The 72,089-nt window shown below is 40.0% G+C and overlaps 1 protein-coding gene across 1 annotated transcript; it reads right to left on the bottom strand.

The window, feature by feature from the left end:
* Nucleotides 1-11,949: 11,949 nt before the first annotated feature.
* Nucleotides 11,950-57,117, bottom strand: CAND1 (cullin associated and neddylation dissociated 1). Its single transcript, XM_054025922.1, has 15 exons — nucleotides 56,772-57,117; nucleotides 52,626-52,769; nucleotides 34,961-35,115; nucleotides 28,017-28,140; nucleotides 27,267-27,523; nucleotides 27,080-27,185; nucleotides 25,804-25,949; nucleotides 23,415-23,707; nucleotides 22,491-22,632; nucleotides 19,858-21,351; nucleotides 18,719-18,814; nucleotides 15,513-15,682; nucleotides 15,257-15,421; nucleotides 14,842-14,949; nucleotides 11,950-12,802 (listed from the first exon to the last, which is right to left on the bottom strand). The coding sequence occupies exons 1-15, from the start codon at nucleotides 56,837-56,839 to the stop codon at nucleotides 12,578-12,580; spliced, it is 3,693 nt and encodes a 1,230-aa protein (XP_053881897.1). The 5' UTR covers nucleotides 56,840-57,117; the 3' UTR covers nucleotides 11,950-12,577.
* Between the last annotated feature and the right edge of the window lie 14,972 nt (nucleotides 57,118-72,089).

Below are 72,089 nucleotides of genomic sequence, written 5' to 3'. Positions count from 1 at the left end.
AGCGTGGTGCACGGGTCACTTGCTGGAGGACTCTCTGCACCTTGAGGTCTTTAAACCACGATTTGAGGACTTCAATAACTCAGACATAGGTTAGGGATTTGTTACAGGAGTGGGGGGGGGGAGGGGGGAGATTCTGTGGCCTGCGTTGTGCAGGAGGTCCGACTTGATGATCATAATGGTCCCTTCTGACCTGGAAGTCTATGAGTCTATGGGGGCAGAATCACCAACCCATGATGCAGTTTTCTCCATCCCTCATTCCATGGACTTCTGACTCTACATTTCTCACCTGCCCCTGTAAACTTTGCACACACCATCTCTGCCTGAAAGCATGGATCCTTCACTGCTCTTGTGATGAGCGTTATGAATACAACTAAGCTGTTCCTGCAGTATTTCATGAGCTGCGAATCCAAATAGGAATCCATGGTGCCTGCCCTGCTGTGTACCATGGAAAGAAACAATTCAAGACTGATGTTGGCATTCACGGAGCAGTTGCACATGATAGTGATGGTCCATCGAGCTTGAGAAACAAGCACTGGACTAGTGGGATTGGATCATGATGCAGATAGGCAATGATGAGCTGAAGCTGCAGAACTTTTGCATATGCAAAGCCACCTTCCTGGAACTGTGTGTGGAGCTAGCTCCTGCCAGTGGCACAAGGACACCAAAATGAGAGCTGCCCTCAGGGTGGAAAAGCGCGTGGTGATTGCTGTGTGGAAGGTGGCAACTCCAGACTGCTTCTGGTCAGGCACAAATCAGTTAGGAATTGGAAAGTACTACACCATGGGGGTTGCTGTGATGCAAGTGTGCAGGTCATTGATCACCTACTATGACGAAGGACTGACAGTGGACAACATGCAGGAAATAGTGGACGGCTTTGTGGCAATGGGATTCCCTACCTGCAATGGGGCGATAGATGGCACGCATATCCCAATTCTGGCCCCAGATGATTTTGTGACAGAGTACATCAACAGAAAGGGCTACTTATCTGTGGTATTGTAGGCACTGGTGGATCAACAGGGTCATTTCACTGATATCAATGCAAGGTGGTCAGGGAAGGTGCATGACGTATACATCTTCAGGAACACTGGAATGTATAGAAAGCTGCATGCAGGGACTTTCTTTCCAGACCAGAAGATTTCAATCGGGGATGTGGAAATGCCTATAGTGATCCTTGGAGACCAAGCCTACCCCTTACTTCTGTGGCTCATGAAGACTTACACTGGAAACCTTCACAGCAGCAAGGAGCACTTCAACAACAGGCTCAGCAGATGCATGACACAGAAGAATGTGCATTCGGCAGATTAAGGGGTCGCTAGCGCTGCCTTTTTGGTGGGTTAGACCTCAGTGAGGAAAATATTCCAAATGTCATTGCAGCCTGCTGTGATCTGCATAACATTTGTGAAGCCAAGGGGGAAAAGTTTCCCCAAGCGTGGAGTGTCGAGGTAGATTGCCTGGCAGCTGATTTTGAGCAGCCAGATACCAGGGCTATTAGAGGGGCTCAACAAGGGGCTATTCAAATCAGAGAGGCTTTGAAGCAGCATTTTGACAATGAGCTTCAGTAATGTGTCTTTCTATAAAGCATTCATCCAGGCATTACTTGCCACCTTGAATGACCCGTGTAATGATTATTGCCTGAGCATTAATTGTAGTCTGCAAATGTGCTGACTGCTCCTGTGTGTGAATTTTAGTTGCAACCACCCCAGGTAGGACACAAATAAAGAATCGTATTTTTAAGACTACATTTTTATTAAACAGCAATACACAGATTTCCATTTTTTACAAGGGACATGACACTAAGCAGCACTCTCTCAAATGAGGCTCTCACAGTTGTGTGTAAGTCCAGCTGTCATTATGGAGCATGTGCCTAGGGGTACTGTGGTGAGCTGGGAACATGTGAGAAACGGGCAGGAGGGACCTTGGGGATAGCAAGGAAGGCAGTTCTCTATGGGCTGCAGGGGAAGTCAAGCACGCATATGCAGAGGTGTCAACTTCCTGAGTTCCCAGAGGGTGCTCAACTCCGCTCCGCCCCAGGCCCCCAATCCCACCCCACCTCTTCCTGCCCCCACCATGCCTCTTCCCCTCCAGTTCTGCCCCCTCCCCCACAAAACCTCCTGCACGCTGCTGAACAGCTGATCACTGGCTGGTGGGCACCAAGCACACACTATTTTTTTTTTCTGTGGATGCTCCAGCCCCAGAGCATCCACAGAATCAGTGTCTGTGCACATCTGTTCCACCTTCAGCACAATCAGGAGACTGAGCAGCTCTCATTAGTCCGCCATGAACTTTATCTTCACATCTGCTCCTTTATGATCCACGCCTGCCCAGTCTCTTCTCCTGGCTATCCATTCTGAGTTTGTTTATTGTTTCTCTCCATCCTCTGTGCTCACCATCTGCATGATCAGATGATTGAGGCACTGCTCAAAACATGTCCTCCTTACTCCACCTTGTTCACCTCCTTATCTGATGGAGGTGGTCTGCCGTTGTGTAGGAGCTGGCCCCCAAGGGCACATCTGCAGAAGCAAAAGAAACAATACACAGAATCAGTATTGTGAGTGCACTCACAGTCTTGAATCATAAAAGTTACATAGACATCTTTCTCATTTTCCCTTGGCAGGCACTTAGCATGGCAAGAGCAATAAAAATGGTCAGACCAGGGGAGGAAGGTGCAAGATGGGATAAAGGGTCTGAGTGGTTTCAAAAGGGGATCACGACAAGCATCTAGGACACTCTTCTGAATATTGACACCATTTTCAAGAGGGAGGGGGTGATCGATATCTCACTACTGAGAATAACCAATGATGCAAGGGTGCATCTCCTGCATGCTTGAGGCTTCAGACTGGGTCCATATGCTGCTCTCCTGTGTGCTGCTTTGGTTCCCCCAGAAGCAATTGCCAATCGGCGCAGCAAAGTTTCCTACAACAGGGAAAGAAACAAAGCAGCTCTGTCAAGGAACCTTTGGCAGAAGATTGCAGAGTATCTGCAAGAAAGTTTTCTAGAGATCTCTATGGAGAATTCCTGGGAGATCTCGGTGTGCATTAACAAACTTTTCCACAGGGTCCCCACTGGGTAGCTGCATAGGGGAAATGAGAAGCAGATGCAAACAGTACCTCATGTGCACCATGTAACAAAATAAAGGACACCTCTACTTCATGTAACTATGCAGTATCAAAGCAAAGTGAGTACTTACTGGGAGCTCCCCCCTCCTGCTTCAGGCATGCCGGAGCCACACTGCTGGGACTGGCTAGAGCCCTCCAAAGTCAAAAAGAGGTCCTGGCTCGACACGCCACCGGAGAACCCTATCGCTTATATCCCACATCCTCTACCAACTAGACCTCCTTGTCCACCACTTCCTTCTCAGGGTTGAGACTCCGCTGGCTGCTGCCTCCAATCCCCCCAAAGCATCCATGGGGCTCTTGGCAGTGGAGGTGGGGTTGCCGCCAAGGAAGGCGTGCAGCTCCTTGCAGAAGCAGCATATTTTCAGCACACCAGAGTGACGGTTGGCCTCTCTTGCCTTCTGGTATGCCTGGTTTAGCTCCTTGATCTTAGCACAGCACTGCTGCATGTCCTTTCATGCCCCTTCTCCTCCATACCATGAGCAATCTGCTCATAGATATCAAAGTTCATATGGCTGGATCGGAGCTGCGACTGCACAACCTCCTCTTCCCACAGACTCAACAGATCCAAATCTGATATACTCCAGGTGGAAGCGCGTTTGCTGCAGAAAGCCAGCATGGTCAGCAGGGAAGATGCAATGTGAATTCTCCACACTGAGCAAACAGGAAGTGGAATTTCAAAAGTTCCAGGGACTTTAAAGGGTGAGGGGTGCATGCCTATGTACCTGGCTGCAGGGCAGCAGGCTGAAATGGCTGACCAGAGCAGTCATGATGGGCATTGTGTGACACCTCCTGGAAGCCACTTAGGGTGACATAAGCAAGCACAGTGTCTATACTGACACTGCATCACTCTAACTTTGTCATAGAAAGCTCTATGCTGCCCATCAAGCTGGTTTTATTAGGTCAGTGTCACAGGAGAGTTAAATTGGCTGGTGGAGGATTGTTCTGCGTATGCCTCCACTATTTTGTCAATATGATTATCATATCATATCATGTCCCCTAATGATATCATGTCTGCTCTTCACGGACACAACAATTTCTTATTGATGTTTAGGTTTGGGGAAAATGAAGAAAAAATGTTCTTCAGTGAGATATTAAAAGAAAAGTTCAGTAAAGGCTTGTACTAGAGAGATTTCAATTATGAACAGAAAGTATGTCTTTATTAAAAGGAAGTACAGGGAATTAGATGCCATTGGTTCAAGTGGATGGGTTATGAGAATTTATAGTACTGTAGGCAGGTCCTAGGTAGGGAATGTAGGCTTAATTGTTTTGAAAAGACCAAAAAATGTCTTACCTGATAATTTTCTGTTAGCAGCTTCTCTCCTTATTCATCAGAAATGAGTAATGTCTCTTGTGACTGCTGTGAGAAGTGTCAAAAGACTAATATTGAGTTGAGCCAGATGCGAAAGGCTTATAAACTTTTGTATCTACTAACGTGATGTGTATCTTTGCGAGCGAGGGATTACTGTGGGGGATTACTGAACTTCCTCTGGGAACTAAAATTAGTGGAGGGTAATTACAACAGATCCAAAGACAGTTAACTAGAGAGCTACCACTCCCCCTCCTGGGAATTGCATATACTGATTCAGATTGGGGACAAGAGCCCTGGCAGACAAAGAAAAAGCTTTTGATATAAAAAGCGTCAGCCCAAATCGGCTGAGACCCCCTCTTTTTGAGCAAAGAACTGACATGAACCTGTAACCAAGAGGGCAAAACCCTGCTGGGAAGGGTGTGAAGGACTGGAAACCAGCCAAGACCTCCATGTGGACAATGGTTACAATAGTTAAGTTTAGCGTGGCTGTAGACTGGTTATTCCTTTTTGTTTTCTCTCTCTGCTTTTGTCTTAAAATAAATGTACAATGGTTTGTGAAAGCTGACTGGTCACTGGTAACCACTGTCACAGCCCCGGGGAGAGAGCAGAAGAGCAGGTTCTCTCCTAAGGTCAGACCTACTAGAATAAGCTCAGTGAATTGCAGGGGAACTTCAAAACTAAATCCCTGGTTTGGAAGGAGAGGGGCAGCTAGAGGCCTGAGACTTAAGAGGAGTGACATTGAGCAGACTACGGCAGGGACAGAGGCGCAAGCTAACCTCAAAACTGTGACACCCCTCATCTGTAGAATTCATAGACAATCTAATGTTGTTTCTGGAGGCTCCAGGACTAAGCCCTGTGCATCAACTCAGGCCACCAAAAGTTCTTCCAAAGCTGTAGAAGCCAATTATCAGTATTAAGCCAAACTTGAAATTATCCAGACTAATCTTAAGTCAGGCATAAGTTTGTTTCCCCTCTAGAAAAAAGTTCCAACTTGCATTCCAGTCATTTACCAGACTAGCAGTGTTGATTGAATAACGAGGGAAGCTGCTAGCAGAAAGAAAACCAGGTAAAAACAATGGGAAAAAAAGCCCTTCATTCAGCTGCGCAGATGCTTCATTTAAATGGAAAGTAGCAAGCAGTGATTCATAGAAGTGCAGGCAGGAGGGGAGGGAGAGCACAATTTCAATGAGTACAGTAGGCAGAAATAGAAGTTCCCCCCCATATGAAGCATAAATTTTGTAATTGAAGAAATTATTAGGGAACCAACCCAGCAACACCTTTACACCAACGCATGTCCCTGCAGATGAATGGAAAACTACTTTGCAGATCTTACTTGCACAAGGTGCAAGACTTTCTCTAATAGCCTGCTGATGGGTGTCTCCTCTCCTTGGGAATTCTCATGCTCACCATAGGAAGGGCCTACCAGGAATTGTGACTTTGGGCTGGGGCCAAAGCCCTGGAAGGCCAGTCTGTCTCAAAGCTGTATGCCCTGGCAGAGCAAGAGTGAGCTTGTGGCAACAGTGCATATCGCACCCTCTGAAGCACCTGGAAAGCTGCCTATAAACACACACATGCATTCCCCCCACCCTTGGATGATGATTTGATATTTGCAAGTTTCTCTGCTGCAGGGGAGCTTGAGGGACTCTATTAGAAAAATGCTGCTTTGGTAATTCCTCAGCTCTGGAAAGGGAGACTGGAGCGAGAAGTTAAAATGAAGTAACTACTGCACCAAAAATGAATAAGAAATAAAAAGTTATAGAACAAAGTGGTCAGAAGGAACTGAACCAGTAACTTTTTTTTTGCACCCAGAGATAGAAATTCTGTCAGCCCTAGTTGAAGAGCAGGCTTTAGTCCTGGAACCTCCAGCAACATTGGACGAACTCTAAATTCCACAGGTTAGATGCATTACCCATTTGTGACGAATGAGGAGGGAAGCTGTGCTGCAGAAATGCTGTCATATGGAACTTTGGTAACACTGGATGATCCACCAGAGACTTAGATGAGCTTGCATTTATGACATTGCTCAATCATGAAATGTGAGATATGGTAAGAGGTCTTAGACACAAGTCTAGATTTTCCATAAAAGAAATTTAAGTGGCACTAACATCAGTAGGAGGACTTGGATGCCCATATTCCTGCAGAGACGAAAAACATTGAAGGTCTGTAGGAAGCCAGAAGCATTTCTGCTTTGGAGTAGTATACCATCTTGGTTAGAACCCGTCATACAATACTCAAGATGTCAGCTTCAAATAACCTGGGTTAGAATGCAAATGACCACTGTAGGCTAGAAGATCATTCCCACTGGGAAGATGGATCAGAGACCACATTCTTGGCCAGTTTGAGATAAGTTTAACTTGCTTTCTGCTTATTTTTTTCAGGTTGTTTTAATACACCCATCATAGTTGTATGTATCACCTTCTCATTTTGTCTCAATTTGAGCTGTTATGGAAGATGACTATTACATTGCATTTGAAAGAGGTAATGTTCCCTAATACAAATACTGACCAAACCAGCTTTCTACAGGTCAGTTTTTCCTTGTGTTTAAATAAACTAGCAAAATGGAAAGCTGACGTAAGTCGAACCTTAGCATGTAGTATTACCATTACAGTCTTACTACTTTGCATCATCACAGGTTAGGTACAAAGAATAAATTGCAGATTATGTATTAGCAGATAGGCCAAGCTCATGAACTTTAAGGACTAGAGAAAGACAGTATGATTTAATGGAGGGCTTGTATAGTGTTATCAGCAATCCTGTTCCAAACACTTTAAAAAAAAAAAAAAAAAAAAAAAAAGACCAACTCATAGCAGTATAGTTTAGACTGAATTTGATTTGAACCCACTACAGAGAGACTCAAAACAGATCCATTTTTATTTTCTGGAATCTATTTAACTCACATTTACCTATTTGAAGGTAGTCATGGGAGATAGGCAAGGATTCAGCCTGAATCTGTTGTGTAGCTAGTGGGCATGATCTCAGTCAGACGTTCCTGTCTGACTCATACAGGAAACTAGGTCAGGAGTAATGGTAAGGTATGTTTTTAATAACTCTCACTTACAAAGGCCTGCTCCAAGCCAGACGCTATAAACTGCCACCTTTTAAACACAAGATATTTAGGGACCTGATTATCATTTGTTCTGCAGCTCCTTTACACTGTTCCAATAGTGTAAAAGAGTATGAATTACATTTATACTCACTTCACTGCTAAAGCAGCATCAGAAGGCCTTTGATTAAATGAGAATAAAGCTCTAAGGTGTTTTGAGCTAGTCAAAAACGGAGGAGGGCGGCTTTCAGGTTCCAGACATGAGGATAGCCCTGTTTAAACAGGAAGCACTCATTTGTCCCTGACACAGGGTAAGGCAAGTACCCTGAAAGGATTTTTAAATGATAGAGGGGCCTTTTCAGGTCAAAACAGAAAAAGTGAGGGCTGCTGCACCTGGGACTAGAAGACAAAGGACTTAGCACCAGGGACTCAGCATCTTGGCCTGATCGAAATCTCAGTATATAGAACCCTAATAGTTTCAGCAGTTTCTCTACAGCTGTTGCTGAATTTAATTCTTTTGATTTTGTCAACTCTTGTATATTGGATGTTATTCTTTGTTCAACCTTTTTGTGGAGGAAAGCTAAAATGTGGCACCCTTAAGATATTCGTAAGTTTCAGATTCTATTCCAAAAAAGGACGTCATGTCAGATGTAACAGTTTATTTCTACATAAGACTAGAGGTTACTGAACACCTTTCCCATTTGAGGGGATCTCATTTTGAAGACAGACAAAAAGCAGTTTAAGCACAAATTTTAACTAGTGGCAGGCCTCTTCACAACTTCTATTACTACTTGTATATTACTTTAGTAAATTCTAGTCAATTGCATATGTGCAAATTCATGGATAAGATTGTACAAGTATAACTAAGGACCTTATTTGGTCTGTTGAACTTTTATTAATGGTGACGTGGGAGAAGAAAACCCACTTTAACAAAATATTTTTTAAATTGGTTAGTAAACGTCATCCAATAGAAGATTCTATTCTGGAAAGTAACTAAAAAGGACATTGTAGTTTCAAGTTTCTTGATTCAGGCTTCTTCATAACAAGCGTTCAGTTTAGAAATTAAAATGTGTTTCTTCTATACTTCCAGTCCTGCAAACCAACCTGGATTCTAATAGTGAAACAGGGTTCTTTTCTTCTCACATCACCAGTAATAGAAGTTCTGCAGGTCAAATAAGATCCTCACAGTTATACCTGTGAGATCCCAGTATCTTCCATGAGTGTGTATAGGTTTGACATGGAATTTCGTAAACATTGATGCAAAATAAGTAGAAGTATCCAGCTCAGTTTCTTAAACACACTGGCTCTACAGTGATAATAGGAGCAAAAGGCATCAAAAACCTATTGCTGAAGCAAAAAAGTGACAATACACTCAAGGAGCAAATCTGTTGAATAGGAAGATGCCATTTTAATAGTCACCTTTTAGAGAACCATGCCTTAAATTGTTTATCAAAAAACACTTTGCATCCTAATGTTCCTGGTGCAGGCTTTGCGGCAGTCAACTAATGAACAGTGTTCTTAGAGCTGTGCTGTCTTTGTGCACTGATAAAGTAACTACAAACAGCTGTTTGTTTCAGTGACATCCAAAAACTGAAAAGTCAGTTTGCTCACTGAAAGGAGGAAATCGATAGGGAAAGATCTGTAAGCAGATAATATCTCAAACAATGGAAAGAAATATTGTATGAGAATGCTCTCCCAAAGCTTTCATTAAGTTTCTCTTTCCAATTCTCCTACTGCAGGCAAATTCATAATAGCCTAATGCTAAGACATGCAATAGAAAATACAATCACCAATTCAGCTGTTTTTAGCAATTATATTTAAACAAACCAGAAAGCTAACTAAGGCTATGTCCACACTGCACACCTTACAACGGCGCGGCTGTGCTGCTGCAGCCGTGCCGTTGTAAAATGCGCTGTGTGGCCACTCTTTATTGCCAGAAGAGCGCTCTCCCGGCTACAAAATAAAATCACCTCCAACGGGGGGCAGTAGGTCCACACCAGTAAGTCCATACCAGCACTTTTCATCATTAACACTTGTGTCATTCAGCGGGCGTTTTTCACACCCCTGAGCAACAAAAGTTTTAGCAATGAAAGTGCCAGTGTAGACAAAGCCTAAGTCTGAAGATTTTTTCAAAAGATTTTATAAACACTCGCCACTGTTTCGATTCACTCAAACTGAACTGTGCTGGTGCTGCAGCAACAGTTGCCATTTTACTGATACTTCCTAGAAGAAAACAAGTCTGACAAATTTGAGGGACAAAATGTCAATCAGAATAGAAAATGAGCATAAGCTTTCAGAGTTGTAAGTTACTTGATTTTTTTTTAACAGTGGTTTAATATACATATTGTCAAACACTTACCTTAAAATTTGAAAAACTCCTACACTATCGTTTCATATGATAAATAGCACTGTCTGCATCACAAACTATGCTACGAAAGAAGGATGGGAGGGCATTGAGGTGCTGAAGGTGCAAGACAGGCACTTTTGTAAGCCCCACTAGATGCCAGTTTGTATCTTTAGGCACCTAAATACATGTTTAAATCTGATGTAGTGACTTCCTGCTTTGTTGGAAGACAATGAGTTTCTTTGTAATTACTGATCAGAAATCTTACCATACTTTAATTTCTGTAATTTTGTCCTAAAAGTTTTCTTCTGCATAAGAAAATTTGGTTCTCTCTTCCTCCCCTACCTGCAACTTCAATGGTCAAAGTGTAGCTTATATATTGTTTGTTCCGCTTACTGTGCTACGCTTTCTTTCACATCTTTCAATGTTTGGCCTTGAAACTCTGCATTTTACAGAGAAATGTCAACCAAATAGAATCTCAAGCTCCTGCTTAGTCCTGGAGCTTGCTGTATTGCAATTTACTGTGGAACAAGAAAACCAAGTAAGTTTGAGTATCCACAACATTAGATACCTTGTAATACTGACTAATATGTAGCAATTTCTCCAAGGAGAAGTCTTATTACACTTGTATCTAAATTTACTATTTCAGTGTCCCTTACGAAGTTTAAATTTTCAGATTGTCCTTTTCTATGTCTAAGTCTATAAACCCTTCGCACTTATTGAAAGTGCACATTAGACAACGTAAGATCCTAGTATTTTGCTGTTAACTAATAACGACAATACATTCTTAATTAGTACAGTTGTTAAAACAGATAAGGTACACAGCAGAGGAAATACTCAATTCATGGTTCCAATAATAAAAAGGTGCATTTTCCAAATATAATTTCTCACTAAAATCAGCCATCACTACTTTTCACCTTTGATTAGTCCCCTTCCACTACATTTAAATATGTTGGTACTTGAAGGAGATAAACTGACCAACTCCATTTCCAGAAGTCAACTTCCAGTTATATAAGCATGAAGATTTTGAGGATAGATCAGAAGCTACAACATCAAATAATGCTAATGTTGCCCCATTATTTGAAATTGTAACTACTGTATGAGTTCATGTAAACTTTTCCTCTCAGTTCAGGTCCTTTTAAAGTAAAAGGCATCAAAACCCCACCAAGGTATAAATGGGTAAGTAAAATTAAACAATTCACCTCTGTTAGCTAACAAATCCTGACAACCTACTAAGCGCCACAGAATTCTTAGACAAAGCATGCTACAGGTAGTCCTGTAAGAATCAATGTTTGCCAGAAAAAGGTGGTAGTATTGGGCTTCAAGAATTTCTAAATGGCTAAAAGTTATCAAGCAAAACTAAACTAGAGAAAGATATGAAACAGAGATTGGAATTTTACATTAATCAGTTTAAGGCAGTGGGTTTCCAACTTTTTTCTGATGAAGCCACTTCCAATGAATTGATGGACAAGCACCCACCACCTCAGTGTCCCCCTTCACGAGGCCCCGGCACAGTTGCTACAGTCTTTGTCCACTTATTACTACTACTTTTCTTGTGTATCTTTTTGCTATCTAGTTTTCCAGTTTGGTCTCATTCATGACTGTTCCTGTGTTTCCCACTCACCAGATGCTTCAGGTATGGGAGTCCATTGATGGTTCAATGTGACCAGAACACATGTGCTATTCCTTCTGACCACTATTACGAAAGAGAAGAGTTTCCTGGCAGCAATGCTGCACATTACTTGCACTATTAAGAGCTGAGGGATGCAAGGCAGAGGCCTTTCAAGAAGCCACCTTCTGGCACACATTTATAATAGAGGGTGAGCTGGGTCCAGAGTTGTGCAGTTTTCTCCCACCTACTATTCTCTGCCCAACCATCCCAACCTCCTTGCTTGTCTACCCCCACACCTCCAGGGGAATCCATCCTCCATGTTGGGAAACACTGGTTTAGCAGACAAGATTACTTTCACTGTAAAAATACCTGTAGTTCACCACACCTACACTTAAAAAACCAGATTCAAATTTAACCCTCTTCCCTTCCTCTATGAATGCATTTTCTATGTAAAAATAAATACCTGAAAATTGCACTGATGCAGTATTACTTATTTTAAGATGTATTATGAATAAACTGCACATGCTGTTTTACAGACAATATATATTTGTAAACTTGCTCATGCAAAGTTAGTGTGCACAACAGGGATATTAATTTTCTAATCCCCACACCTTTAAAAATGACATTTACCTATGTCTGCATTTTTTAAACTGTGCCCAAAACCTCTGCAATATAATAAATCTTACACAGAAGAATTTCTTATCGGCCAGCCAAATCAATTTATGTAGCTGAAACACAAAAGAATAAAAGTTATACAAAAACATGGTGGTTTTGTTTTTACAGAAAGAAGAAAATTTTAAAAAAAGAAAAAAAAAACATGGTCACAAAATTTTAACATTTTAATCCTAAACATTACAGGGCAAATGGATGTTGGAACCTATTTCCATACACCATATGTTTTAACCTTTTATTTCCATTTCAAATGTGGCCAAATCCACTAAAACATGAGTGGTTTACAACTTCTGGATCATGGAAATACGTATTTCTGGAATAAATGCTAGAAAAGCAACAATGGGAAAAAGCCAACTGTCTCCATAAAGGTAAATAAAGTGGAACAATGTGAAGATTAGATATTTTTCTGTTTCTTACTCTTAACCTGTCAATTCAGTGCATCATATGGTTCAACGTAATGGTCCCCATTTTGAACAAACATCTAACTAGTGTCCATTGATTCTAAGTTAGTGGATGATGAATCTTTCTGGATACTTTCAAAGATTGCTGCCAGCTCAGGGTTAGAGCTTATCTGTGACTGAAATTCACTCATTAACGGACTCTTCTCTGCTTCTGGAATGGTTAGAAGGGCTGCTACTGCCCTCATGGCAGACCGCTTCAGTTCATCTTGTTTTTCAAACTCCTGTTTCACTGAGTTTGCCTTTACCTGTAGAAAAAGTAATATATTTAGGAAGTTTACATTTAAAACTGAGCTCTCCTTAAACCAGTCAATGTAAGGGATCTTTCCTTCCATATTACCACTTTAATTTGACAAGCACTTGAAATAGTTTATACTGCACAGGATTTTTTTTTAGGATGAAAAGAATATAAAGGTAACCACAGGAGACTGGACAACTGTAGTGCATCTGATGTTTAGCAGTCTTGATTAAAAAAACCTTACAAATAGATTAGAGCCTGAAAATTGCAGATTAAGCAAAAACAGTCCTAACAAAACAAAACAAAAATCTGAGTTAGCAAATCATTACACAGATTCAAAGCAAACAGCAGCCAAACTGGTTCAATTTAGCAGGGTAAGCCCCTGGCGGACCAGGCTGGTTTGTGCACCTGCCGCATCCACAGGTTCGGCCGATCGCAGCTCCCAGTGGCCACAGTTTGCTGCTCCAGGCCAATGGGAGCTGTTGGAAGTGGCAGCCAGTCCGTCCCTCGGCCCCACTGTTTCCAGCAGCTCCCATCGGCCTGGAGCAGCGAACCGTGGCCACTGGGAGCTGCGATCAGTCGAACCTGCGGATGTGGCAGGAACACAAACCTGCCCGGCCTGCCAGGGGCTTTCCCTGCACAAGCGGCAGAACAAGTTTGGGAACCACTGGAATACAGCAATGGACATACTGACCAAAGCGCATTCTTGATCAGTTAGACCTTTTTGCTATCATTCCTACACAAGAACTTTTAATGGTACACAGGCAGGACTTCATCATTGAAAGTCAAACTCTCTAAATCCATCAAGTGAAATAAGGAGCAGATTATTGGTGGAAGATGGGTAACAAGAAACTGTGTAAGTTAATTATTATCTTAGGAGCCCTAGTCACGGATCAGGAACTCATTGTGCGAGGCACTGTATAAGCACAGAACAAAAGATGATCTTTGCCTGAACAAGATTAAAAATTTAAGTAAGGAAGTATTCAAAAGAAGGGAGGGGAAGCAACATTTTACACTGCTCTCCTCCCTTCAAACTGCTTATTTCACCTTTCAGAAGCAAGTTGTAAGTCTCCAGTAACTTTTAAACCTCTATTGTTAAAAATTAAAAACTCTTCAATATTCCATATTCAGTTTCTACAATGAAAGTTGAGTTTTCAAGTTGCTTAAATGGCATTCAGGCTTCTGAGGGACTGAGAGGAGACCAAATAATCCAAAGAACTTTAAAAAACTTAGAAAAAGTAAATTCAGATTAGAAAAAGGATTTATACTCTTTTCCTCACTATCTTCTCTTATAATTTTACTAGGAACTATTTTTCATATGATGTATTGCATGAGCCTCCCAAATTATTTTTGATCAACATTTAAAATTAAAGAGCCATACTCCAACTCAGGGGTGGGCAAACTTTTTGGCCCTAGGGCCACATCTGGGTGGGAAAATTGTATGCAGGGCCAGGAATGTAGGGCTGGGGCAGGGGTGCGGGAGGGGGTGCAGTGTGCAGGAAGGGGCTCAGGGCAAGGAGTTAGGGTGCAGGAGTGGTGTGGGGTGCAGCAGGGGCTCAAGGCAGGGGGTTAGGTGGCTCAGGGCAGGGGGTTGGGGTGCGGGCTCCAGCCTGGTGCCACTTACCTCAAGCAGCTCCGGGGTGGCAGCGGCACGCAGAGAGGCTAAGGCAGGCTCCCTGCCTGCCCTAGCCCCACGCCACTCCAGGAAGTGGCCAACATGTCCGGCAGTGGCTTTCGGCCCGCAGGCCGTAATTTGCCCTCCCATGCTCTAACTCAACTATGTCAGGGTATGCATAAAGAGACTACTGGTGCACTTTACGTGAGTGAAGCTACTACGTTGGGCATCTTGCCTTAAAATGCAGTTGAGTCGTGCACATAGTCTTCGGATGTAAACCTATTGTGGATCATCAGTCCAGAACTACAAGTAATACTAAATTCATGTGGACAGCTTCTCAAACAGCAATATACTTAATATTCAAGTCTCAGGTTCATAACAGCAAAAAGTTCAAAGTATTACTCAAGAACATAAGCATCAGTTTAAGACAGTACCTTTGTTGTACATGTGGCACGTAAGGGTTCGACAAGCCTATCCAACCTCTGCAGTACTGCACTTGGACAAAGAGTAGATAGTCTCACCAACATTAAAAACGTTAGCATCTAGTTGGAGAAAACCAATTCAGAGATAATTAAGTTCTGCACAATTAAGGTCTTTTCTTTAGTTCACTATACAAGGAGTTTTAAAACAGCAACATCCTAGTATAAGTGTGATTCACTATACATCCCACTGTATATTTAAAAACAGTTTTCAGGTAATATTTATATCAGCTTTCTAGTCAATTGAACAATATTTGCAAAGCAAAAACATTGCAAAATATTTAAAAGAAGTCACTGTTTAGCCAATATTTCATATTAATTATGTCAGCATGCTCAAGTTTAAGCATAAATGTACAAGATGATAATTTACCTTAATGTCATAATGATCCTTCAAACCATCTTCAACATGGTTTAGGAATTCAAATATGTCTAGCCTATCGAGACAGCTATCTAAAAGAGTGTACATGCACTCAAAAGCTGCCTTTCTAATGTCCAGCCCATCATCAACTGTATGCTTGAATGGTCCCATTTCCACCTGTACACAAAAAACATTAGAAAAGAATATATTTACTAAAATTTAAAATCAGCTTATACAAATATTTTGCAGTCTCACCAAGTTCACCTACCTCTCTTATTAGTTCCTTTCTGACTTTTGTTTCATTGTAAAGATGAGGAAGCACAGTATCTAAAAGGTCTCTTATTAATGATGGTTTATTGTGTGCTGCTGAATTAAACGTCACTAGGGCCACTCTCCTTACATTGAGATCTGGGTCTTCCAATGTTTTTAGAAAATCACCTGCAAATATGCCAAGAAATCAATTACCAAGAGATGTTTCTATTTGCTACTCTCAGAAACCTGGAAATATTTTTCCACATGGGATTTGCTTTTATCTTTTAACAGAGAGAGATTTTTACTGTGCAAACTGTTTTTGATGGAACTGACATCGCTACATTTAGCAGCAACAGTGTAAACTATACATTAACTAAAATCAGTTTAAAGATTTTAATAAGTTTCAGTTTACACAGCAGCATTACTGCCTAGAACAACGTGTGATGCAAGGCATGACTGCAGAAAGCATGTACAGCACACTAAAGTGGCTGGGGAAATCCCAAGAAATACTCATACTTGAATATGAAAAAACAAGAAATTATAAGAATCTACAGAGACTCCCCGACTTACGCAAGCGTTCCATTCCAGAACGCATGGCGTAACTCGACTTTTGCGTAAGTTGGAAACGTGTCTCTGACCATTACACACACACAAAAAAACACCACTCTTATTTCTAGCTTACAGAACTTTTTCCGTAAGCTCAGATTTGTGTACGTCGGGTTTACATAACTCACGGAGCATCTGTATATGAAAAACACATGTACATGTAATTTTTGGTCTTTCCTACAATTTGAGTGACACATCCAACCAAATAAGGTTTTATACCTTAGATACTTAAACTGAGCAGGCAATATGCACTCAAAACAGCTATACGGCCATAAAATCACATTACTTTTACAGAAGTAAGAAATATTAGTTAGAGTTTTTATTTTCTTTGGGGAGGAGCAGGGGGGAAGAAATCTGGCAAACTTCCACATGGAATAGTGAAGCATATGCCTGTAATACTACACAATATTGTGAGAACTGGATATAATTCTATGACGTAAAATTGAAACTATACCATAGATATATTATATATAATATACTGATATATTAGTGTAATGAAGTTGAAACAGAAACGTTTCTGTTATCCAAAAGTAAGTTTCATGAGTTTTACCAGTATTTATACTCATTTTTAAATTGATAAGTTTTTATTGTTGAAAGGTAAGCCTTGTATAATTACTGAAAATTGTATTAAACAATCATGAAGACTGCCATCTCTCCCCTTATTTCTTTGTTCCAATTTTCTTAAAACTTACACATGAATAAGCCATTATAAACTCTGGAGTTTAAGATGAATTCACTAATATAAATTCCTGAAGTACCGTCCAATGTATATTTTAAAATACCCTAGGATAGCAGAATCATCCACTGAATGCTCTTAAATTACAATGAAAAGAAGGATAATTCAACATATATTAAGATAAAAACATCTCCACAGACTATCCACTGTCCAAAACCTGTGGAGATCAGTAACACAGTACTTCCTAGACAGAATAAATGTACTAAGGATCACATCAATACTGCTAAGTATTATGGGACGCTGCTATGAAGGAACAAAGTAAAAAGGGGGAAAAAACAGGATGGGTGACAAGCCAAAAAAAAATTCTAGGTACCCTGTTTCTTTTTGTATAACAAAAAATAAAAGAGGAAGCAAGGCTGACTAAGGGACAGGAACACTGCTGGAAGTCCAGGAACAAAACAAAAATTGGGTTCCTAGCTCTCTAGGCCAGCAAGATAGTTTTGAGTTACTCTAGAAAAATTGAGACTGGAAATAAGGCATAATGGTCAGAGTAATTAAATATTGCAAAAATTTAACCAAAGGTCATGGTGGATTCTCGATCATTGACAATTTTTAGATCAAGACTGGATTTATTTCTAAAAGATCTGCTCTAGGAATTATTTGGGGGAAGTTCTATGGCCTATGTTGTACAGACTAGATGATCACAATGGTTCCTTCTGGCCTTGGAATCTCTGAATTTCTTCTAGCCCTATGAAAGAATGACACTAACTGATTCTGAAAGAAGGCCCCTCAAAAACTTTTCTAGGCCAGAGGCCTTGTTGCCATGCAGCAGTGAGTTTAGAGAACAAATAGTAAAAAAGTGAATCTAATGAAGCCACTTGCCTCAAAGAACGCAGTTCTCACGGAGAACCTGAGAAAAACAAATAGTAATGGAAGGGAGGAAAAAATACAAGTAAGGCTGTAGGAAAAATGGACTCAAAGAAGGAAGGGAAGTGAATTAATTAATTTTAGAGAAGGAGACTAACAAACGCTTTTGGACTATCACATCATTAATGGCGACAGTTTCTTTTGGCTACCCAACCAATTTATGAAAGGCTTTCCTAAAACTTGAGGAAGTATAACAATAAAGCGCAAGTGTAATACAGATACACTGTAATACCTATTCCAGATACAGTCTAAAATAAAGCCCAGTTGTATCATAAGAAAATAACCGACTTGGAAATATGAAAAATCAGACCAAGGTTTGTATTTGCTTTAAAAATACATGATTTTATAAAGACTGAAAAGGTTGACATCTAAAATAGAGTACTAAACACACGTGTAGAAATGATGTACTTAATAGATTCTATAATGTTCTCTCTGGTGAGTTTGACCATACTACACAGTGCTGGAGGGTCATGAACAAGAGTAGATCTAGAGGATCAGAGAGTCATGTGACAATGCAATGCTTGTTTTTCCTCCTAAAGACATACTGGATTCTCCAAGTATCTTGGTTATTTATGGATCAATAACACATTTTGACAGCTCATTGGTTTCTTCAAATAATGTATAAAAATTATATGTAATAGAAATCTATCATGTTTCTAATGCATTACATGACTGTATATACATTTTAATTTAAGATTTATCATTTGAAAAGAAATTTAGCAATTAAAGTAAATGGTTAGCAATCTTGCAGCTATTGCTATCTATTTTGGGACCTCAGTGGTCTATCCTGAAAAGTTACCATTTCCTTAATGGCATCCAGTAAGCTTCAGTCTACAGTCTTTAATAACAGCTCTCACTAATAGTTGTCATTGGTGAGTGTTTAATTCAGGTACCTGCAAAGCATTTTTTTTTTTAATGGATTCTTTACACTACACACCCTGATATTCTAACTTTTATATTAACTGCTTAAAAAGAAACTTGGTTTTAATTTTAAAAAAACATAAGAAACTTACCTATGCAGTTCTTTAATAGGGGATCTATGGGTTGTGGATGATCAGAAATCGTGAACTTCACAGCAGTAACCACTGAACTTCGCGCATATGATGACCCTAATACCAAATATGTCATTTTAGTTAAAAATATTGAAGTTGCTAAATAATTTAATCAAATAAATTGTATTATAAAAGTCATCTTTTCTCACCACAATATGTCTATTTTTCTAAGAAAGACACTTCTTGATATTACTTTCAAAATACTAAGGAATTAGACGTTACTGATTGGCTAGCAAGGTGTTACATTTTAAACAGGGATTAATGTTAAATGTTAATTAGAAATACATTAAATAAACTTGTCTTCTATACCAATGTCATTACATAATGAACGCCTTAATTAAAAATGTATCCCAAATAGATACAGCTGTAGTTCTACAAAGGAATTCTTTGTTCTAAACACATGAAAATATCTGTATATATATCACTACAACCCTAGGGGTGCAATTACTGTATTGAACTATGTACAATGAACATATATATCCCTCAGCCCTTATCATCCTTATATTTCAGAAGTCTTTTGATTATGTCCCAAAACTGTTTGTATGCTGCATTTGAAAAAAAACATTGCTATCTCCATGTTCTTTAAAACTATTTACATGATTTAGTTTACAACTCTTCACTAATAAAACCACCATTGTATTATTTCAAAAGCCAGATTCTCATTATCAAAGTATAGAAGCAATTCACATTATATACTATCTACTTCCTCCAGTGTAAGGAAAATGTTATTCTAAAAACAATGGCCATTCAAATACTTATTTGTAAAGTACAAATCTAATAAAATCTATACAATGTTCAATTGGATAAGTAACAAAAATTTCAGATCACTGCTCCATAATGTATAATGAAATTTAAATGCCTTATTTCTTATGCCTTCATGCATAATATGTAAAATCAGGCATCAAGAGGTAGCATGATCTCATTTGCTAAAATTTTCTGGAAGCAGTCCACAATTCAAGAAGAGATTTTTCATACAATAAAACTCAAGTGTAAGCTATTGAGTATAGCTTAAACTCATAGTTAGAAGTACAAAACTTCCTTTCTCTTAACAGACAGCCTGTATATATATATATATATTTATATTTTGAATGACAGCCTACCTGATGCCAAATATCCCTTGAGCCGTGGTAGCAGAGTCTCTGGGTCTATTAAAGTAAGCTTGCCCAAGCATTCAGCAACAACATTCCTGGTACCCTCTTCTGCACACTCACAGTGTTTCAGCAGTAAGGCCCAGATGTTCTCAACATATGGTTTGAGGCCTACCACTGATGCAGAGCTAATTATTTCTTTCAAAGAATGGAGAAGTAGGTATTGCCTCTTAGGCTGACTGGTTATTTCTTGTAAGACAAATGGTAGATATTCAGGAAGATTGCCAACACTAATACTGCCAAGGGCATAAGATGCTGCAGACTTGACTTCTTCACTAGGAGAGGAGAATGCTTCTAGTATTACAGACTTGAGCTCAATTTGTCCACTTAGATCAATGTGATGCCCAACTTCCCCAAGAGACAGCAAAGCTAAAAGACGAATGGAATCTGTGGACCTTGAATTCTTGACATCCTGAATGAACTGACCTACTACAGCTGGTCCCTCTTTAGGGCAAGCGCGTGTAAGGGCAGCTACACATTTGGCAATGGAATAATAAGACTGCTTGTGAGTAAGTGCAGTGCTCTGCGAGTACACTGGACCTGTTAACATGCGTAATAAATCCATATATCCTAAGTTATTTGTTCCAGTCACAACCAAAGCTTGGAAAAATTCTAGCATAGCACTAAGTGCTCCACCCTGCAATAATGGTGATCTCACCAGGCCAATAAGTTCATTAAGAATGGACCCACTGATCTTTGAGAGGGAGGAAGGATACACTTTAGCCAGGGTAGTTAGAAAACTGATGGCCATCTGTGAAACGTGCATATCACTTTCACTGATAAGAGGTGGAAGCTCATCCAGGACAGCATCAATCATGGCAGCTGTCAAGCTGTCACTGTAATTTTTAATTAAGATATCTAGAGCAGAAAGCGTGCCTAGTTTCAAAGCTCGCTGGTTCTTTCTGAGGAAAGAGGCAAGGATAGGAACTCCTTCCCCAAGGATTGGTCTCAGATCTATCTTCAAAGGAGAGCCAGCAATCAGCGTCAAAGCCTTCACTGTCGTTAACCGAGTAATCTCATTCTTTAGTCTCTCTAGGAAGATCTGAAGTGTAGTAGGCAGGTCAGTGCCCAGATTATCACCAAGGCTGCAGATGATCTGGCCCATACAGGAGATTGCCCTCTCTTTTACTTCCTGATCAATGTCAGCAGCCTTCAGTCTCTTGATGGTGCAAGTAAACAAATCTTTGATATAAGGTGTGGCATCAAAGGAAGAAGGCTGGTCTAAAGGACGAATGACCTTCACAAGCTGCTGTGTAACCAGAAGTGCCTCTGATGTTATCTTGTAAAAAGGATCTCCAACACAAGCTACAACTGGAGGCACCAGTGCTTGAACATGAGGATGGAAGACTTGGGGAGAATGGTTACACAGGATCACGTACAGACAAGACAAAGCATCAATCTTCAAATTAGAGGAACTTGATTTGTCATTCAGTGAAAAAATTATCCCTGTAAAAGAAAAGAGGTTCTGTTATTTATGTATTTATTTTTAACATCAGAAATCACTAAAAGTTCCAAAGAATGCAGCCAAATCATAACATTTTCTGCTCTTAAACATTTCCTTCCAGAAAGCCTTTCCCACCTTTGATTTAAAGCAATAAACTTTCCAAACTTCTTCCACTCAGGCAGCACACATAGGCCATTTGATGGCTTGTGCTGTCTTTTTCTTTTAACTACACCTCTACCTCAATATAACGCTGTCCTCGGGAGCCAAAAAAAATCTTACTGCGTTATAGGTGAAACCGCGTTATATTGAACTTGTTTTGATCCCCCGGAGTGTGCAGCCCCGCCCCCCCGGAGCACTGCTTTACCAGCTTATATCCGAATTCGCGTTATATCAGGTCGTGTTATATCAAGGTAGCGGTGTACTAGAGGAAACTATGCTCAAAATGATCATACTTAAAACATGTATGTGTGTACACACACATCCCTAGCTACTTCATGAGACTGAAACAAGTTAGAATTTTTAGCTGCATCTAAAGACTAACATATACTAACATATATAATCATTTTATATAAAAAGTGTCATTCTCTGAAAAGTGATTATATAAAAGTGATATAGAAGATTGCATATTTGTAGCTTCTCAGTAGCTTTTATCAAAATTTGTTTACCAATAAGAGTTTTCTAGCTACCAGCCCTGTAAATTCTACAACAAATCTGAAAGTAAAGCTTTTTTTTTTTTTTTTGGCTCATCCACCACAACCAGTGGTAAAGATTCTGCATGGGTGGTAAAGGTGAAAATAAGGGCAGTATTTAGCCCTGCACATGTGGAAATGTGGGCAGAATTTGGTCTTCCAATTTGACACAAGTTAACAATTCTGATTCTAGACAAGACAAAATGTATCTAGCGTACAAGCCCAGGGCTTTTTACTTTGGTTCTCCAGGGCCAACCAAAGTAAAAATGCCATTAAACTATGCATGTGGACTCACAAAGAAGCTAAGCTGCCACTTACAGTTGAGTGGTATTGTCTTAATTTAGAACTACACTTCAAAACTTATTCTTAAATATCAGGATTTAAGGTTTAGAAACGTTTGAAGTCAAAGTCACAGTTAACCTATAGCAGATTTACTAATACATTTTTCATACCTGGCACAAGTACAGGAATGTGTTGTGTTAGGGCTCCAGGTAAAACATTTACCAGTTCAGTTAGCATGTTAAAACAACATTGACGAGTCTTCACACTCTTCTCCTTCATCTGTTTGTGCAAGGCTTTAACTATGTTGGGAACCTGTAGTAATTACACACCTGTTAACTAGTTCAGCAGTTAGCATTTCCTTTACAGTTATCCTAAATTACGAAAAACAAAATGTCTCTCTGGACTTTGAGTCTTCAGAAGAGCTGTATTTCTAGATACATTGAGAGCTTTAAGTTTCAGATCTTCAAATCAATTACCATCCCAGGAATTTTTAACTTGAAAAATTAAGGTCAGATTTAGCAAAACATGTTTTCCATGTAGCTTCTCTCTCAAATTTCTAGAAACAGAAATATTAATTACATAATTACCCTATTAAATCAATTTGGAAAATGATTCTGTTAGTATCGACACTTCTCCCTATTCTACAAGTAAAATGTGTTCTACTGATCAAGTGTCGCCTTCCTTTTATTGTGAGAATTTAAGTTTTCTCCTATTCTGAATTTAGCTAAACAGCTATAATAGGTCGCAGACTCTGAATGTTTTGTTTTATAATGTGGGACAAATAATAACTAGGTTCACAGACTCCACAGCATTTTTAGAGATGGGCAGCTAATAATTAAAATCAAATGAGCACTCTATGAGTCCAACAGGTAATTCCAGTTTCCAGAGCAGCTGCAAGTATCTGAACCAATTTAACCTACACTCCTTCTCAGATGAGTTAGGAGAGTCAAAACCCATAATCTGTGTACAACTATAAGAAACTGGTGACAAATAGTGATTTTGCCACTTTCCACATAAACCCAGAGAACCATGAATAATCAACATGGCCTTCTCTCAAATTCAAAGAACTAAAAAAAAAAATCATGACAGCTAACCTGACTCTGAAGCATTGTCAAAGGTGTCTCTCCTTGTTCCATTGCATCAGGATCACACAGCCAACTCTGCACAGGTCGAGTTTGTTTTAAGAGAGAAAGATACGCATGGAAAACATCTGCTTTTACATTCTCCTCACGCTCTTTGAATCTGGCTATTAAAGCAGGAGATACGGTCTTGTAGAATTCTGGAAGCATTTCATGTCGTGTGCTAACCACAGCATCTAAACATTTAGCTGCTGCACGTCTCACTTTCCAGCTCATATCGTCATCATCACTATATTCATCATCACTCCCTTGACAAAATAAAATGAACTTCTATTATACACAAATTCACAAAGAGACATTCCATGCTAGCAGTTTTGTACAGGAAGTTTTGATTTAAACCCAAATTTATTTGATACAAGAGATTGTTAAATGTGTAAAACTTACCAGAGACAGATAATATATTAGCTTAAGAAATTTAAGAAGCAGTCTATAATCAAGATAAAGCAGAAGTATACAAAAGGTCATTCAAAACTGCCTTAGTCCTAAAATTAATTATCTACTTTGCCAGCTTCCTCACACCAGCCCGTCATACATCCCCTCCTCAACTTCAGTTGCTAATTGGACGAAGTCATTCCCACCACACTTGTGGCCTTACTAAACTTTTTATTTCAAATGTTTTCATATCTATTCATCAGGTGAGACAATAAGGTAATAATAGCACATCAAAATTCTGAAAACTAGCCTCTTCACATTTTACTCTTGTTGGGGGCATTATACTAGCAAAAACTGTGCATGGGTTCAACACCATGTGGTTGGTCCTATCACCTGTATATAGACTACAATTATATTTGTATCCCATTCCATAAAAGAGGAGTCATATCAATATGCAACAGTGACTTCTAAAAGCCAAAACTTACATGTCTCGGGTTCTTTCCAGGGTAGGAAATTGTACGGATTTTAATAATTTTACAAAATCTACATTGCTTTGTGAACAGAGACAAGATATTGTCTTTCAAAGTCCTAAATACTCCCCAGTTTTGTTTTGTTAAATCTCCCCTTATCTCTACATTCTTTGTTGTACCACCAATTTAGAAAGAACTAAATTATGTTTAATACATAGTACATAAGATTTTGTAACTGTTAGAATATATACTCTTACAGCCTAAAAAATCCAGTTCCCGATAATCAGACATTTATATTATAGGCCTGATGAGAATATTCTATTTAACTCTCCTTTATTGGAAAACAAAGCCCTCTGAAGCAACTTCTATAGGATTGAAGTTAACTATTTAGCAGCTTAAGAGAGCAAGACACTTGTTTATCAACAAACTCAACCATACTATTTTCCACAAAGAAAACAGAACAGAAGCAGAGAATGCAAGAAGTAAAGCAGATTATATTACTATTTAAAAATTAATTTAAAACAGAGCTAGATGTCCCAGCAGGAGAATGCTCTACCTTTCCAACTGAGACAGCTTAGGTTCAGATCTACTTGAGAACAGCATGCTTGTGACTCATGCTCTGAAATCCAGATTAAGTGATGGGCCAAAGTTTCAGTAAGTATATCAAGCTATCCAGCAGCAACATAATAATTTTATACTTTTTATACCTAACCTAAAGAGGGACTGAGAAATGCACTCACTGATGGCAACTTGGAAACTTTCCCTGGCCTAGTCTCCGTTTCAAAAGAATTTAACATCTAATTTTTAACAAAAACTAAGTTTCTAGCCCTATTGCTGCAAAGATAATACCATCGGTTTACATTTGGTTATCTCTCCGCTGCTGCTCACAGCTTTGTCAAACAGCTAAGTGGTATTAAGACCTTCGGAGTCTTCTACTCCACCCCTCTGCAACTGCAGCAATGTTTTACACAATATTTTGTGGTGCTTTATCCAGTCTAATTGGACATTCTTTTGTTCTGTGTTTGTACAGCAGCTAGCATGAGATCCCCATCTCTATGACCCTAGATGCTATGGTAATACAAATAAATAAAAATAATATACATCTCATGCAAAGAAGCATCCCTCATACACATCTTAAATTCATTCTCTAAGTTTCTTCCAAGTTCTAGTTATGTCATACTAAAGAATTCCTCTGCCTTCCTCATGTTTACACCATTCAAGTACTTTTAGACAGTTATGTCATTCTTTACTATAATCCCTCTAAACTCACAATACCAGGCCAATGGATGCACTAAATACCTATATAAAATGTCATCCTGTTCACCTTACTGAGTGTAGTAAATAGCCATGCCCGCAAAAATAAAAGAGGAAAACATGAAAATGTCACACAATCATTTAAGTTTTGGAAAGACCTGAATTAAGACTTATAGAATTGATCATTTCCGTTTCCTCACAATTTAAGCTCACTAGCTCTTCTCTCCAAAACCAAGAGAAAAATATACCTTGATCATCATCATCACCACCATCAGCATCCATGGCATTTTCATCTTCATCTTCATCATCATAATTGTAATTAGGATCATAGGTAAGGTATTTAAGACAAATGTTTATAATGGTAGACACATGAGGATAAACTTCCTTAGGACATCTGCATAATAAATTTAACAAATAAGTTTAGCTTATAAATATTAATATTCAACAATTACAAATTTCTTCTGTTAAAGAAGAATTGTTATCTATATGCTTTAGTATTGATTCCACTAGCAAATCTAATACTATCAGAATTCCCATTACATATCATGTTTTTTCTCAGAATTCAACTCAGTTACAAACATTCAGTACAATCTGAAACTTGCTATACAAGAACTCAGGCCAAACTGACACAGGGTAATTTAGAAGATTGGAAAAAATATGGAGTTTCACCTCCATAGATAGAATCAAACAAAACAAAGAGATATAACTTAGAGAATTTTTTCACTTCAAGGTCCCAGAAACAAAGACAAGGTTTTTATCTCGAGGCCAAAAGACCAAAAACATCAAGACACTTGATCACGGCCTTGGATAGACCAAGAGACTACCTACACTTGACCAGAGCTCGAGTTCACTAGCCACTTTGTGGTCTTGTAGTTCCGTTCTCATAATTCAGCTCCCAAAAGCTACTATGACAATTATTGCCACTGCAATCTGTCGAAGCAGAGGTCAAGCAAACAAGAAGATCCTCTCACCCCTTCAGGGAATGCAAAAGTAGAGGGACAGGGAAGTATGCTCTGCTGCTGCCTATGATTTATATTCACAGATTTTTAAGGCAAAAAGGGACCATTATGATCTTCTAATCTGACTGCTATAGAATCTTATGATGTACCTTTGGAAATAAGAAGGTTTTGTCTCCACTAATGGGAATCTAGTACTTTCTATAAGCATTATATTTATAAAAACAATTTTCTTATCTGTCACTATACATGAATAGCAAATCATGGCCTATTGTGCCAATCTGTGTACATATTAAACTGATCATCAGTTAAATTACAAGATAGTGATAGAAAAATCTGCTTTAGCAATTCAGGTATGATCTCTGACTCAAAATCAGCAAAGGTATTTTGCACCACAAAGACCATCACTTCCATCAGGAAAGGAAACACATTTCTTGTGGCTTACTACAACTCTTTTCAATTGCTCAAGGACTAGCAATGACTTCTTATACATTCAAATGACAACCAAAGACTTTGTAAGAAGAAAAGAAAAAAAAAACACAACCCACATACCTTAAAAGTAGCTTACCTCCTAACAAAAGATTCAAAAGCTTGAATGCAATATTCTCTTAGTTCATCATCATCTACATTACAAAATTTTACCACTAAAGGGATTATTTTCTCAAGATATTCACCTGAAAAAGGAAAATTAGAAAAAGTGATCATTCACATCTAAAAATATGCAGAATCAGAGAAAAATATATAAATTATCTTACCTATTCTATGACCTGCTTGCCTACTGATAGCAGCAATACACTGTATATAGGTCCTAGTTGTTGACATGGAATCGTTTTTAGACAGCTCTGTCAACAGATGTTCAATGAGGTCAACAAAAACTATATTGCCACAACTCATAACCAAGTGACCAAGAGCAATGATGGTTCTTTTCCTCACAGCAAGCCTGGGACTAGTCAGCTGGGGGAGCAGACAGGTCAGAATTGAAGGATGGAAGTTAACAAGCAGTCCTCCTTGCCTTAAAACAGACAAAACACAAACTCAAACCAACTGAATCTAGAACTGATTTCGTTCTTCTATTGTATCATTCTTATTCCAAGTATTCCCAAAATGCCATACAAAAATATATATCAAGTGCATTTAGAATTATTTGGAAAAACTAAGAAACCAACTGCTTTCAGATATACCTTTAAGTATACTGACAACTGAAACTGGTAACTAAAGACGTTCTCAGCAGCATCAAAAGATAAATAATGAGTTATTTGATTAATCAGCTATGCTTAAATTAGATATATTTTAAATGTAACATTTGTATTCTGCTACAAAGTTTCATTTGTGTTCAATTTTCCTCATTTGAAACAAGTTACTCAACTTTTTCATGTTTACAAAGCCTAAATTATAATCACCTAAAATTTAATAACTAGAAAAATTAAGTTCACATTGATATAAACCAGTTAAAAGATAGCATTCAAAATTACATTCTATCACCATTTTGTAACAAGGATGCTTACCTGCTCAGCATATCAGCCATGATATCCAAGGCCTCTAATTGGACAGACACATCTTCCTGCTTGGCTATAGCACTTGTAAGACGCCCTGTGATCTTTTTACAAACATTAGCTGCTAATGCAGATCCTGAAAAGTACAACGAAATCTTAGCATTTTGAGAGTAAAAATGTGCAAATCTAATACCAAATGTCATATACCAAATGTCATATTTGCAACAGAAATTACTTAGCAAAAATTTTAATTGTCCAACATAAGCCTAAATTGACTGCTTTACACTCAAACTGAAAAGTTGCTCTACCTAGAAACAGTTACTGAGCAAGATGTTCTTTCATTAAAATGTAAGAAATCTGCATGCAACTCAAAGGAACAGAAAGCTGCTGGCATGGAAGCAGCAGAAAGTAGAGGCCACTGAAAGCCTTCAACAGGGGGTATTTGTTGCCTGAAAGTGTGTGGAGCCAGGAGGAATTTATAGGTGGGAATAAAGAGAAATAACAGCAAGAAAGTTTACTGAGAAAAGTAGGGAGGTAACTTGAACTGGCCATGAAGAACAGCTGGTATAGTGAAGTGTCAAGGAGTTTAAGATAGGTCATCATTAATTTTCAGCAGGGTGGATAAAAATCAATTAATTTAAAAAAAAATAAAATTAAAAAAATCTTTTTTTTTTTTTTTAATTTAAATCAGATTTTTTTGATACAAAAATTTTGAGGAAAAAACCTATCTAAAGATAGGTTTCAGAGTAGCAGCCATGCTAGTCTGTATCCGCAAAAAGAACAGGAGTACCTGTGGCACCTTAGAAACTAACAAATTTATTTGAGCATAAGCTTTCGTGGGCTACAGATGCATAGAACGGAACATATAATAAGGAGATATATATACACATACAGAGAACATGAAAAGGTGGGAGTTGCCCTACCAACTCTAAGAGTCTAATTAATTAAGATGAGCAATTATCAGCAACAGAAAAGCTTCAAAAACAGACATCTTGCAACTGAAAAAGCTTCAAAAACAGACTCCAACGAGAAACTGCTAAACTTGAATTAATATGCAAACTAGATACCATCAATCTGGGCTTGAATAGAGACTGGGAATGGCTGAGCCATTACACACATTGAATCTATTTCCCCATGTTAAGTATCCTCACAGCTTCTTGTCAAACTGTCTGAAATGGGCCATCTTAATTATCACTACAAAAGTTTTTTTTTCTCCTGCTGATAATTGCTCATCTTAATTAATTAGCCTCTTAGAGTTGGTAGGGCAACTCCCACCTTTTCATGTTCTCTGTATGTGTATATATATCTCCTTATTATATGTTCCATTCTATGCATCCGATGAAGTGAGCTGTAGCCCACGAAAGCTTATGCTCAAATAAATTTGTTAGTTTCTAAGGTGCCACAAGTACTCCTGTTCTTTTTATCTACAGATAGTTTTAAATAGGATATATTATAGCTCAAAGATATCTCATCATGGAATAAGGATTATAAATTCTATAGTATGAGACAATATATTCATGTAATGTTTAAGAAAAGTTTTGTAAATGAGTTCCAATAGTTCATGGATTACAGACCTAATCTTATGGGGTTCCAGGGGCTTCTGTATAGATTATTTAGGTTAATCTTTCTATCTACCCAATGGGACTCAGTGCTCAGTCTAGAAGATACCATCAGAGATAATTAGATTTTTTGCAGTTCTCAAACTGTAGATTTGGGTCTCCAGAGATAACATGCTTGTTAACAGCAAAAATGTTTTTAAATAAATAAATGATATATAGAGGTGAGAAATAACAGACCTCAATCCTATTGTTCCTCTGCAAATCTGTGTACACAGAGAGTCAATCCCTTACCTCTCTCTAAAAGCACAAAGTTTCAAAAAGTTCAATGAATAGAAGATTGATGGGGGCGGAATAGATCTGGACAAGGAGAAGAAGTCTGGAAATAAATGTGAGAAGGGAGGGAACAGGCAGTAGAAACAAAAGTGAAACTGTTTGAGCAGCATATTCCAGCAGTCTTGAGGTCTTTCTGAGTGTAGCCTTCATTGATTTGAGATCTACCATACCATTCTCTCACTAGAAGGGAAAACCTATAATGGCAGCAGGCGGTAAAAGAGATCCAGTTTGGGAATATTTTAATGAACTTCCTCTACCTGTAAGCAGGCATGCATGCAAAATGCAAACAGTGCAACAAAGAAATGCAAGGCCTGGTTGCCCAAATCCAACATCATCATGAGAAGTGTTCCCTCTCAGGAGGAAGCTGCGTTGAAGATGATGAAAGGAACATGTCTGAACATGCAGGATCTTCAGGTTGGTAAACTTTTTTATGTCATACTTCTTTCTTAAGGATTGCCTGTCTTCCTTCTGGACTATTCTTGAATTCTCATGTTTGAGCAAAAAATGTAGTTGTTACTCTATGGTACTATCATTTTAGATGCAGTTGTGATAAAAAATAAATAGCTGAAATAGGTAGATCATTCTTTTACAATTTAACCTTTAAAGTAGTACTGAGTGTCAGTGAATGCAATGAGTAATACTAAATAAGCAGTATGGTAATAATAATTAAATAACTGCCTTGACTTATTTTGTTTAGGAGAATCCACCCTCAACATACAGGATTCTGAAGACTATCGAACTTCAAGATCACCATCATTTTCTATAGTTTCAGAGTTATCTGCCAATGATAGTGTTTCAGTCACATCATGTATGTCACATAGCCACAGTATATCACCTGTAGCAAAAAGAACAAAAAAACTCCATCATCCAAAAACAACCATAGATGAATTTGTGATAAGAACCAGCAGATTACAAAAAGAGGTAATTGATGAAAAAATTGCCCAGTTTGTTTATGCAACAAACTCTCCTTTCTGTATGATTGAGAACCCACACTTCATTAACATAGTTCAGTCATTAAGACCACAGTCTTAAGATACAGTCCACCCAACAGAGCAGATGTCGCAGGCAAATTGCTGGATAAAGTGCATGAAAGAGAAACTGAGCAGGGTGCAAAAGGTGAAATTGTTAACCTGAGTCTTGATGGGTGGAGCAATGTCCACAATGATCCTGTTGAACGTGCTTGTGTGACAACAGAAGGGAATATCTTCCTTACAGAAACAATTGATATATCAGGAAATGCACACACAGCAGAATACTTACAAGTAACAGCAGTAAAAGCTGTAACAAACTGCGACAAAAAATTCAGATGTCTAAGTACGCAGCTTGGTCACAGACAATACTGCAAATGTATCAAAGATGAGAAGAAATTATTTAGAAGAGAGTCCCTAGCTACTAACATATGGTTGCAGTGCTCATTTGATGCACCTCCTAGCCAAAGACTTCAGTGTTCCAGAAATAAAGGCTAATGTTGAAATTTCAAAATACTTCCGCAACAACCACTTTGCAGCAGCTGCTCTGAAAAAAGTGGAAGGATCCAAGCTAACTCTCCCACAAGACATGCAATGGAACTCAGTAGTGGACTGTTTTGAGCACTATATCAAGAACTGACCTAGTTTGATGACAGTTTGTGAACAAAATCGTGAAAAAATAGATGGCACGGTCACAGCCAAAGTTCTTAACATTGGGCTTAAGAGAAATGTTGAACACATGCCGAGTACCCTGAAGCCTATTTCTGTAGTCTTGAACAAAATGCAGGGAAATAGCTGACGCTGTTGAAATTTGGAAGGAACTGAGTAAGATCTTAAAAAGAGAAATATGCAATAACAGAGTTAAATTACAAGCATTAAGAAAATGAATGGGACAAGCACGATCTCCAGCTCATTTTCTTGCAAATATTCTCAATACTCGGTACCAGGGTCAAGAGGAGTTGATTATGACATGGACATCCAGCAATCATCCCTCCATAATGCCAACTAGAATCAACTTCAGGCCTAACGGTGAACCATTCGAGAAATATATGTTTGCTGATGATGTTTTAAAGAAAGTCACACCAGTGAACTGGTGGAAGTCACTTAAGCACTTGGATTCAGAAACTGTTGAAGTGATAATCTCACTTTTAACAGCAGTAGCTTCTTCTGACGGTGCAGAAAGAATATTTTCTTCCTGTGGACTAATTCATTCCAAATTGAGAAATTGTTTGGGACCTGAAAAAGCGGGAAAACTTGTTTTTCTCTTCCAGATTACGAACAAACAGGAAAATGAAGGTGAAGACGACTGAGTTAGCTGCAGAAGCCAATATTTTAAATTTCTCATGTTGATCTGGCTGACACAGTCTATTTAATTGTTTTTTTTTTAAATATATTTCATTTAACTATTTTAGTTAAAAACAATTTTAGCAAAAACAAACCTGATTTTAAAAAATCTGAATGTTTAAATTCAAAAATTCTTATGCTTGTTTTGTTAAAATATTATATGTTTGCTGTTGAAGAAAAAAATACAGAATACATAGCGTTGTTGTTTTAGTTAAATACAACAATTTAAATGTCTCTCTGGTGTTCTCCTCCTAATACAGCATGGCAAGAAAATCCTCCAAATATTAATGATTAACCTGTTGAATTGGAGATAGCTCATCTCCCAGTGACTTCATACATACCTGCTTCAATTACCTTTGGTAAATGAAATAACCAAACAATCATTTATTTTCTGAGATAGCTGTTAAACTAATCTGAAAAGTTTTCAAAATAAATCACTTTAAAAATATATAGTGTGCACCTTCTAAAAATGAAGCCTACATCTATCTCTGAGTTGTGAAGAACACGTATTAAGGTTATAATCACCACTAAGAATGCACTTTTATGTAGAAATCCATGATTAAATCGAATCTTCCTGACTGGTGATTTAAATCAATTTGATTTAAATCAAATCCACCCTGATTTTCAGGTTTTATTCTTCTGTTAATTCAGTTTTCTAAAAATTAGTTGAAATAATTGAATAGCAATTAGCTGGGGCATTTTATGGCGGAAGAGTAAGGAAGCAAGCAGTCCAAATGCATTGTATTAAAAGAGCTAGAAGTCATAAGGCTGTATTTGACTCTTTGCAATAAAACCTTTAGTTTAATGAGTATTCATTTTTCCTTTGCCTCTAGATTATAGAAAGCAACAAAACTGACTTATGTTTTTTTTAAAAAAGCAGTCCAAATCTATAAAATATCTATTTTCCCTCCTCATTTCATGAATTTTAGCTCTTTGTTTAGGCATTTTTGCCAGAAGATCCATTAACCAGCATAAAAGCCTAACTGGAAATCACTTACTATAATGTTCTTTTTATAAATTATTGTATATGCTTATTTCTGCTAAAGGTTAAACAAGCATGACTGGTTTTTGTTTTATTTGAGGACCTTAAAAGGATGTAGGCACATCCCTGGGAAAGATTTTTTAAGTTAACATATGCTTTAATGGTGAGTGTTATAGTTTAGCATAAAACATCTGTAGCGTTTTATTATTTTTAAACATTCAATAGGACCTTCGAGAGCACTTTTCAATACATAATGCAAATAGTTAACATTTAGGGAGACTGCTTCCTAATGTCTAGTTAAACATGTGTAAGAACACCTAGCATACATCCACTTATTGTAGGTAAGTGGGAGAGGAGACATAGCATGGCCTGGAAAGAAGCACAAAACCAGTTCTAATCGAATAATTAGGGACTGACAAGAAAATACGATGCCATAATTTCTTTCTGTGCTAAGACTAGGGAGAAGGGTTGGGAAAAAGATTTGCTCCATAAGATACCCAAATGCTTTGGAGACTACTGTATTATAGGTTTCAGGAGAGTAGGAACGAAGGCCTGGGAAAACAGGGAAATTGGAAGTAAGTTCAAATCTTTCTGAAGATTTGAGTCAGCTTCTCCCCTGTAAAGAACGGGGAAGGAAAGACAACAGAGACTAAAAAGGAGGCAAAAGAAACTGTATACCAGGGAATAAAGAAGCCAAGAACAGAAATGGAAGTAGTCCTAAAGAACCCCTGCATCATCTGCATCAGTGAGTTACGCTGAATAAAACTAAAATGTTAGACATTACATTGTGGCCATATTCTACCATCACTGTTTATGCTACTACAGTTGAGAAATTGTGCTGTGGATCAAACATAACATATAGCACTAATTTTGGGCCTGCAAACCATGGTTAAAAGAAAGTAAATAGAAATTCTCCACCAGTGCTATTTGAAAAATTTCAAAACAAGCGATTTTTTGCTGATTTTCTACTAGTTTATAGCATGGTAAAATTTCAGCACATTTATTTTATCAATTCTACTTATCCAGACTTATAACTGTGTTAGACTGTTTAAAGTTTTTCTGCAGCTTGCCCTTTGTAATCAACCTAACATGAGAACTCCAATCCCCAAATCCGTTTTGAGTTATCATTCCCTTCTAGCCCAATCAAATTCACATACTGCACTCACTGTGGTATTTGAGCACCTTCTAGATTTAAAAGAACAAAGTGGCTAACATTTGGCAAGTGGAATTCCTCAAGATTGCCTTGTTAATTTTATAGTGGAAGTCAGGCTGTTTGAAGTACTGTAATTCTACAATTAGAAACACTAGGTACATCCCAAAACACATACTGGGACAAGAAATTATCACAATCCCATTAAAGAAAAGTCATCTCAATTTAAACACTGTCCATTTTTAAAAAATTTACCCAAATGAAATTTAACTACTATCGTTAAAAAGCCTAGGAATATTGTTGCCTGAAAGTATTTAAGGTAGATATCTATAGCAGATGTAATCTGAAATTACTTCCAGCTCTTTTTATGGTGACTTGACTTCAAGTTTACCACTTGACTTCTCTTTACATATAACACTGTTACCTATTTATGATAACAGAAGCACCACACAAATGATTATCTCCACAAACGTCAATTTCAATGTCAAGAGTCACTGAGGGACAACTGAATCTGGTTCACTGAAAGACACTAGCTTACAATGAAAGAATTGGATATAGAGAAGTAAAGTTAGACCTCATGTTCTAAAAACAGAGAAGGGGAGAAGAATGTAATTTCTTACCACTGGAAGCTGGAGGAAGTTCTCCAATGACTGTTTTAAGGCCAATGCTTGAAATATCACGTAGCTGCTCTTTATCTGAAAGCATGTTAGTACAGAGTGTATCCACAATGGTCTCCACTTGATACTCCTTCACTTTACTCACCAAAGGGCCAAGACTGAAATAAAACAAAAAATAAATCTGCAGGTTTAAACAGAAGTGATATCCAGCTACATATACCATGTTTATATTAAGAATCCTTCAAAATTTATTTTAAAAATGTATTCACAAAGCTATTAATACTGATGTTTGCGGGGTTGAGATAATGTTGCTATTATTTCTGCATTATTTCTATTTAGTAGCATTCTTGATGTGAAAGCCAAGTTTCAGTTACTTAGGTTACAATCCTTTCCCACCCACGCCCTGTAAATCTTCTGACACAATGAATCACTGTTTTAGACACGTTTGCTTTGTATTGGGAATTTTAAACCCTCCAGATCCAACAGATGTTGTATCAGTGTTACTTCTTCATACTCTCAAACCCTGGAGTAACAAATAGAATTGTCAGCTAAAGCCACAGCTTGTAACAAAATTACCATATCCACTGACATTAGTTTGTATGCTTCACCATCAGTACATAACATATTCATAGACTCACAGATAGATTCCTATACTACAAGGAACCATTGCGATCATCTAGTATGAACCGCTGTAAAACATAGGCCACAGGACTTCTCCAAAATAATTCCTAGAGCACATCTTTTAAAAAAAAATCATCCAACCTTGATTTAGTGAACCTTGGTAAATTGTTCCAATGGTTAATTACCCTCACTGTCGAAAATGTACACCTTAATTCCATTTTGAATTTGTCGAGCTTCAACTTCCAGCCATTGGATCATGTTATGCCTTTCTCTGCTAGACTGAAGTGACCACTATCAAATATTTGCCCCACGCAGGTACTTATTAGGGATGTAAAACATTAAATGGTTAAATGGTAAATATTAGTCTTACCGGTTCACCCACCCTGTTAACCCCCAGCCCCGGTCGCACTGGCTGGAGTGGCCCCAGCCCCGGGCTGGCCAGTTGACCCTGACCCCAGCCCCTGGCTGGCCAGAACAGCCCCAGCCCCTCTCCCTTTAATCGGTTAACTGATTAAACGATATAATTTTAATTGTTTAAACATCAGGGGGTAGCCGTGTTAATCTGTATCCACAAAAACAACAAGGAGTCCAGATAAATGTTAGTCTTTAAGATGCCACCGGACTCCTAATTGTTTAAATAGTTAACTTTTAAAATTATATTTACATGCCTAGTACTTACAGACTGTAATGAAGTCACCCCTTAACCTTCTCTTTGTTAAGCAAAATAAGCTGAGCTTCTTGGGGGGGGGAGGCTATCACCCTAAGGCATGTTTTCAAATCCTCCCCATGGTTCTTCTCTGAACCCTTTCCAATTTATCAACATCCTTCTTGAACTGTGGGCATCAAAACTAGACACAGTACTCCAGCAGTGGTTGCACTAATCCCAAAGACAGAGATAAAATAACCAATCTATTCCTACTCAAGATTCCCCTGATTATGCATCCAAGGATAACATTAGCCCTTTGAACCACAGCATCACACTGGGCTCTCATGTTTAGCTAATTGTCCACCATGACACCCCTCCCCCACCCGAGCTAGATTCACAAAATGAAGTATATATAGATATAACAGGGTAACAGTGAATTATTTGATTGTGTCATTACTCTAGACATGCTTTGAGCTCAACCACACACAGACTCCTTCCGATGCCTTAATGTGTGTCAACATACAACAGATGGAAGAACAAAGGGAATGAAACTTTACATCCAAGTTCTGTTGAGTCCAAAGAAAGCCCTGTATCTGGTGGAGTGGTTGTCTGGTTACATGCCTTCTTTGTTTTATTGAATCTATGATGGTTCTTTTAATCAGTGCTTTTCCCATTTGGGTGGTCATGCAATCCCATATTCTTTTATCAGCAACATCTATTTGCACAAAATGTTGTGATCATGAGTTGCTATAGTAATGGGCCAAATAGCATTACTACTGGAAAACCTAGTATAGCGGTGGTAAAAATTAAAGCATGCCTTAAACATTTTCCCAGCCTTCCCCACACTATTACCTCTTCTAATGTTTTTTCAATAATTGATGTGGTGGTTCTCCAAAACACTACAATGCAAAGTAAGAAGGTGCTAGTGTTTTTAATTGCTCTATTTCCCTCATGCACTAAAATGCATCAGTTTATCAGTGAAATATTAATTTTCAAATTTTTACTCAGCATTCCAGAGTAAAAAGACAGCTGAAGAATTAACTGGATTTTTTTTTTTTACTTGCATATCAAAAGACTTAAGCACATTCCAACTATATGACCATGTTCTGTCCAAGTTGCACAGAGCTTTTAGAATTTGGCCTGCAATCATTATTATTGGTGATAACACAAGCTAGAAATCACAGCTTGACTTTCAGATTTAGTTTGCATGGTTGAGTACACCACTGGTGTGCTGAGACCACTACCTACTTAAGCTAACCAATTAGGTCTCACTGTTCCTTGTAGTCCTCTGATTGTAAACGCTCTCTGTAGGTATTTTGTTGGCACCTTTGCAGACAAAATACTTCCAGGCCCGCGAGCAGCATTAGCTTTGTCGGCAGGAGAGCGCTCCTTCCAACAAAGCCGTGTTCACATTGCCACTTGCGTCGGCAAAACTTCTGTCTTTCACGGGGGGGCTTTTTTAAGCATCAGTGAAAGACAGTTTTGTCGACAACATTGCAGTGCAGACATACCCTTAGTCTTGAAATAAGGCTGATTTTAACAGCCAGACCCCAAACTTTACCAAGATTTGGGGGGGCAATGTACTACCCATTTATTAAAAGACTACTTGAAAAATTCTACTGATCTGCAGCAACACTGCATTAGCAAATTACAAAACTTTCTCCCCCATAAGATTTCTGTCTCCCCCTTCCTGTTTTGGATTTGTGCATTTTCTTCACCTTTTATGGCTCTCCCAAGTAGTTACTCTATCTTGTGGATAAAGGACCGCCATTCTTTGAAAGAGGAAAACTTTCCAGATCCTGATTACCAACTCTTTAACCTCCCATACAGTAGTCAGACATATGCATAACAATCAACCTACCTCCCCGCAGGGAATGAGCGTCATTCCCCAGAGTGTTCCAAACCCAAATTGGTCCCAAATTACCACACACAATAACCAGTCTAAGTCACACAGCTCCCCACTCATTTTGTCAGCTTCCTGCCCCCCTCATTGTTTTTGGTACACCTCTTATCACTGCCCATTTTCAATTCTCTCCTTAAGATCAAGGCTACAATGCTGCTCTGAACAGAGCCCTATGTCAGCCATACCTGCAGACACATAAGTATACACTTAACTCAAAACTTATTTCACACCAATGCTGCTCTCCTCAAGCAGTCTGTTTTGGCTGCTCATATATATACAGAACTTCCCTGGTAGTTGTGCTTTGCAGCGGCTGCTTCTGCAGAAATGCTATGGGTTGGTTCAAGAACATATGGGTGTGACTCACCCAGGACTTGCAACAATAGCAAGTTGCACTCCCAGTTATATGTATCTACACCAGAGCAACTAAAGCCAGAACTAGAGGAGGTAAGAGACAGTCAAGAGGTCCTACACAATGCTATCTTTAAGGATAGTAAAGTCTGAGGGCTTACAACAGTTCAATAGGTGTAAACAGTTTGGTTAAGGTTTTGGATGTGTATACAGGAGGGGAAGAGAACAGTGTCTGATGTATTTGCCAGATCGCGATTTTTACCCAAGGATTTTTCAAAGACTTCCAAGACCGCTTTGTTGCCATTGTCGCGCCTCGGGAAGATCACAACTCCAAAGAACTGTAACTTGCGGATATAAAAATATGTACAAGCACTGTAAGAGAGGAACACAATAACAAAGCTACACAATCTAAAGACACTATCTGAGACCATGTTACAAATGTTGGGATGGAAGCAAGATTTCTTTTTCACACTGAACTCAGAATAGCAGCTCTATATATCTGCTTCTCACACACGCTTGTTTTAGTTGAGCTATTCAGGAAACTAATATATTCTGAGCTGTGTAAGGGCACTGAACATTAATTTTGAGTAGCTTTATTTTATTTCAGTAACAGTCAAACTGAAAACCACCATGAAGCTTGAGTGAACTACACAATGATCAAAACAATTAAGATTAACAATAAGGAAAACACAAAGACAAAGCTTAAATTTTCAAACCCTGAACTGTTGCTTCCTAAAGCATTTCACACTCCTGATACTGCAAAGAAGTCTGATCCCCACACCGTGAGTCAGAACCTTATTAAAATATGTGGGGCACTTAGAAGTTTAACAAGCAAATTATATCTATGGAAAAATAAAAGAGAGATTATAGTGTATTTAACTGAAAGATAAACCACCTTGTAACTAGAGACATGTATATTGTCATCTTAAGCACTCTGTTGTATCCTTTTTTCCTACCCTTTATGTTTTTAAGACAGCATATTTAAAGCCCTGTGCAGATACAAAATTTGTATTTGCATTCAATCTGCAAACATGGTCCACAGATATCTGTGTATATATAGTGCATATCCACAGATTTGCAGGGCTCCAAGTATATTCAAGGCAGAGACTATTTCCTCCTCTATGCTTGAAAAGCTCCTACAACTTTTTGGGGTCTACTGTAATAAATAGTAATAAATACCATGCAAATGACAAATCTAGAAGGACAACATCAGCGATTAAACTATCACACTTTTGGAAAGTAAGTTCAGATACAAATTAGTTTTATCTGATTTAAAGTGTGATCCTTGCTTCATTTACATATCACAGCATTTGACAATGGGAGCCCTAGAACAATCAAGATCAAATAAAAAAATAAACTTGAATACCACAAGTTGCGTAGGTGTAGAAAATGTTAACCCCATAAATTTTAGTTAACAAATAATACTGGAATTACAACATCGCTATACAAAATTTAATCTGAATTCTTAATTTGTTGAATGTTGCCACACAATTCCAGTAACATCTAGTGAACAAACAAAACACTTCTGTACTTGAGCTATAACTCTTTGAGATTACTAGGAGATACTATTTGGATCGGCAGAGTGCAATTCCTTTCAGACCCTGATCTAGCCACCTATGGAGATTTTTCCACCCCGCTTCCATGTGGAACCCCTGCAGGGTGGAAAAATCTCCATAGGTGATGTTGCAGGTGATGTTGGAATACACAGTTAGGCCACGATTGCTGCGTGGCAGTTGTCTTTCCTTTCTTTTCTAGCGTTTTTCTGTGACCAGGGCAAGGCAATTTTCCTCAAGAGTGGACATTCCCTCTCTGGCAAGTTTTTTCCAGTTAACCCTATCCTGGGCTGTTGTCTCCTAGTGTGTAATGTTGATCCCACATCTCTTGATGTTTATCTTGAGGGTGTCTTTAAAGCGTTTCTTTTGGCCTCCCCATTTCCTTTCTCCTTTGGTGAGTTGGGCATACAGCAGTTATTTTGGTAAGCGTCCATCAGGCATGCGCACACAGTGCCCGCTCCACCTCAGCTGGTGCTGGATAATCAGGGCCTCAACACTGAAGATGTTGGCCTCTGTGAGGACATTGGCATTAGTGCGACGATCCTCCCACTTTATGTTGAGGATCTTCCAAAGAAAGTGCTGGTGCTGGCATTCCCAGTTTTTCAGGTGTTTTCTATAAGTCACCCAAGTCTTGCAGCCATAGAGGAGAGCTGGGATTACCACCACTTCAGAAACTAAGTCTAGTATGTGTTCAGATGTTGTGATTGTTGAACACTCAAAGGCAAGGCTGGAACAGTGAATTCCGTGCTGAATCTTGACATCTATGTCTGCCCTCTGTGAGAGATGGCTGCCAAGATAGGCAAAGTATTCTACATTTTCCAGTTCTTCTTTATCAAATGTAGATCTTCCTTGCTAGGTCTGATGACTGACTGGGGACTGACTGGTAGAGAACTTTTGTTTTCCCGATGTTCAGAGTTAGAGCTAGGCTTTTACAAGCTTCCGGGAAGCAATTAAGGGCTGTTTGTAGATCCTTCTTTGAGTGTGCAACTACAGCACAATCATCTGCATACTGGAGTTCAGTTATTGTTGCCGATATTACTTTATTCTGGCACGGACATGAGAAAGGTTGAAGACGTTGCCGTCAATCTGATATTGGATGCCAATGCCCTTTGGTAGACGGTCTTGGGTTAATGTTTTCATAGCTTCTAAGAAAATGGAGAAAAAGATGGATGCCAGTACACAACCTTGTTTTATGCCAGTTCGACTGACAAAGGCCGCAGAGGTAGAGCCATTGTACAGGATGGAGGCAGTCATCTGGCCTGGAGGAGTCTTACAATGGTGATAAATTTGCTTAGGCAGCCAAACTTTGACATGATTTTCCACAGAGCCTTGCAGCTGACAGAGTCGAAGGCTTTGGTCAGATGGATAAAGGCCATATACAGCTCTTGGTGTTGTTCTTGATTTTCGCAGCCAGGCAGATCCAGGAAAAATATCACATTGGTGGTGCCTTGTGATGTTCTGAAGCCACACTAGGACTCTGGAAGTACTTCCTCTGCAAGAGGGAGCAGACAATTCAGTAAGATTCTAGCAAGAATCTTCCCAGTGATGGAGAAGAGGGCAATGCCTCCATAGTTGCCACAGTCAGCCCTGTCTCCCTTTTTGAAAATGGTGACAATGTTAGCATTACTTAAGTCAGCAGGGATTTCTCTGGTGCGCCAGATTTTGAGAAGCAACAAGTGAATCTTGTTAGTCAATGATTCTTCCCCAACTTTCAATACTTCAGCTGGTATGCCATCAAGGCCGGGTGCTTTATTGTTTATTTGTTTAATTGCTTTGCAGACCTCTTCAGGTGTTGGTGGGTTGGCAAGAGTTTCCCAGATTGGGTGCTGAGGGATGGAGTCAATGGTGTCGCCAGTCACAGTGAATTCTCAACGTAGAAACTTTTGGTAGTGTTCCTTCCAGCATTCTTTGATTGATCCGTTATCTTTAAGAAGGTACTACCATCTTCAGTTCTCAGAGATGTGAGGCCACATGAGCTTGGTCCGTACAGGGTCTCTGTCTCACAAAAAAAAGCTCTGCATATCATGACTGTCAGCGAATATTTAGATTTCTTTTGCTTTGTCCTCCCACCATTTGTTTTTAATTTCTTGGATCTTCCTTTGAACTTCAGCTATGAGCTGATAGAAAGAGCTCTGCTTTTGACTGGATAGTGGTTGCATCCCAGACTGATATGGTGAACAGTTCTCCGCAAAGCACTCTAGACAATACAGAATGCAACGAAGGCATCACAGAAAGTTCCCTTGACCTCACATGTACCATTGTCCCCAACCAGAAAGGGTTCTTGGCTGCCCAGAAGAATTATGACACAGCAGATTCAGAGATTACACAAGAACCCCCTGTAGATAGCCAGACAAACTGCTGTGGAGGAGAGCTCTACGAGCAGCCAGCCTGATGATAATGCAGAGTGGAGTTCTACCAGTATTATGTGCTGTATTACAATACAATGGTATAAGAGGATTTAAACTACTTTTCCCCCCCCAAGTAATAGCTGTCTGCCACCATGTTGAGTGGAGGTAGAAGTGTCTCTCCACCTGCTTGGCTGAGGGGCTGACAAACATTTGAAGGGGGGGGAGGAGGGAAATGACGAGAGGAAATGTTCAAGGAACTACTGACTGCATCCCGACAGAGCCATGAAGGCAGAAGGGTGGAGAAATGGTTTCCTGGAGCAATCACAAAGACTAGAAAGGAACCTCATTGTCCTGGAAAGGGACATGATGCAGACAATGCAGAGGTGAAGAGCTGTAATGAGCTACAAAGGTCAAGCACTGCACCCCAACTTTGCACTGTACTGATAAGCCTTGTGATCATACTATATTGGGACATCCATTTTAATTAACCTAATTACAGACCATTCCACAGATCTTAAGTTTATATGACATTCCTGTAATTTGTTACCTATGGTATTTGTTTAAAAAAAAAAGTTAATACAACTCAATTGAAAAATTTCATTGAGGAACATTCCGCTCCCCATCCCCCAATAGAATTAATTCCTTATAAAACCAACACACAAACATTTCGGTCATTTCCTTGGTTGCAGTACATTAATTATCCGCAGCTAACCCCTGGTCCCAAATAAGAACACAATGCATTCCTGACTGCTTGGGACATTTTTTTAAGACACACTCTCCAGCTGCCCATAAGGTCCAAGAAGTCTGTCCACCTCCTGCTTCCACCCACCACTGTTCAGGCTCTCTCGATTCCTCTCACAGATATGAGAAATACAGCAAGCACGTATCACATGAGTCACATAAATGATGATAAACCTCCAAACTTGTCACGAGGCACCACTACCTTTCCTTGTCTTCCCAACATACACCCTCCACTGGCATCCTGGAACTACTCAGGATATAGTTAATCCACTCCTTTCCTTTGGTCAAGTGTCCAGTGAAAGGTTTCAAAAGCAAGGGAAGCAGAGGATAAGCTGGGTCTCCCAGAATCAATGGAGAATAAGTCTTTTAATGTCCAAAGTGGTCTGGGAAGCAAAAATTCCCTTGATTATTTCCAGCAAACAGGCGTGAGTTTCTAAAGATCCGGTCATTGTGGATCTTTCCAGATCACGCACATTAATACTGGTGAACCTTCCACAGTGAGCAACCAGGCCTGGCAGCACCATGGAGAAATAGCCCTTCTTAAGGTGTTCAGCTTAATGTTGGGGAGAGGGAAGTGTGTGGAAAGAATAGGCATGTGAGGCCCATCAATAGTCACTACAGAGTTCAGGAACTCTTTCTGTGAAAAACCACCAATCACCTGTGTATTGCCAAGCTTTATGACTTGGAAATGCTCTTAATAGCCCTGGAAACCATCATGACAACACCCCTAGCAGCTGATCTACCAACACCAGACTGGTTAGCTACTGACGAGTAGCAATTGAGGGTGGTGAGCTTCCAGATGCTGAGGGAAACTCTTATGTTGATGTTCTGCTGCAGCTCCAGAGTGAGTTCCACACAAAAGCAGTCTTCCACATCTTGAAATTCTGCAGCAACTGCTGGATGTCCTAGTTCTTCATCACTAGTCTGTCTGACCAGTCAGTGCTAGTTGGCCAAGCCCAGAAGAGGTGTTCCACTGAGTAAAGCTGCTCCAAATAAATGCCCTGCTTAATTTCATCTTCCTGCTTCTCCTCCACCTGTAGCCATATCACATCATTCAAAGCCCTTCAAAGCTGCCAAGCCAAATATATCCAGCTGCATGACTGCCAATTCTGGTGCATCATCCTGTTCCTATTAATGACTCATAATCACAGTGATCAGCATTTCATCTTCCATGCTGCCTGATAACAGTTTGAAAATGGCATTGGCAAAATAGTTAGATGATGGAATGCCAGGAGAGGAATAATAATTTTGTTAGTTTGACCCCATGCCCCATATTTCCTGCAGGTTCTGGTGGGCATTCCACCATGTACTGCAAGAAAAATCCCAGTGCACAGACCTGAGCAGCAGAATACTGCACCACAACGGTGCAGCATTCTAAGCGATAATCAGAACAAATGCAGAGGTTTATGGACACAATAATAAACAAGGAAAGTACCTTAAGTCGGTATAACAAAAGTGTGGATGCACTTCAAATCAATATAGTCAATTTGCTGCACTTACAGCAAACAAACTAATCCAATATAACATCCTCATGTCGACAATCATTTAATTATAAATAATCAAGCCTAGAAGTTACAAAAGCATGAATCATCATAGCCAGATCTGTGACCAATAGAAGGGAAGACAAGCCATAGGTAAGGTTGCGAGTATGTCACAGAGGTCACGGAAGTCACGGATTCCGTGAGTTCCATGACCTCTGTAACACTGGGGCCCCGCACCTCCTCAGCTGCCACGGGTAGTGGGAGACCCGCCATTGGGCAGGGGTGGGAGGGTTCCCAGCTCTCTGCCGCTGTATGCAGTGGGGCAGGATGCTAGACCGTCCTCCCCCCGCATTTTGTCAGGGATATTTTTTGTAAAAGTCAGGGACAGGTCAAGGCTTTTGTGAACTTTTGGTCCTTGCCCATGACCCATCCATGACTTTTAATAAAAATATCCATGACAAAATTGTAGCCTTAATCATAAGCAAAAGTGGGTGTTTTTTGTTGCTATGACAATATGACATTCGATTATATTTAGATGACACTTAAACAAGATTTTAAAATTGATATTTTTATTAATATGAAAGTTGCCGTTTCAACCTGCCTCCTCAAAAAAGTTTGGAATCTGAGACCACACAAGATATGTGAAATTTCGTTTGTTATAGTGGTCTCAGTCCCAGCAAATGGAGACCATGAATGGCACCTAAACTGATTTTTCTTAAGAGTCCTCTTTGTCACAGACAGTCCAGTGCTGTTTTGTGGATAAACTGGGCTCCCCAACAAGTTAAGAGCCCATCATAATTATTATTTACTCATGAAAAATTTCAGATCAACCTTACTGGATAGTTTAGGCCTGCCACCATCACTTCAAAGAATTTACAGTCTGAAGGAGGATGCTGGACAAAGAGTCAGGCCAGTAGATAGCTACTGGTCACCACAATCCAAGCTTTACGTATACATAACTGGACATACTGGTAATGAAAACATGCCAATGCATTAGACCCAGACTCAATATCCTGGGGCTTAGAATGCAAAGTTATCTAATTGCAACAAAATTGGCAGGCTCAAGGTAATGACTTAGTTCACTGAGGATCTGCAGGAATACTGTCAACTTAATGAGCTTACCCATAATGTGGATTAATTGCAGAGCTGGGAAAAGAACTCTTGGCTCAATTTATTACCCAGCTGTGAGATTCCAAGAAGACAGCACCCTTCTCACTGTCAGGTATCCTCTCATCTGCGCCAACCAATTGTTTAGGCACTGATGGACAGAGCCATAGCCAGACTCGCCGCCACCTTCATGAGAAGTACAGGATGCCAAGTCAGACTGAAAAGAAGAGGCCTAAGCTACACTGCCAACAAAATAACAAACAAGAATTTATCATAGCCTGTTGCAAGTCGGCAGCACATAAAACACTTCTTGGCTGACAACATGAATGTTGTAAATGAAGGATCGCCATACAAAAAGACACCAAAGATGTTCTATGTGCTGTTGTGCTCCGAAAAGCGACTGTGCAAAACATACCATAATCAGATTTTTTGGTGGGGTGCATTGTCAGAGTTCTACCTGTTGATTTCATTAATAATGATAAGGGTTTACTGCATTTACACTCATGTCTGCTCTGCAGAGCCAACACAACTCAGGTAGGCTATATTTTATTCCAGCTCTGTATCAACGGAATTGTTAATTAATGTTCTATCAATTAAACCTGTACAACTTAACATAATAGAGTTGCACAGGTATAAAGGAAGGCACAAACTGTCCTGCAGAACTTTTAACTGGTATTGTTGTGTGCAACAAGTAAAGATCCCAGTCTGACATTCAGATCCCAGGCTGAATCTGCAGTGCTGGCATTTTTCTGCCAACTGAGCGCATCTGATACGAAAGTAATTTAGAAACAAACATGAAAAACAACAGAAACAACGGGGATTACAAAGCACAAAAAACATGCACTTGAGCCTGCTTTGTGAGAGAAGACATCAGACACTATTCTGAGCTTTAAAGGATGCTCCTGTATTTCCTTAATGGCCTTCCTCTGAGCAGATCCTTCGGGATAGGGAGGGAGGGAAAGTACTAGCCTTGCTGGGGGTATTATGACAAAAACAGCAAAACTGAGACAATATAAGTAGACCCTGCGCGGATACAAATGTATATCTGCTGAGGCAGATATATATCGGTATCCACGAAACCGCAGGGCTCTCCCGGGAACCACAGGGGCAAAACGAGTAGAACATGGGGCCACCACTCCCCAGAGCCAGCACCCCCCGCCGGCAGCTCCTCCAGCACGGCTATACCTATCCCAGCCCTGTCCTCCAGCGTGGCTGTACAGATCCCAGACAGGAGATGCAGTCACGCAGAAAGCTGCATGGAAGGGATGGGGTCGAGACGTGGGGCAGTACAGTCGCACAGGAGGAGCTGCCGGCATGAGGTGCTGGCTCCTGGAAGCGGCGGCCCCACGTTCTACTCCTTTCACCGCTGCAGTTCCCAGGAGAGCCGTGTGGTTCCGCAGATACCGATTTATATCCACGGATATAAATTGGTATCTGCACAGGGCCTTAAATATCAGTCTTACATGTGACTACATATCAGAGTCTTACAGCCACTCTTGTCCCTTTACATGGAGGAGCCTCATTCTGAAAATAACTGGGTTTGGGTGGAGGAGAGACAAAGAGTTCTTTTCTCCCTGGCCTGTAGGTTCAATCCTGAAAAACAGATCATCCATCAACACTTTGTCCAAAGAGTTACCATACTTAAAGGACAATCTCTGGGAGGTGACCATCAAGTTATTCTTAAAAATATTTCATAAGATAAACTTGGGTATCCCTAAGGGTATGTCTACACTGCAATTAAAACACCCATGGCTGGCCTGTGCCAGCTGACTTGGGTTTGCAGGTCTCAGGCTAAGGGGCTATTTAATTGCAATAGATGTTTGGGCTCAGGCAGCAGCTGGAGCTCTGGGATCCTCCCACCTTGCAGGATCCTAGAGTTTGGGCTCCAGCCTGAGCCTGACTGTCAACACCACAATTAAACAGCTCCTTAGCCCAAGCCCCGCAAGCCCGAGCCAGCTGGCTTGGGCCAGCCACAGGTTTAAACTACAGTGTAGACATACCCTAAGACAACATTTTTGCCTTGTAGGGGAGCTCTATTAAAACAGGTGCAGATGAAAAGTCGCTCAAACAACTGTAGGGCCTATGGGGCTATAACTAAAAGAGAGGCTGCAGAAAGGAATTTGAATTACACCATAGATGATACAGAAAAGACAGGTAAGTGCAGAAATGGGGCAACCTGAAAGAAGGAATATTCCCCAGAAGCCAGTTTTTGTAACCACATTTTATCCGGAGTTGGGTTGTACAGACAACTGTCTTGGAAGGAACCCCCGAAACGCTTGTAAACTCTCTTTAGAGTTTGACATTTATTCAACCAGCCCCAAAATATTAGCATCCACCTGAGCAGTATAAGAACCGTAATAACGTGGACTTTGAGGTGGAAAAAAAGCTGCTTGAAGCATTTAAAGGAGTTTTGTTTCTTAATCAAAAGAGTTCATTTCCTATTCAAAGTGTTCTGAATAGAATAGTGAACAGGGGGAAAACTTGGAGCCCTGCACTTAAGAGTCACTTTTATGTTTAGCCAGAAATAGTCCTCTAAGCTCCAGAGGTGTGTTTTAGATTCTAAGTGTAATAGAAGAGATAGTATCTTCAGAAGTCTCAAGAGATTCTCCTCTCTTCAGGGTTATCAGTGACGCTATCATTTATATCTACTGTGTCCACATAAGGATATGGATCTATCTGGAAAGGAAAGCTCCTTTTCTCCACCCTGAGAGACACAATAAAAGTCAGTCTCAAGAGACAAAGCCTGGCTTAAGCACTTTGCCATGTACACAGGATCAAAGCTACAGAGGAAGAGGGATTTGGAGGAATACCACCATTAAAATGGACACACCTTTAAAAAGGGCCACCCGATATCAACCCAGCAAGTTGTTCCTGCAGGATCTACAGAGACCAGCAGGGCATATGAATCAGTGGAGTTAGCCAAAACAGGATATACTTTAAGCACAAAGCACCAGCAAAGCTATAATAAGGACAGCTGCACAAGAAGGACCAACACAAATGGTTCTTATCCTTTAGGCACTACTGTAATGCAAATGATGACAGAAAATATGGTCACACATCCTTGCACAAGCAGTACAACAAGCCAGTGGCAGATTAGCCACTGGGTCAATGGGGCCCATCCCCATGGGCCCCAGCCAATTGGGGGACCCTGGAAAAATCGGAACCCCCATGCCCCGACCCGCTCCGCCCACACAACGCCCCAGCCAGGAAGCGGGGTCGGGGCACGGGGGCTTGCCCTGCTCTGATCTGCGCTGTAGTCAGGGAGCAGGGTCGGGGTGCGGGGGCTTGCCCAGGCCGGGTGGAGAGGGTAAGTCCCCGTGCCCCAACCCACTCCCCGACAGGAGCACCGGGGGCGAGGGGACGACTGCAGGTGTAAGGGGTGGGGAGAGGCCCCCACAAAACCCTAATCCGCCCCTGCACCAAGCAGCTTTGAAAAAAATGGCAACAATCACATCTGAAAGAGGCCCTTTCGGAAAAGCATGCCACTCCCTCCTAGAGCCACTGCACCTATTACAGAGCCAACACAGTGACTGCTAAGCATAAAATGTCCTTTAGCTGTTGGCCAATGGATTACTCTTCCATAATGTACTGCCATGAAATCCAGGAACCTATTTATCCCAACAGTGAGATACCACAACCTGAAGGACCAATTCTGCTGGGGAGATTCCAGCAAACAAGCTGGACCTCTTTAGAGATCTGAGGGGCAGAAGAAGAATAAAAAGAAACTTCACTATAACGTACCTAAAACTATCTAACCTAGGAAGAAAGGAAAGGACTGAGCAGACAAGTAACCAACACAAAAAGTTTAAAAAATTAAGTTGAGCCTACCCTCCAAAAGAAGAGGGCCTCAATCTGGTGAGACACAAAAAACACTGAGCAGGACATGCCAGAGAGCCCCCTTTAAAGGAAAGTGATATCATAAGAGTTTGTAACTTCTTTCCTGCTTCCATCTGCAAGCAGAATTAATATTTTGCAATTGCTTGATAACCTTTTCTTTAATGTTTCTCTTCCCCTTTATGATAAATTGAATATTGTTCTATACAACTGATTGTTCTACAAAATATTACAATCCATTCCACAGATTTAAGTAAAATACAGGTACAAGCATTATGCCAATTGAACAGGCTGAAGCTCTTAAAAAGGGAAGGTTGGTAACTATGCCCAAACTGTGCAACGACTGCCAATATTCCAAGAGATATTATGCAGGTAGTGTCTCACTTACACCAGCAGTAATGTGGACTATTTGGTCAGTACAATGATTTACTTAAATTCCCCAACCTGCTAAAACTATTTGCATCAACACCGAGGTCCAAAGACATTTGTAAAATTGCTTTATCTGAAACACAAACTGCTGCTAACACTCTGCTTGATTTTGCAGAAGTCAAAAGTTGGCTACATCATTCTTGTTTCCATTTCACCTCTGAAGATGTCTGAAGAGTAAATTCAATAAGACTTTCCAACATAAATCAGTTACCATAATATTACAATTTTATTTGCATATGTGAAACAATGGATATAAGGTAAGACACGAAATTTTCTTCCATTCACTGTCTGCAACTGCTACTACAGTAAAATTGCAAGAAATAAGCAGTACCTTAAGGATTTAATATTTCATTGTTCTGTTCAATCCTTTAAGAAAGAATGAGACTGTAAAAGGTCAGCCTGCTAAACATTAGATTTGCAGGTTTACTGAAGCAGGTTCCTCCACAATCCTTGTGTTTAATATGTCCAGGATTTGAAAGAGTAGGAAAAGGGGAGATTTCATTTGAGCCTTTTAGTTACTGTATATTACCTTTGGTTTACATGTACTTGCATCTCTATTGTTCCCTTTCAATTTATGCTCAGGTCTTCCCCTGCTCAAGGTTTATGCTTGCATCCTTCTATTTAACCATCACCACTTGTTTTTAAGCATAACAGGCATTTCCTGCATTTAAGCACACATATTCACCCAGTCCCAAAGCAGTTTAGAAACAGACACTTTTGGCATGAACATTAATTTTGAACCACCATTGTGTCTAAGCATTTTTCTTCCCTTTTCTAACAAAGCAAGCAACAAACAACTGGCTAGAAAAACGGGATCAAGATCAATTTTACATGGTTGCTACCAATGCTGGTGTATCAGAGTTCATGGAAAACATAAGAAGATACCTGGAAAAAGCTACTTCCATCATGCCGTACACAATTTAACCCATTATAGCTTCACATCCTGCTCCTTTACTAAAAGATTGCCTTCTACTGCACCAACAATGCTCATTAAAACAAATTAAAGCTGCAATTTTCAAATGTGTGAAACTAAAATCAGATTCCTAATCCCTAATTCTAGGCCCCGAGGTTTGGAAATTACAACGAAAGTGTTGAAAATGGACACAATATGCAGCTGGTTTTTCATTTTTGTTTCCACAATAGCTTATTTCCAGGCCTCAACCAAACTCCCATAAACTATTTGAGTTTTACATTCTGAAGCTATTTTCTTTGTGAGTTGTCTAATCTGGTCACAAATACAAAGTGCAAACTCTACTGGAAGAGGGTACAGCTTCAGTTACCACAGGTAAATTAAATATCTCAGAAGTTTAAAATTCAGCCAAAAAAATGGAAACTTCTTTGTTCCCTTGAAGAAAGCAGCAATACTATGTAACATGCTAACCTAGCATTGCTGTTTCTGTGGGCCACAGTGAAATGAATATTGACAATGGTATTAGTATAATAATCAAATCATATGTCTGAGACAAAGTTCATGTTCCCTCCACTGTTGCCTACAGTACATTTTCCATTATTTTGGCCAGCCTAATTTTAGAAATCACAACTGATGAAACTTCCATAACTGCCAGAATATTTAAGAGAAAGTACATGTATACATTATATTATATGCCTTGTTCAAACTAAGGCTGACAAAGCCTAAAGATCAATCTCAAACAAACTAGCCAAACACCCTGGTCACAGGCAAACTGGCTGTTTAAGGGAGTCCTGGGTTCAGTCTCACCTGTAATAAGTTTACCACTCAGTACAGGAGTCACATGATACAAACATGTGACTAGGAAACAAGACAGTTGGAAGATATAAAGACACCCTGGGTTCAGTCAGAAGAAAGACTTAAAGGAGCAGGAAGACTGTGTAAGCTACTTCACAGACTCACTCCTTAGAAGGCCTGAGGAGAATAAACCTGAAGGAAACAGGAGCCAACTAAAAAGGGCTGGGTGGAAAATGTAAGTTGTTTTGAAATCTATGTTAATAAACCAGACTTCAAAAAGGGGAGGGAGAATTAATGAGAAAACACCCAGAAGTCTCCTTAATTGGGGGAAAAAAGGGAGACTGAGGCAATGGAGGCACCTAAGGCCAGACCAGGTGAGCTCCTGCTACTACTCCCCTACTCTTCCATGCTTTTATCCAAACCTTAGCCTAAAATATTTTAAGTTTTGAATCTATTAACTGTGTGTTTTGATAGCCAAACCTAGTCATTTGTTAGTGGTCAGGTTTCTATTCAGAACTTTTCATAATACCATACTTCACCTCCCCAAATTCCAACTGCAATTTGAACCTTCCCACTGATCAAACAACATCCCTGTGGCAACTGCAGCACTTTTTAACATGGAAAGGTAATAGGAGGTTTAAGCTTCTTTGAGTGATATTTAGCAACTGAAAATTAGGAGAGCCATCACCATTGAATCAGCTAGCTCTCCACAGACCACCAGCAAGTGCTATGCAAACTATTTGAGATCTCTGGATCATAATTTGGATCACTGACAAACCAAAAAGCCCTGTAAGACTAGGATTAAGGCAAATCATTTATGAGGGTCTCTTGAAAAGATGTTAAATTTAAGAAGAATATTGCTATGCAACTTAATTTGAGCAATTAAATTAGAAAAGTCAGTTATATTGTTCAAAGATTAAACAATTGTTTATACTGCAGAAAGAACACATACCATTTGACAGCCAAGTTTTGCACCTCGCCATTCTTATCTTCTAGTAACTTCAGAATCATCTTCACGACCTTCCTTTCACTGTCATCATCCAACTTGATGGAATCCTTCTGTAGTTCAGTCATCAAGTCATTTGTAGCCATAAACCTATCCAAAAGAATATCCAAACCATTAAAGCTAAACAGATATGGACTATTCACAATGTGCTACAACCCAAGCTCATCAGTTTCAGTCATGCATGATCAAATTTAGTATTAACATTTAATGCTATCACTATTCTGGGGTAAAAAGCACCAGTTTTGATTACTTTTAGTCTCATAATATAACAAATTGACACAAGAAAAGCTTCTTACAACATTTCTAACAGCAGCAATAATCTTTCATTTATCTTGTAATCTCTCCTCAAGAACAAAAGCAATCACAAACTTAATTTACTTCTACTGTTTATACACTATGTTAAAGTAAAGGTCTGAATAACTATCCAAAATGGAATTAAAAGCAAGAATGGAAACAGAAATCTATCAGGGTTTAAAACAATACTTTCAATTGCTGCAAACAGATTTTGTAAAAGCAAACTTTTATAAACATAAAACCAATAGAAGTGTAGCGACAAATCTTTATTTTAGAAAGTATCCTTGAAAGAGGTTCTTCAAGCTGCATGTGGCAAGTTGCTGGATATGTCCATGGGATCCTGCAGAACCAGGGAAAGACCTGTCGGGAGCCAACTTTCATGTGAAGAAAGCCAAGGCAGGAACTGAGTAAAGGAAATGGAAAAGTAGGAAGGGAGTAAGGACATGGAGAAGGCAGCTGCTGACCAGGGGTATGTCTATGCTACAGCAGCGCAGCTATGGCACTGTAATGCCACAGGGTAGATGCTTCCTAAATCAACAGAAGGGATTTTTCCATCCATGTAGTTAATCCACCTCTCTAAGGGACAGCAGCTAGGTCGACAGAAGAATTCTTCTGTCTACCTAGCTGCAGCTCAACTAGGGGTTAGTTAGGTCGGTCTAATTGTGCCACTCAGGGCACAAGATTTTTCCAGAGCCCTGAGTGACACAGTTGGTTAATCTAATTTTCCAGAATAGACCAGGCTTAAGACAGTCAAGTGAACTATACACGGGTTCTCACTCCCTTTCTACATCTTTCCCCTAAGCCCTCTTAAAACATATTTGGGGTTGCTTTTCTGATCAGCAGCTCCCATTTATCAGCCCTATTTCAGCTCCAAGTTCTATAGACTCCCTCAGCACCTGTCCCCAGTAGCTTCCCAATGCTCAACTCATCTTGCACTTCAACAGTGCATCAGCAGCTTTGACTCCCAGCTGCAAAAAAGTTCACCTTCACCACAGCTGTCATCCCACACTTCCTGGGGAACATAATCTGCCTACTACAGCATGGGCTGCACCCAGGAGCTCCAAATTCCAAAAAGAGCATTTTGAGATCAAAACACAACAAATGACAGTATAAGAAAGGAGCTGAAGAAGAGCTCTGTGTAAACCTGAAAGCTTGTGTCTCTCTCTCCAACAGAAGGTGATCCAAAAAGAGATATTACCTCACCTGCCTTATCTCCCTAGTAGTGAAACATGTGAAGTTTAGGACCAAATCTTGTTTGGACAGTTAAAGCAAATGGCTACAAAATACTATTAATGTAACAAGTAGGCAATCTAATGTACTTAATTCTGCCCTTCCTTAGTAACAGAAAGAGTGCATCTCCACCATCCCTCTTTAAATATGGTTTAAGTATTACTAAAAACAATCTAAAGCAGTGGGGGACTTAAGAAACAGATTCTTAATGCAAGAGTCCATTCAATATACAAATACATATTCCAAATATTTGACTGGATTCACAATACATAAAACTGAATTATGAAAAACTGTTAGTACTTAACAAGTCACTTTGCAAACCTCAATTCTTAATCATATTTTTTATGGTTTGGGAATTCAAAGTGTTTAATCCATGCTAAACAACAGTCCAAAACTATTTTTCAATGTAGACAGAAGTATAAAATATATAAAAATACTTAGAACAAATAAATTTCTGCTGTTTGTGTTCATAAACTGTCAAAGAAACTTTAAACTCATTTGGCCGGAAAAATGCGCTTTCTGGGCTAATATTGTATGTCATTTTTCACACAGGCCATTTTTTTGTGAAAACTTTAAATCCATTAAAACCAGTAAGTATGGAGGTAACTAAGTATTTCTTTAGAAGCTACCTCACCAATGCAAAATATAAAATATTTAATTGCATGAAAAAAATTAATTTGAAAAAGCTTTAACTTAAACAGTTCTTAACATGAAGAAACAAGATTTAACAGAAAACATTTGAAACACCATTTTCAATATTAGATTGTACTGTTACAATCATTTAGAAAAGAATATTAAACATAACATCACTCCTCTGATTTGTAGAGGTATAGCTTTATTCTTAAAATAACATCCTACGACAGTTTATCTAATCAGGCAAAAGACTCACCTGAACAATCTGAACACTAAGTATCAATAGTTAAATCTAATAAAGTTTGTCTCTAAATGCTATGACTGCTTTGTATCAAGTGCACAAAATTATATATACTGTAAATTGAAAACCAGAGCTCACCTACCATCTTTATTACACAAAGACCTTTGAAATAATTTAATTAAATGATCTTTGAAATAGCTTTATTTGGATGTATTTATTCCCTCACAGTGATTGCAAGCTAAGCATTTGTACCACTGTGGTAGTGCATGAGAGCCAGGAATCAGCCTTACCAGAAAATTCCTATTAACAAAAATAATAATTAATCTACTGTCCATGTTGAGTTAAATGCAAATGTACCATGTATACAAGATGTAAATTAGATTTAACTTTGATTTTCTAAGGTATTTAATTTAAAAGAAAAAATTCCTTGCTTGTATTATCACAGAGATAGTAGCCGTGTTAGTCTGTAGCCACAAAAACGAGGAGTCCGGTAGCACCTTAAAGACTAACAGATTTATTTGGGCCTAAGTTTTCGTGCGTAAAAAAACCACTTCTTCAGATGTCTGTAGTGGGTTTTTTACGCACGAAAACTTAGGCCCAAATAACTTTTTTAATGGTTTTTAACCTGATGCATTCAGTAGTTGACACATTTAGCCTCCCACTGCTGGTTCAAGAAATGTTTATTTTAAAAAAATTAATGTGTGGAGACAAAACCTCAACTTTTGTTTTCTACAATATATTTATAATGAAACAAATCAAATATTTTATGTCATTCCAGTGTCATTGTGAAAATTGTCATTTCACTGTCAGCTATTCAAAGTTTATATGCACAACTTCTTTAATCTACACTGATGTACAACTATGATTACTAGCAAACGGCTATTTGAGTGCACCTAAACAATTCTAGTTCTGCTGTGACAAATCCTAAAATTTAAGTCACTTTCCCCTCCATCAGATATAATCTTCAATTAGGCTTCCCTTACAAAAACTTTAAGCATGGATTTTCATGGTCGGTTTTGGAGCAAGAAACCCTCTGCCTCCAGAACAGGTGCAACGAGGCCAGTAGGCACCAATGCTTCCCTATCGACTTCAACCCTGCCCTGGTGGGATAACCTCCCTACGCCCATTCAATCCTTGCTCGCCTTTCTAGGGACTACTGGACTGAAATCACACGCAGGTCACCAACTACTGAGGTCAGCCCTTTGTGGCTCCCCACCCCAGGAGGATCTCGGAGCACGGTGCACTCAGCTCTCGTCCCCCCCCCCTGTTCACAGACACCAAAAAGGAGCTGAGCAACTTAGACCAAACTTTCATTGGGCGCCAGAAAACTCGGGGCAAGCCGGGGGTGGGGGTGTTGGAATTTCTCTCTCAGCCCGGACCCCTGCTCACCGCAATGCTGCCAGACAGCGGGGCGGGGGGATGGCGCTCCTACCGCACATCCCTCCTGGCCAGCACCCGCCGCGGCTCTGACAGCCGGGCCCTGTCCACGAGTCACAGGCCCCGGGGTCATCGGCCTCCTGCCGCGGGGGCACAACAGCCAGGCCCGGGTTGAGATAAGAGGAGCAGCAGTCGCCTGGCGGGGAGGCTCCCGGGTCGCAGGCGGAGAGCGGGCTCAGAAGACGGGAGAAATGAGGCGCCTGCGGGGAAGCTCAGGGAGGGGAAGGGCCCTGGCGCTCCGCGGGGCCGGCGCTCACCTGAAGTCCTTGTCGCTGGATGTCATTTTCTCCAGCAGGTTGGAGATGTGGTAGGAGGCGCTCGCCATGTTGATGGTCCCGGTGGGGGGCGTCGTCTGGGCCTCGCCGGCTCCACCTCGCCCGCTGCTGGGGACGGCGCTGGCTGGGTGCGGCGGCGGCTGTGTCCCCGGGGGCGGCGCGGAGCGAGAAGGGAGGGGGATCAGTGAGGGCGCCGCCGGGGGGGCAGGCTCATCGCCACTTGGTGACACGGGGGGGAGGGAGCGGCCTCGCTCAGGCGAGAGGAGGGGAAAGGAACAGAACCCGAGACGGCCACAGCTCGCGCTTGGGGCGAGGTCAAAGTTCAAGGAAGCTCTCGCGAGCCGCGCGAGCGACGCGATTTTGTAGCCGCTGATTGGCTCAGGCAGGCTCGCGCTGTTCTTCGAGCGATGTCAGAGCGGACGTGGCGCAGAGCGTGCGCGGGACGTTGAGGCAGCGGTTACAGAGGGGAAGAGGCGGAGGAAAGAAGTGTAGGCTTCGAAGACTACAAATCCCTGCATGCAATGCGCCGACGCGCGCGAAGTGGGCTAGGACAATGCACGTTGGGGCTTGTCGTTTTTCTAGAACAGGAGGCGCATTGCATGCTGCGGTGTAGCAGTTGCATTGTGAACTGCTGGCGGAGCATTGCATGCTGGGACTTGTAGTCTCCCACTGGGGTGGGGGCGGGGCGATCATTTTACTGGTTTAGAACATGGATTTGTATTGGGTGTCCATTTACTGTGAAGGCAAACAGGACACTAGGGAGCTGGGAGAGGAGGCATTAACCAAACCAACAGAGAGGGTCCTGGGGCATCTTTAAGACTAACAGAAGTATTGGGAGCATAAGCTTTCGTGGGTAAGAACCTCACTTCTTATAAAATCAGGACAGCTGGTCACCCTAGGACAGTCCCGATTTTTGGGTCTTTTTCTTATATAGGCTCCCATTACCCCCCATCCTCCATCCTGATTTTTCACATTTGCTGTCTGGTCACCCTACTCACTTCAGAAGTGAGGTTCTTACCCAGGAAAGCTTATGCTCCCCATACTTCTGTTAGTCTTAAAGGTGCCACAGGATCCTCTGTTGCTTTTTACAGATTCAGACTAACACGGCGCTACCCCTCTGACTATTAACCAAACCGATCTTTTCACCTGTGTGCAATGGCTTTGAACGCTAAACAAGATTTTTCAGCAATCTGAATAAAACCAATTCCCCTCTCATTGTGACAGTTGTTTTTGTCTTTAAAACCCCAGCTGTAGCCTACAAGTGCTAATGTGAGCACCTCAACTTTCATTTAAAAACAAACATAACTTTTAGGGTGACCAGACAGCAAAAATGGGGACTGGGGTGCGGGGTAATAGGCGCCTACAGAAGAAAATGCCCCAAATATCAGCACTGTCCCTATAACAGGAGTAGGCAACCTATGGCACTAGTGCCAAAGGCAGCACACAAGCTGATTTTCAGTGGCACTCACACTGCATGGGTTCTGGTCACCAGTCTGGGGGACTCTATTTTAATTTAATTTTAAATGAAGTTTCTTAAACCTTTTAAAAACCTTTTTTACTTTACATACAACAATAGTTTAGTTATACATTATAGACTTATAGAAAGAGACCTTCTAAAAATGTTAAAATGTATTACTGGCACACGAAACCTTAAATTAGAGTGAATAAATGAAGACTTGGCACACCACTTCTGAAAGGTTACCAACCCCCCCACCTTATAAAATAGGGACATCTGGTCACCCTAATAATTTTCTAGACCTTCTGGATGGCGAGACTGGAGCTTGAAAAATCTGGCCTAACTGCATTTTAAAGGGTCAGAATCCAGAAGGCAAATAAAAAAAAACAACATTATTTAAATCTAATTATTTTTAAGCCAACATTGTTATTTTGGGAAGAGTTGACTCATGATTTTTGACTAGCTGGGTTGTAATACTGGTGTCTACACTGGGTTTTCATTGCTAAAATTCTCTCACCACCACTATCCCTGATTTAGCTTTACTGGTGGCACTAATGGTGGTTACTCTAGTACAGACAGAACTCCTGGAGGAGGATGGCATTTCAAGCACTCTAGCCTTACTTAGACTTGGTCTACAGCCTGGTAGCAGCTGAACACATCTATCGCAGCACTGCTGTCACACAGCATCGCTAATCCTCATGATTTTATTGTGAGTCTCATAAAATGTTTCTAACCCTTGTACTTAAGGAGAAAAGCTTGAAAATGTGAACCCTAAAGGCTCCAAGACCAGTCAAATGAAAGGAACACAACATTTTTTTTAAATCTCATGATTATGTAAAAAGAAGAACAGGAGTACTTGTGGCACCTTAGAGACTAACAAATTTATTAGAGCATAAGCTTTCGTGGACTACAGCCCACTTCGTAGTCCACGAAAGCTTATGCTCTAATAAATTTGTTAGTCTCTAAGGTGCCACAAGTACTCCTGTTCTTCTTTTTGCGGATACAGACTAACACGGCTGTTACTCTGAAACTTATGATTATGTAAGTGACTCTTGTAAATTGTATGAGCCTGATTCATTATTTTTGAATGTTTGGGGTTGTCAATACTGCTGTTAGTCTAAAATGATGGGAAATATTATAAAGACTTCCTAAATTTCATGTAAGTCAAGCTAGTCTTCTAAGGTATACAACACCTGCACTTCCAATGTAAAAACATGAGAACACCCACCAATCTTCACCTTTTCCAACTATTTATTTAAAAAAAAAAAAAAAACACCTTTCAGGATTTATTGATACAAGGGGGGAGGGGGGAGGATGAAAGATTTAAGCCCAAATATTTTTCCTTTTCAGATGTTACATGCTCTCTTACCATGTTGCCAGGATGGACAAAAACAACCCAGCATGCCACACTCTGATTCTCCATGAGCCTAGCTGGCACTGCCTGCAGGGCTGCCTCAGAGATTCCTGGATTTGCAGAATCGAGCCAGATCTGGGAACTTCACTACATGACACCCAGCACACCATCAATCTTGGCTTACAGACTATGTATGTTTGAGAACGATGATATGATGTAACTTTTAAAGAGTAGGGTCAGCTAGTCCCTGTTGCCTGAATGATTGTTAGACAGTTAAGAAAGCCAACTGGAACAATAGACAAGGAGAATGGGTTCACTTCTGCTATCATTAACTGCTGAAAACAGTTTTTGACCTGTCTATACTATGGTGATGTCTGCAGAAGAGAACTGTATCATTGCTCATTGAACCTATGAGTTATAAGTGGTTTAAGCACAAATGGTTCAGTGTCTCCACACTCACCCTTCTGATTAATATTTTGCCATGTATTAACATTAAGGGCATGGCTACACTTGCAGATGTAGAGCGCTGAGAGTTAAACCAGCCCTCGGAGAGCGCAGTTGGGAAAGCGCTGCAGTGTGTTCACACTGTCAGATTCAAGCGCACTGGTGTGGCCACATTAGCAGCTCTTACAACACCACAAAGAGCAGTGCATTGTGGTAGCTATCCCAGCATGAAAGTGGTTGCAACGTGCTTTTCAAATGGCGGGGTGGAGTGTGACAGGGAGTGTGTTGTGTGTATGTGGGGGGAGAGAGAATGGGGATTTGGGCGGGGCTGAGAGCATGTCAGCATGTTGTCTTGTAAGTTCAGACAGCAGCAGACCCCCCTCCCCTCTGAAAGGATTTATGTGGTCTTAAATTTTGAAATATATTTACAAAAAAGTGTTGAAGGTGAATGAAAAGTAAGGTTGGTTTACTGATACACTCATGGAGTGTACATTTGAACACCCAGACACTTGCAGTTGTTACAAGAACTCTGAATCCACCAATCAGGAAAGAAAAAGATGCACTGAATCTCTGTATATCTGTGTAAAGAATTATTCTAGAGTTCTGTATAAGGCTTTAAAGCTAATCCTTTAGGATGACAAATTTAAAGCTGGTTATCAGTTTTTACAGCTGGTTGTGTAGGAATAAAAGGAAATTATTGCTGTAAGTCAAATACACCTAGCTGCTACAATTTTGATCCAGAGAAAAATGTTACACTGACTTGTTCTGTCATTTAGAAAGGTATTTTGCTTTGTAAGTGTGAATTTTGAATCTTGGTAAGACACCTGGGAAACTCTAGCTTATTACCATAATGTTTCTCTGTTGCCGACACTAAAGAATTATCTAGGTTTAAATCTGGAAAAAAAAGTTTGGAAAAATAGAATACAGAGAGAGAAATTATAAATTCTAAACTAAAACAAGAAATCACCAGTAACAGAACCCTACATTGAGTAGGGTACATGTGTGTTGTTGTAGGTGTCTGAGGAGATAACATACTATATAGAATACTAACTGTAATGCCTATGTGCCAGGAAATAGAGTTAGAGTAGGTATAGCAACAATAACAGAGTTTCCTGACTTTAGCATCTCAGCTAGAACATCACATTGTAGAGGGTTCATTTGGTTCAGTTTGATTTTGGGTTGTATTTTGTTTCAGTTTTCCTTATTTTTGTACGCAGGCTACGTACCATAGTGAATCACAACAATTCAAAGTAGGCCATAGTATAGGACTAAACAACCTGACAACTTCCTTTGACCTGTTAAAGAAAAGTCATTTTAAGTTTTCCTTTCTCCTGCACAACCTCTACCTCAAGCTAACAAATTATTCATCTGAAAGCTAGGATGATATACTTTGGGATTCTATCTCCAAAAGCAGTTTAAAAAAGTGTTGTTATAGTAAGATTTCTATAAATTTACAGAAGAAAAGCAGCAACTCACACAACTTTAAACAAAAATGTCATATCCGGCTAGTCCAGATAAGCCCCTTTCAAAAGCAAAGGAAACTGTTTGAGGGGCCTGATGATTCCATTGACTTCAAAAGAAGCAAGATCAGGATCAAAGTGCTAAAAATAGTAAATGCATGCGATTAAGTAATTGACTGAAAGGGGCTGTCAAATTGCTTTGCAAAATAATCCAGCTACAATAAACTATCATAAAATTAAGTTTCAGCAAACAAAATACCATAAAGAGAGAATTTAGAAAGCTCTAGACAGGAGGTCTGAAAGTGGTTCCACCCTCTGGTTATATATATAATTTTTGTTTGCAGTCCTCACAGTCCAAAACTTTTCAAATATACATCCAAAATATAATTTGAAACCTTTCAAATGTAGTTTTACTCTCAAATGCATGGCTGACATTGAACTCATCTGATATAGAAATAATTGAGCAATTTACAAATACAAAGATTCTCTTCCCGCCCCGCCCCCCCCCCCCCCCCCCCCCCGCCCTCTCCCCTTACAGCCAGCCCTGCAAACCTCATCCTGGGTTCTGAAAGTCAAGCTAGGTTCTTTTATTCACACATGTCACCAGCTGAACACCAACCACTTGCATCTGCACTCTTTAGAAACTCCAGGTTTAGAGGTCTTGCAAAGGCCAAATTATGCTTTCATTTCAACTGACTTCCCATTATGTTAAAGAAATAAGGGAGTTGAGGTAATATCTTTTATTGGACCAGCTGCTGCTGGTGAAAGAGACAAGCTTACATAGAACCCTGTAAGCTCTAAAGCTGGTCTCTCTCACCAACAGAAGTTGGTCCAATAGAAGATATTAATTCACCTACGTTTTCTCTCTCATATCCTGGGACCGACGTGGCTACAACAACACTGCATATTCCCATTATGTTCACACACTGGTGTTGTCCCATTGCCTTCAGCGAACTTGCAGATCTATAACTGATCTGAAGTTTCAGCAGTAAACAACCCTGTTTATGGTTCACACAAAGGAAATGAAAACAACTCACACTTTAGCTGGGTTGACTGCTAAGACTTTTATAACAGGGTTAGCCAAAATGCAGCTCTGATGACCCGTGCACAGCAGCTAGGCCAAAGTTTAGCAGCTGAGCGTGAAATGATGTGCTTCCATATGTTCCTGTTGTTGCTGTGAGTTACAGGCACAGAAGAAGTTTGCCTCAGTGCTGTAATAATGGAGTATTTCACCCCAAAATTGTGTTTATTTGTTTGGATATAAATGCAGCAACATAAAATAATGTCTTTGCTGGGCTGTAAGTGACCTTGCCATTTTAATTAAAAAATACAATCTAGAATCATTACAAAATGAAACAAAAGTACAGCACATTTCTCCCTTTACCCCACATAACCATTAGTGACCCCACACACTATAATCTCCCACCCTGAACATCTGCTCCCCCCCCCCCCCATACAGTTCAAGGCAGCTTGCTATGTTGGTGGGAAAGCAGCATCCCTGAAAGTTACTTGCCGCTTGAAGTCTCATTCTTTATTATTCTAGGTTGCACATGTCAGAAAGGTTTGGCCACACATGTACCCTAGAAAATCCTATGTAAATAGCCAGTGTGTGAATCAAAGCTGGTCTCAGGACTAATCTGCTTTACCTGCTAGCATTTTTAAAGAATTGCTAGTTTTGGTTCTTAACTAGGTATGCTTCCCACCTCTTTTTTGGGGCTACAAATGATAGCCTGGAAAGATGACAAAATACACCATACGTACACTTTCATGAACCAAGCAGAATGCAAATGGCTAAAAATAAATTGGAATGTATAAGTCAGATAAAACTAGACAGCATCTGGAGAGTGGCTTCGGGGAGCAAAATTGACTCATCAACAGGATCACGTAAGGTAAAGTGACTCAGTGCCGCATTACTTCAAGAGCGGATGATGCTAGTTGCCAGCATACATCACTTGAACAATAAAGGTAGTCCAGCACTTGTCAAGATGTGTCTCTGTTCACTGTCACAAGAAAGCTCATGGGTTTTTTCCATTCCCTGTGGATATTTCAAACAAGGGATGTAGTAGCTCACTATTCATCTACAGCCCAGAAGGGGAGAATTTCTCTTAGTAAAACTACATTCAGGATTTTCTCTTTTAAAAAATGTTATTTGAGAAATAAACTCAGATAAGTAGTATTAACTCATCAGGCACTGTGAGCTAAATTCAGCCCTCAGTGACACAAATGTAAGTCTAAGAGTCTCCACTGACTTCAATGGATTTCCATTTGTGTATAAGATCACTGCATGCATCTCTACACACATTTCCCAGGGAGCCTTAATCCTGACATCTAACACCTGCACTATTCTGCACCTTGTGAGCAGAGATGCAGACCTGCCAATCATATTAGAATGGCAATTTAATTGTGAATTAAATTTCACATTTAATCTTCATTAGGGACAAGAATGAGATTAGAAAACTCATTGTAATTCTGACCAAATCAAGATTTTCTTGAATTTTTGGACTAATGGAAAAGATCCATGTCATATATAGGAACTGGGTAGTATCCCTGTAGAAGAGTATGCTAACCTCAGGCTTGCCCCTTGTGGCTGGGCTTGGCATAGCTGCTCATTCATTGTCTCCTGCTTCCTTGCCAACAGCTGCTCTGGCCCTGCAGTGGTCTCCCTTCTCATGGCTTGACCCACGAGCCAGGTCACTTCAAAGTCTCTCCCCTTCCAGGGTATCAAAGTCCCAAAAATAAACAAACAATCCAGTGCTCTTATAATGAGGTCTTCAGTCCAAATTCCAGGCCCTATTGTCCTTCCACCCTTCTCTCAAGGCACTCTGTCATCCTTGTTCCCTTCTCTAGGCTCAGGCCACCTTCCAATTGGCTGGTAGGGGGACCCAGACCCTCTCACTACACTGGGTACCACCCCAGCAACCCTATAACAAGCAGCCAAGGTCTTCTTAGTCCACCTCCTTGCTGCTGCTTCCCTGGGTTTCTTCTTACTCAGTCTCTCTTAGGATTCTCCAAGCTTATCTGTCATGCAGGGCTAAGACTTGCAAAGCTCTCCCCTGAAATCTCCCAAGCAATCCCAGCATATAAATATAAATTTAAATACCCTTCTGCCCTCCTCGGGTTCTTTCCACTCTGATTAATTAAAATTAACCAAGAAACTAAAGGACATGAAGAGAAGAAATTCTTGAATTGCCTATTCACCAATGCTAGGAGCCTGGGTAACAAACAAGAGAAATTGGAATTGCTCATTTAAGAGCATAAATTCAATCTAGTTAGTATTACTGAAAACTCGTGGGTTGATTCATATAATGTTGGCATTATCTGTTTCTGAGTCACTGATAACTCAGAAGGAACTGATCTTGAATACTTATGGATCAAGGTCCTAGCAAAAGCATAAGAGGGGTATTAGTTGATGTCTGCTACGGACTGCCAAATCACGTTAGGGAACAGGATAACCAGCTCTATCTATCTATACTGTGTTGGAGAAAAAGCTGTGTGATCATGGGAGACTTCAATTTGAGTGACGTATGCTGGAGATCTCATGCTGCCAGTCCTTGGAATGTCTTAACATTACAAATGACAATCTCCTAACTCAAAAAGTGTTGCAACCAATGAAGGGGAAATCTGTATTAGACCTTATCCTAACAGATAACAAAGAACTGATCACAGAACTAAAAATTAATGGTAACTTAGGTACAATGATCATGAGGTAAATGATCATATTTATAATATGCAAGCAAAATAAAGTCCAGACCAGTAGTATATATACACTGGATGCTTTAACAGGGCCAGTTTCACAAAGTTGAAAATAATTATGAACCAAATCAGCTGGGAGAAAGCATTTAATTAGAAAAATGTGAATGATAATGGGGAATCCTTCAAGAATACCTTACTACATGCCCCAAAAGCCACAATTGAGGCAGAAGGTTTTGCTGGTTTGAAAAAATGACCTGGATAGGAGGGGAAATGAAGATATCTATAATAAATATTTAATTAATTACATCAAAACAACAAATGGAAGATGGGGAAGTTGATAGTAATTAATATAAATAATAAATTAGAAGTTGTAGAAAATTGATAAGGGAAGCAAAGGAACAAGATGAACTCTATGGCCACCAGAGTTAAGGATAATAAGAAAGTTTTTCAAATATATGAAGAACAAAAAGAATCCTGACAATGTTATTGGTCCATTACTAGATGGTAATGGATCCATAAAATAATCAGTGATAAAGCAGAAGAGTTCAATAAATATATCTGTTCTGTGTTTGGGGAAAAACAGAGGATATAGTCTCATCATATGGTGATGATATCACTCTTTCTATTCCACTAGTGTCCCTGGAGGATATTAAACAAAAGCTACTAAAGTTAAATATTTTAAAATCACCAGGTCTAAATAACTTGGATCCAAGAGTTTTAAAAGGCCTGGGTGAGGAGCTTGCTGGACCATTAATATATATTTTCAATAAGTCTTAGAGCACAGGAGAGGTTGTTTTACCTTGTATTTCGCACTGGTGCAACCACTGCTGAAACACTGTGTCCAGTTCTGGTGCCCGCAATTCAAGAAGAATGTTGATAAATTGGAGAGGGTTCAGAGGAGAGCCATGAGAATTATTAAAGGATTAGTAAACATGACTTATCGTGATAGTCTCAAGGACCTCAATCTATTTATCTTAGCAAAGAAAAGATGAAGGGGTGACTTGATTACAATTTACAAGTACCTACGTGGGGAGCAAATATTTAATAATGAGCTCTTATATCCAGCAGAGAAAGGTATAGCACAATACAATGGCTGGAAGCTGAAATTAGACAAATTCAGAATGGAAATAAAGCATACATTTTTGACAGGGAGGATCAAAATCATTGGAACAATTTATCAAGGGCCATGTGGATTCTACATCACTGACCATTTTAAAGTCAAGATTTAAGGATGTTTTTCTAAAAGATGTGCTCTAGGAATTATTTTGAAAAAGTTCTATGGCCTGTGTTCTACACAAGGTCAGACTATATGATCACAATGGTCCCTTCAGGCTTTGGAATCTATGATCTCAGAGAGTGACTGCAGACTTCCTGTCTCCAGCTCCCTTTTTATTACAAACTTCCTCTCTTTATAGTAACCCCCAGCTCCTCCCTCAGTTGGGATTCATCATCAGATGGGGCTGGCCAATCCACCCAGAGTGTCCAGGTATCTTAAGTGAGCTCTCTAGCTCTAGTCAACCTCTCATATGCCAGTATGGGGTACACACCTCATCACAATCCCTTTAAATAGTTTGGAAGCCATCTAGTGGGCCTTCCTGTGTTCTGTTGCAGAAGCCACCACAATCCTGCTAGGCCTTGTATATTTATATATAGTTAGTAAACAGTTGTTTGGAACCCAACTGTGTTCATTTGATTTCCTCATATTATTAGTGTTGTGTAGAGAACAAAGACAGAACAGTACAGTAGACTGAGACTATGCAATGAGACTAGGGCAGGGTTTCCCTACCTTTTCCCATTCATAACTGCCATTTCTTCCTCCCAAGATCCCATAGTCAAGAATCCTTTGCATCTTATGCAAACAAAGTTTTAAAATGCAGCTGTCTCACTGCTCCCAATCACATCTCTGGCCGCTGACCAAGAAAAACGTACACGCACAATATTTCTGGCTGTGTCTTCACTAGAAGAAAAGGTGTGCTCTTCACTTGAGTTAGCTAATTCAAGGTAAAATCCTAGTGAAGACAAGGTAGTTGTAGTTTTATGAGTTAGCAGGTCACATTAATAGTCTATAACTCAACCTGCTATCTTGTGAGAGATCTACAAACTGCCTTATCTTTACTAATATTTTACCTTGAGTTAGCTAACAAATTAAGAACATGCCTTTTTTTTTCCCTAACGAAGACAAGGCCTCTGGGGTGACTGATTGCTTGACCACCATCCACAAAAGTCTCTGCACATTCTGCCTGCCAGCAATCTAAACGCTCTGTGATTGTCCTGGGAAGGGACGGCTATACCAATAGGAGGACAATGGAAAAATTCCATTAGCCTTTCACTCTGGGTTCCAATGGATCCTAGCAGCCATCCAGATACTATACAGGGTTATTTTTAATTGGGAAAATCTTGGCTCAGACTCCACACAACTAACTCCTTATAGCACACCTTGGGGTCATGATTTCTTTCAGAATTAATTTTCCTCTTTGATACAGCCCTTTGAGTCCATCTTTACCATTATAGTGTTAATAGCTAGTTAGAAAAAATATTGATATGAACAGTTTTTGAAACCCATTTGATGACGATTCTCTTATGGCTTTGGCAATAGGAACAAAGTATAGGATTGATTAAACAATCCACTTCCCCAGCCTTCTCAGGATAATATTAAACTGTAAATATTTAAAGCTGCTAGGGCCACTATTAGAAATTCTGAGCCCTGAGGGCATGTGTTAAACTTGGTTCATCCATAATGCATATGTATAAAATTGGTGGCTCATTTGTGAATTTATGTATATGAATGACAAATACAAAACATAGTATCAAAAATGCAAAATCATGTAGCCAAGAATCTCTTGTATCTCCTATTTATTACTCATGTGGGAAAAGCCTCATAGAGGAATATTGCTGTAATTAGTTATTCTGTCAACAGTAAAAACCAATCGTGTTAAATAAGAATAAATGTATATTGAAAATACATCATCAGCGAGCCCCCAATGTTGAGGATGATTGTCCTTCATGGATGTCTATTTCAAGTTATCTGTGGGTCTGCTGATGGCTGATCAGGCCTGTTCTAGAGCCATAGACTCTGCCACATTGCAGACAACTATTAATGAGCAGGGTGAGTGAACCTGGGATGTTGGTTTGAGCCATGACACACTCTTTCTATCAGTCCTATTCCTCCATTACATGTAGTCACAGCTGGTTCTCAAAGTGCTGAGTTCCCTGCCTCAAGCAATTCCTCCAATGTTGTCGGTCCTGAGCTATAGATTCCAATGAGCTGATATCAATATTGCATTTCCTCATATTAGCCTTGTGGACGTCTCTAATGTTTCTTCTGCCCTCCTCTAACAGGTTTGCCTTGGCTGAGTGGAGAATAGAAAAATTGTTTTGGCAGTTTAAAGTTGATGATAGATAATCATTACCTCTATGCTTGTGATATAGCTTGCGAGAGGACGCTGATATTAGTGCATCTATCTGCCCATTTAATTCAAAGAATCTTACACATACAGCATTGATATTTCTCCAGCGCCTTAAGATGTCTCCTATATGTTGTCCATATTTCAGCCCCATACACAAGGGTGAGGATCACAACAGCTTTGTAAACCATAAGTTTGGTTTTAATTCTGATGTCAATCTTCAAACACCCTCTCTCTCAGACAACCAAAAGCTTGGCTAGCACATTTGAGCCAGTACTGGATTTCTTCATCAATATCAGCTGTCTCTGAGAGGTGGCTTCCAAGGTATGGGAAATGCACAACATTCTCTAGAAGGTTATCGTAGATCTGTATTGCTGGTGCTGTGAGTTGTGCACCAGGAGCTTGCTGATAGACCTTTGTCTTTTGGATGTTGAATGTCAGTCCCATTTTCTGATATGCTTCAGCAAAGATGTTGATGATCTCCTGAAGACCTGTTTCCAAACACTACAGCATCATCAGCATACTGAAGCTCAACAACTAGGATCGGCAACATTTTGGTTCTGGATCAGAAGCGGCCTGGTTTGAACAGCTTACCATGATCTGCCACCCGGGGATGCGTTGGGTAGTAGTCAGCTCTGCCCTCAGTAAAAATATATACTTAAGTTTCAAGAGAATGTTTAGAAATACCTGTTGCTGTTTCAATATCTCCATAAGTGTTAATGGAGTTGTTAGTTCTCATTGAGAACTAACATGTTATTAATCATTTCCAGCAGAAAGTCACATCTGATGATATTGTTTGGGACACAAAATGCAGCTCTAAAAACAAGCAAAAAAATATTTCAAAAACTCTGTGCACTAAAATGTTCTTATTGCTTTCAGTGTGGCTCCTAAAGTCCCTCCCAATCACTATATGCCTTTCCTTCTGCTTCCCCAAGTGGCCATCTTGGACTCTGGCAGAGGTCTAGAAATAGCATAAAAGCCACATTTTCCTTCTTCAAAAGCAGAGGGCCTCTCCCTCTTGGGCTAAAGAAGAACTTTCACTAGCTTTCAGCAGCATAGGGCCTAAGGCATACAGTTGAGTGGTTCTGATTCCATCTCAGAGAGGTAGTTTGTACATATATAAAGTTCAAGTTGAACACATATCTAGTTTATTACAATAAAAAAAAAGTCAGAATTTTGCAATTGGCACAAGCCAGAAGATTTATAGAGGGCCAGGGCTATTTGTGGGAGTTAGTTTTCTTTTTAAAACCATTGAAAGACATTTGTCCACAAATGGAAGAAGATAACTTATGCTTCAGGAAATCAGTTCCCAGCATACATTACCATGCAGTAAGTCATCTAATATTGTAATATCTGGAGGGTGGTCAAAATAGATTGGCAGTGATCCATGGTATTTTGTACTGCTGTGAAAAAGGTGGATTGAATAATTGGGTCAGAGTGTGTCAGCCAATTCAGTTGATTCATTATACTGAAACCCACTGACTTGAATACAGCAAAGCACTTAAGCATGTGTTTAGCTTTAAGCTAATAGGACCGTTCGTGTGCTTGAAGTTACTCACATGCTTAAGTGTTTTTCTGGATCAGGGACATACTGCAGGTGCATAAAGCAAAGAGAAAAAAAAAATCTCTCTGCTCTTGTTCAGCATATAATATTTGAGCCTGGGAGGTTTGGCTTTATTTAAATGAATATATTTGCTTTGCTCAGTTCAGAGCAAAGAAGAAATCACCACCTTTTAGTTCCCTTACTAAGGGCCCAATTCTGCATAGTACTGAGTCAACGGGGAGACGATGATGCTAAGCACATCGCAAGATGTGCTCAGAACCTTGCACAAGTGAGCCCTACTTGTCAAGTTTTCAGAACAATATGAAGCCATGATTGGAGGCATGGTGGATAAATTGCCAAAGTTCCAAAGTTTCATGGAAGGCAGAAAGAAGCACATTTGAATCTCCTTTGTTAGTCCCCACTTGAATGTTCTAGATAAATAATTCATAACTAATTTGCTCATTTGAAAGATTAAAAATAGAACTGTGTAGCAATGTTGAGACTCACCAGCAGGGCACCTCCTGCTGGTCTTCTGGGAATTAGCTCTTTTCCAGCATATAGAGCACCCTCTGCAGGCTGGTGCCTCATCTGCCGCTGGCCCGGTGTCCCTCCTGTACCCTGGTGCCCTTTACTTTGGGGTTCTGCCCCAGCAGGACCCCCACACTCTGGGTCTCCCCTCTGTGGGGAACCCCCAACCCTCTAAACCCACCTTGCCTCAGTGGCTATTGCCCCGCTCTCTGGGGCAGACTGCAGTCTGTAATGGCCACTCATCATTGGCAAGGGGGTTGGACTTGCTGCCTTTGCCTATTCCCAGGCTGCACCTCTGTAGCCCCAGTACCTTTGTAAGCCTTCACCAAGGCCAGCAGCCTGGGGGTTTACCAGGCTGGAGCTCCCCAACTCCCTTGCCCTATTCTCCAGCACTACTCCACCTCAGGTACTTTGTTCCCAGGCAACTAGCCCTTCCTACTCCAGGGCTAGAGTGAGCCACCTCCTTCAGCCCACAGCCCTCTTCTGAGGGCCAGCTGGGCCCTAATTGAGCTGGCTACAGCTGTGGCTGCTTCCCCAATCAGCTTAGCTTGGCTGCTTTTAACACCTGTTCTCCAGGAGTGGGGCAGCTGCCCCACTACAAACTGGAATTAAGTTCCATTTTCACAAGAACAGCTAGACATTGATCACTGCAGCAAAGAAGATGCTGAACCATACTCTCAGAGGATGGCGCTTGAAATGAAGTGTCTTAAAGGCAAGGCAACAGGCCAGCTTTGGTGCAGTGCTGCAAAAGAGAGAGAGAGAGAAAGACAAATAGCATATTGCAACTGTTGCCATAGTCTCCCTCCATGTACAGTTCTCCTCCCAAAATCACACTGTTTGTAGTTTCAGCCTTAAGTCAATTTGTGCATCTGCTGCTCAAAGATTAAACCATGTCTGTTAAAACGAAACAGGCTTCAGGGATCACATTAGTTAATACATGACATGTTTTCTTTATTTGTGCGGCTAAGGGTACAGAATTAGCACATTTTTCTCTTTGTGTTGTAATAAATTGCTTGCTATAAAATTGTTCTCTGGAGCCAGTGAAAATGCCCAGCCTGGCAAGCTTTACAGCTGGGGAAAAGGGAGAAAATGGCCTGATTATTCCTAAATTTCTCTACAACAATATAGTTATAAGCCATCATTCAGTCCCAACCCCACACAGGAAATGTACTGCTTTCTGGTTTCTATAGCTGAATCCTTCATTCCTCCAAGGACAGGCAGCCTCGGTATTAGGCTCCTTTGTTTATTTTCTGCACTTTTTTAACATTGTTATTTTTATATTAAGCACCAACACAGCACCCTTCTTTGAGTGAGATATCCTAAAAAAACAGTTGAGCAATAAGAAAGCGGGAAATGTGGCTCAGCTGTAGCTTTTTGCTGAATAAGGGCTTGTACATAATCGATGTATCATAGCTATT

The sequence above is a fragment of the Malaclemys terrapin genome, chromosome 1 (genome assembly GCF_027887155.1).
Source record: "Malaclemys terrapin pileata isolate rMalTer1 chromosome 1, rMalTer1.hap1, whole genome shotgun sequence".
In the NCBI taxonomy this organism is placed as follows: Eukaryota; Metazoa; Chordata; order Testudines; family Emydidae; genus Malaclemys; species Malaclemys terrapin.
The sequence above is the reverse complement of the archived record's forward strand: the minus strand, read 5'-3'. Positions and strand labels throughout refer to the sequence as shown.

Excerpts from the sequence above, each read along its gene's own strand:
- CAND1 (XM_054025922.1), bottom strand. The coding sequence starts at position 56,839 with ATGGCGAGCGCCTCCTACCACATCTCCAACCTGCTGGAGAAAATGACA. Across the intron at positions 27,524-28,016 it reads ATGGCTGATATGCTGAGCAG|GCAAGGAGGACTGCTTGTTA; the intron begins GTAAGCATCCTT and ends GTCTGTTTTAAG. Across the intron at positions 15,422-15,512 it reads GAAAGGAACTAATAAGAGAG|GTGGAAATGGGACCATTCAA; the intron begins GTAGGTGAACTT and ends TTTTGTGTACAG.